The following is a 72,089-nucleotide window of genomic DNA, read 5'->3' as shown; positions in this document are numbered from 1 at the left end:
TTAAGGTTTTACTATTTTAATTGGTGTGATTTCAAATCTCACTATATGTATATTTTTATTAATTTTGTTAAAATAAAAAATTAGAATATTTTCAAATAATATAACTTATTTTAATTACAAAAAATATTACAAGCTAACATAATTCCTTAATAAGAGACTTAAACAATATATATTACAAGGTCATAACCTTCAAGCTAACATAATGGCCTATTATCATGTGGCATATCATTTTGTCAAAACGTAGCAACAATTCTTTATATATAATCATTTTTGTTTTCAAAATTAATAGAATATAATGCACTGCAAAAAAATATCACTTATATGCGTAAGTATAACAATTTATATATTTCCAATTTTTAGGAGTATTCGTGATAAGTTACAGGTCCGATTCGGGTTAAGTAAACGTAAAATTTTAGATGTATTTTTAAATTTTGATATAGTTTGAAAAATAGGTTTAAAATTTTATTTAAACTTGACCTAAATAAAAAAATATTAAGTATGAGTTCGGCCTTGCCTGTCCGTATTAAATTTTTATATTATTTGTTATATAAAATAAATTTTAAAAAATAATACATCAAATATACTTAAAATATAAAAATAAATGTTTTTCAACAAACTGAAAATATATTACAAATACCTATAAAATAGTAGTAAAATTAATAATAAAACAAAAGTTATATAATATCTAAACAATAAAAACAAAACAATAGTAATATAATAGTAAAATAACAACAAAACAATATTAAAATAACAGCAAAACAGTGAAATTTTTTTAAGGTAAGTTCAGGCCAAATCTGAACCAAAAAAAAAATCACACCCAAGATTCTACCAGTTTCGAAAATGATTTTATTTTTTTATCCAAACTTACAATTTAGTTTATATTTTTTTTCGACTGAATCTATCTCCCTTTTCAAGTTAACCTCTAGACCTGACGGATGGCGAGATCCATTATTAGTTCCAGTGATAATTTTACAATTAACATAAATTTTTTTCTAAGTTTGAATTGATATATTAAAATAATAACAATCAGACGGTATATCCTATAAATTTAGGCTTCCAGCTGAAGTGATATTTTAACAATTACATGTGAATTTAAATATATATTTTTTAATATATGTGATAAGTTAGGAAATTCTCAATTAAAAATAGTTTATTTTTTAAACATAATTTGTTTGTTTGAAATTTTGGATTTGGGTTAATTGAAGGCCATTGATTTAGTATAAAAGGGTAGATCTGGGATTTTTAAGGTTTGCTTTCAGTAGACCAAGTTGTAGAAGAAAATGAGAGAGGGAAGGCCTACAAAACCATGCAACTGAGAGGAACTGAACCTGTGCTACTGGTTACCGGGGTTCACGCATTCGAAATCCATAGTGAAGACGATGGTGGCGAAAAGGGCCAAGGAGAAAAGGGTTTTGACGGATCGAGTTGAACTGTTGAGTGGGGATAGAGTAGGGATTTCGAGGGATTTGCAAACATTTGCCGAGGAGGAGCAATGGAAGCTAAAGGGAAAATTTAAAAGGCTTTGGAGATGGGCTTTGAGGGTTTAATGGGAGGATAAAGGAGGAGGAATATGAGTTTGGAGGTGAAGACGGTAAAGTTGGGGTTTTAGGGAGAAAGGTAGAGTAAAGGTCAGGGAAGGATGGAATGGTTAAGTAAAGATTTTCATAAATTTTTTGAATTAATAATAAATAAACAAACATTTTCATTATTTAATTTTATATATTTTCTAATTTTAATTTCAATTTTTTGGATTATTTTATACAAATAATGAATGGTACTGCTTATGTGGCTTTTTTGCAACGGATGGATTGGGTGATTCAATCATATCATCATTGATCAAGGTTGACTAATGACTAATTAAATAGGATGTTTAACTATGGGTGATTAGCTCGTTTCAACAATCCTTATTAGCTATCACTTTGGGTTCCACGTATATCAACTAATTGATATCTTAGCAGGATCTTTTGATACGTCAACTAGAATAACGAGTTAGCAAGGACTACTTATCTTCTCACCTCATAGTCTAGACCGGCTTGGGGTGAAGGTGTTCACAGATAGGCCATACCAATTTTGGGTTAATTCTCACCTTGATGATTTTCTAAGGTTGTCAACCCAGGTTTTAGGTTCTCTTTTTCCCAAACAGTTGATCTGTTGAGTAACACTGTAAAACAGTTAATAGATCATACCTCTACTTGCTAATCCCTCACAGAGGGATTAGTTCCTCATGGTTCTCAAAAATAGTATCGAGTCGATATAAATTGTAAACATGGTAAGTGAATCAAAAGTATAGAGTTTAAGAAAAAGCCTAATTTGTATTATCAATAAAGCAAATCCACAAGAGTTGATTGTATCCTCAACTTAGATCTCCCAAAATAAAACAAAGAACAAACTGAAAATAAATTTAAAACCTGAGAAAAGAGAAAAGCTAAACTGGAATTAAAAAAGAGATTCTAAGCTAAGTAATTGATGTCCGTAATATGTGGCAAATGAACTTATTTATAGATTTAAGGTGGTCGTTATTCTTAACCCTAGGATAGCTGATGTTCCAGAGATTTAAATTTGATTGTGTGGGCCAAAAAACCCTGGCTAGTATTAATTACCGTCCAGAGTCAATGTCGCGACATATCAAGACCTGTGTCATGACATAGAGATCAATATACTCTTTTTGGGATACCTTTAGGGGTATGTTGTGGCACCTTTAGGTTGCATTGCGACATCGAAGGCAATCTCAAAATTTCTCCATTCTACTTCCTATGTTGTGATATTAAACCATCTGTGTTGCGACATAGTGACTAGTATCGGTTTAGTATGCCTTTTAATGGTCTCTTGCACACTTCCAAAGCTCATTAGCTCACCCTTAGGCCTCATTCGACCTTAAGGTCAATAAAAACCTCAATTTGCACATTTTATTGACTTTAATTAAACTTACTAAAACATAATTAAAACCTAATAATAATGCTTGTTTTCAATCTCCTAAAGTGCAAAAATTAGTTTAATCTGCTACACCGGGTTACAATAGATCACCAAGCCACAACAATAACGTCTTGGCCTCTACGTAAGATATTGCTCCATCAAGAGACCTAAGATATTGCTCCTATTATGTAGAAGGGAAAAATCCTATGTTGATCAACCATATCCCTCTATATAGGTTACGACATACCCAACATCAGTATTTTATAGTATAACCTATTATAGTAGACGTTTGACTGTGTCAAAATACACATTACTCATTATGTTGGGACAATGATGAACTCTAACACATAATAATTCAAGAACCATACTCCTAGTGGGTCAGTCCAGTATGTTGTTCTCTAACACATACTTATATATCGATTTTGACATCCCTATGTCAATGATAACACTTTGTCATCAATCAAATACACATTAGTTTCAATGCATTATCATTGTCTAAGCCCATTATAATATTTGACTAAGGCCCTTTTAAGTATAATCATATTATGCTCAGGACTTGTAACAGCCCGATTTAGTCAAATCAGAACAGTAGTTTTGGTACCACAAATTCAACGTCGAAATAATTATTTTATTATAATTTTAATGTCTACGGCATGATAGTATGATTGTGTGAAAATTTCGTTAAGAAATTTTATCATTTGAATGGTTAATTTGATAAAAAGGACTAAATCGCGTAAAGTGCAAAAGTAGTGTTCTACTAGTTAAAGGTGTCTAATAGTTATGAAACCTTAAAGTGGAGGTCCTTAAGTGGTAATTAAACCATTGTTAATGTTAGTGTACATTTTGTTTATTTTACTTATTAACTATACGAGCTTACTAAGCTTTATAACTTAGTCTGTTTATTTTTCTGTGTTTTATAGTGTTTTTTGAAACTAGCTCGGATTGGGAGTCATTGAAGATTACATCACACTATCGAGCTTCTATTTTGGTACTTTTGATCTTATGTTTATGGTTATATGGCATGTATAGGAATTATGGTTTTTTTGGTTTATGGTTTGGTAATGAATTTAGCAATTTGAATTAGCTTGTAAATGTTAAGTGTTTGGTTTTGTCTATAGCCATGAGAGTTGGCTTATTTTGGTATATTTGGTGATGTATATATATGAGAAAATGGCCTTGGTTATCATTTGGTAATTGATATATAAATTCTTATGGTGAATGGTTGTTTGTGAATTGGTATGCTTGTGATTTAGGTAAAGTGATGTATAAATGAATGTGCATATATGAAGTTAACTAGTTAAGTGAATTGAGAATGTAAAATTGGTATAGAATTGAATAGCCTAATGCGGTACTCATGTGCCTTGTTGTTTTTGGTATGGAAATGGTATGAATTATACTTGGTTGAGGTTGGTTGAATGCTTATTTATGCCATATTATGTGCCAATTGGATTGTATAGTTGTATGCTAATTTCGGTGAGAAAGAGGGCTTGGTAAATAGCCTATTTTTGTTCACACGGGCAGAGACACGAGCGTGTGTCCCTTGGTGTTTAAATTGAAATTAAGTTAGTATGCTCCACATGGACCAGCACACGGGCGTGCGTCTTGGCCGTGTGGCTTAAGTCAGTATACCCTACAGTTTGGCATTGCCTGGCACACGGGCATGTGAGGCCATTTCAAAAGGCATACAGGCTGGTTACACGGGCATGTGGTTGGTCGTGTGACCAAGTCAGAGAGTTACACGGGGTTAGAGACAGGTTGGGACACGGGCATGTGATCCCATTTCGAATATCCACACGGTCGGGCCAAATGGGCATGTGTCCTCTGTATTTTGAAAAAATTTCTAAGTTTTCTGAAAACTTTCTGAGATATCGGTTTAGTCTCGAACCACTTCTAAAGTATGTTTTGGGCCTCGTAGGCTCATATTAGGGACTTGATGAATGATTATGAATGACTTTATTTGAATTTGATAATCATATGAGAAATATATGTTTGATTGTATTATAAGTCTGATAATGCTTCGTAACCCTATTTTGACAGTAGATACAGGTGAGGAGTGTTACATTTATTGGTATCAGAGCTACGATTTAGTCTATTCCCGGACTAATGTAGTGTGTGTGAGAGTCTAGGTATACATGCCATATATAACCTGTGATAGTGTGATATCTTTTGACAGTTTAAAATGTGTTTTCTTATAGTGATGGATCCTAATCGAGCTATGGCTAATGATGTTAAGAATAGTACGCTGAACTCCGTTCACGAAGTAGCTTAGTCTGAGTCGAGACCCGTATCAGGAAGTCAAGAAGGAAAGGCCAAGGAAGCCTTCTTCCAAATGATGAATGAATGGATTACTGAGTTTGTTCGAAAAAATCTGGCTGCTCAGCAACCTCCACCCCCACCTATTCCCCAACCGGTCCCCGTAGCTCCTCAAGGTTTGGAACCTTTACGATTGAGTAAGCCGCCAGTTGATAAAATTCAAAAATATGGGGCTGAAGAGTTCAGAGCTATAGTTGATGACGATCCTGAGAGAGCTGAGTTTTGGCTAGAGAATATGATCAGAGTATTTGATGAACTATCTTGCACATCAGGTGAATGTGTAAAATACGCTGTATCACTTTTGAGAGACTCTGCATATCAGTGGTGGAATACTTTGATATCTGTGGTACCGATAGAATGGGTCACGTGGGAATTCTTTCAAGCCGAGTTCAGAAAGAAATATATAAGCCAGTGGTTTATCGACCAGAAGCACAAGGAATTTTTGGAATTGAAATAGGGTCAAATGTCTGTGATCGAGTACAAAAGAGAGTTTGTGAGACTCAATAAATATGCTCGAGAATGTGTTTCCACAGAGACAATTATGTGTAAGAGATTCGAAGACAGGTTAAATGAAGACATCAGATTGCTAGTCGGGATTTTGGAGTTGAAAGAATTTGTTGTGTTACTCGACAGAGCATGCAAAGTCGAGGAACTAAGCAAAGAAAAGAGAAAAGGTAATTCTGAGGCTAGAGATTCGAGAAGAAGTCTAATGAGTAAACCTTATCACTCTTCATCCAAGAAATCATGGGATTCATATAATCGTTTAGCAACTCCAGTGTGATATTCTAATAGAGATCGTGGAAAGCAATACACGAGTCCTAAAGCTCAGGCTACTTTAGTGTCAAGTGTAGGTAGTGTGAGAAAAATAAACCCGAGTGTCAACAGTGTGGAAGGCAACATTTTTGGAGATGCTGGATGAATAATAAAGCTTGTTTCAAATGTTACAAGATTACTTCATTCGGGATTGTCCTGAGTTACTCGAGAAAGATAGATATCAGAATGCAAGACCGAGTAACACAGCTGCTGGGGGAGACCACCTAGAAATACGGGAAATGTGTCTAGTAGTAAAGGAATGACAAAAGACTCTGTTGTGAGATTTGAGGCTAGGGCACCAGCCAGAGCTTACGCTATTCGCGCTAATAAAGATGCGTCGTCACAAGATGTTATCACCGGTATATTTTCTCTATATGACACTAATGTAATTGCTTTAATTGATCTTGGATCGACTCATTCGTATGTCTGTATGAATTTAGTGTCTAGTAAGATTTTGCCTGTTAAGTCTACCAAATTTGTGATTAAATTATCGAACCCTTTAGGCAAGTATGTCCTAGTTGATAAAGTTTGCAAGAATTGTCCTTTGATGACACGGGGTTACATTTTTCTGAAAAATTTGATGCTATTACCGTTTGATGAATTTGATGTAATTCTGGGTATGGATTGGTTGACGCTGCATGATACTCTTGTGAATCGTAGATGAAAGAATATTGAATTGAAATGTCAGAAAAATGAAATCCTTCGAATTGAATCTGACGAGTTGAGTGGATTGCCTGTTGTGATATCATCGCTGTTAGCTCAGAAATATGTGAGAAAAGGTTGTGATGCTTACCTTACATATGTACTGGATACAAAAGTGTCTGAATCAAAGATTGAATCAATATCAGTGGTTTTTTAATATCCAGATGTGTTTCCAGAGGAGTTGCCTACGTTGGCATCAATCAGAGAAGTCGAGTTTGCTATTGAATTAGTGCCAGGAACATCACCAATATTGATAGCTCCGTACAAAATGGCTCTGACAGAATTGAAAGAATTGAAGTCTCAATTGCAAGAATTAATAGATAGAGGTTTCTTGTGACCAAGTTTTTCGCCTTGGGGTGCACCAATTCTGTTTGTAAAGAAGAAAGATGGGTCGATAAGAATGTGTATCGATTATCGTCAGCTCAACAAGGGTACAATTAAGAATAAGTATCCTTTGCTGAGAATTGATGATTTTTTTGATTAGTTGAAAGGAGCAACTGTATTTTCAAAGATTGATCTGAGATCTAGCTATTACTAGTTGTGAGTTAAAGATTTGGATGTGCTGAAGACTGCATTCAGAATAAGGTACAGGCATAATGAATTTCCTGTTATGCCTTTCGGATTAACTAATGCTCCTACAATTTTTATGGATATGATGAATTGGATCTTTAGAGCGTATTTAGATAGATTTGTTGTTGTATTCATTATGACATTCAGATCTATTATCGAGATGAGTCTGAGCATGCTGAACATTTAAGAATTGTATTACAAACTTTGAGAGATAAACAACTATTTGCTAAATTCAGTAAATGCAAGTTTTGGCTACGAGAGGTTGGATTTTTGGGGCATATTGTTTCAGCGAAGGGTATATGAGTTGATCCGAACAAGATTTTAGCAGTTGTTGACTGGAAACCACCAAGAAACGTATCCAAAGTTAGAAGCTTTCTAGGATTAGCTGGCTATTATCGATGTTTTGTTAAATGATTCTTGATAATTGCTACACCGATGACTCATTTGTTATAAAAAGATGTGAAGTTCGAATTGTAACAGCCCGTTTTTAGGTCAAATCAGAACAGTGGTTTTGGGACCATAAATCCAAAGTCAAAATAATTATTTTATTATTTTAATAAGGTTTACGACATGATAGATTATTTATGCGACAGTTTCGTAAAGAAATTTTACCATTTAAATGCTTAATTCAGTAAAAAGGACTAAATCGCGTAACACGTAAAAGTTGAATACTATTGTTTAAAGGTATTAAATAGCTATGGTTTATTATAATGGGAGTCCTTATAATGTTATTTGACCTTAAAATAAGTTAATGGACATTAATGACCATGAATCTCATGTTATAATAAGTATTTATAAGTTTATTTTGGTAATTGGATTAATAAAGTTTAATTTAATAAAACAAAATACATTTTATTTCTTCATTCATCTTCTCCACCGAATCTAGGGCAAGAGAATAGCCATTTTCAAGATTCAAACCTTTGGTCACTTTACCTTGAGCATGTAAGTCCATTTTAGCTCGGTTTTTAATGATTTCTACGTTTTAGCTCATTGCAGCTTAATTTAGCTAGCCCGTACCTTCGTTTTTGAAACTGTCATAGATTTTGAAAAATTCCATTGTTGAATACTTGAGTTCTTTGTTATTAAATGATAGATTTTGGAGGTTTGATGACAGTTTTACTAGTTTTGTAAAGTGATGTTTTACAAAAATGCAAAATAAGGGCTAAATTGTAAATTTGTAAAATGTAGTAGTTAAAAGTGTGAAATAATGAAAGTTTTGGGCTGCTAGTAGCATATAGGAAATTCGGCTACCATGGGTTATAGCCTAATTGAGTAAATTTACCATTTTGACTTTAAAGGACTAAATTGTAAAATAGTCAAAAGTTTAGGGGTAAATTTGTAATTTGGCCAAAAATGAATGTTTTAGGCTAAATTGAATTGAATGAAATTTTGAATGACTTAATTTGATATTATATAGATCAAGATAAACAAATACCAGAATTAGATCGGGGGAAACTAAAGGTTGACGAGTAGTTGACGATCATCCGAGCAACTCGAGGTAAGTTCATATAATTAGAATTGAACTATATTATACTTGCAATGGATGAATTGTATATGATGTTATATAGGTATATGGACATGTAAATGGTAAGTTTAGATATGGCTTATAATGTGTATGAAATTGGTTCATTTGGTTGCAAATTGAATTGTTCATATGGGGTCAAATTTGAGTGTATTTTTTTGTGTTTTAGGGTGGCAAATTTGGTTACTCAAATGGCCTATTTTTTTCCACAAGGGTAGAGATACGGGCATGTGTCTCAGCCGTGTGCGACACATGGTCATGTTACACGGCCGTGTGTCCCCTGGGATACCCTACGAATTAAGGTCAGTATACCCTCCAGTTTTGACACGACTTAGACACACAGCGTGTCTAATGATTGTGTGTGGCACATGGGCTGGCACACGGGCATGTGGTCGGTTGTGTGGCCAAGTTAGTGGCCTTCTTAATTTTCACACGGCCTGGCGTATAGACGTGTCTTGTAGCCATGTGGACAACTCAGTATGTATGCCCTATTTTGTCACGACTTAGATACACGAGCGTGTATAAGGCTATGTGATGCACACGGCCTATTCACAGGGGCGTGTGACTTTTTAAAAGTTGAAAATTTTCTATGTTTCCGAAACTTTTATATATTTAGTCCTGAATGTATGTTTTAAGTTTAATATGCTCGATTTTAAGTTCATAATGAGTGTGAATGAATGACTTCTATAGTTATGAAATGATATTTGATATGTAATTATTTTGAATGGAATGACAAGTCCGGTAATGCCTCTTAACCTATTCCGACCACGGTTATTTGTTAGAGGTTGGTATCAGAGCTACTGTTCAGTCGATTCTAGTACTAACATAGCATATTTGAGTCTAGCTATACATGCCGTATATAAAACTGTGATAGTGTGACGACTCCTGACGTTCCTGAATGTGTTTTTATATAGTAATGGATCCTGAACAAGTCGTAGCAGACGATGTTGAAAGTAACGCGCCAGCTCCCGCTCAAGGAGTAGCACCTACCGAATCTAGACCTGTGATGAGTAGTCACGAAGGTGAGGATAAAGAAGCCTTCTTTCAGATATTAAATGAGTGGTTCACACAATATATACATACGAACCCGGATATTCCACAACCTCCACCCCCACCTGTTCACTAACCGATTCTAGTAATTCCTCAAGATACAGATTTTCTACTTTTGAATAAACCACCTGGTGATAGAATACAGAAACATGAGGCTAAAGATTATAGAGCTACTGTTAATGATGACCCTCAAAAGGCTGAATTTTGGCTCGAGAACACAATTCGGGTATTCAATGAATTGTCCGGCACACCTGAAGAATGTATGAAGTGTGTGGTATCATTGTTGAGAGATACTACATATCAGTGGTGGAATACCTTGATATCTGTAGTTCCGCCAAAATGAGTCACTTGGGATTTCTTCCAAGATAAATTTAGAAAGAAATACATTGGCCAAAGATTCATCAACCAGAAGAGAAAAGAATTTCTTAAATTGAAGCAGGGTCGTATGTTAGTTACAGAATATGAAGGAGAGTTTCTACGGCTTACCAAATATGCCCGTGAATGTGTATCGTCTGAAGCTATTATGTGTAAACGATTCAAGGATAGATTAAATGAAGAAATCAAAGTGTTGTGGGAATTCTTGAGCTAAAAGAGTTTGTTGTTCTGGTTAATCAAACCTGTAAGGGCGAAGATCTGTGTAAAGAGAAAAGAAAAGCTGACTTTGAGTTTTGAGAGTCTAGAAAAAGATTTATGGATAAATCACATCAATCAACATCAAAGAAATTTAACAAAAATCACCCTCATTCTACAGCTTCTGCGGCAATTTCTATTAAAGACAGAAATACGAGACAATTAGATTCAAAAGCTTAGGCAACATCTGTGGCCAGTGCAGGAAGTGTTAGAAATATTGCATCTAAATATAAACATTGTAATAAGCGACATTTCGGGGAATGCAGATTAGTGAGCGGAGCTTGTTTTAAATGTGGATCTATGGATCATTTTCTTCGCGATTGTCCAAAAAAGTTCACAACTGAAAGAGAACAACCAGTGAAAACAAGTAATATTGCTCCTAGAGGGAGACCACCAAGAAACACCAGAAATGTGAGTCGTAATTGATGTGCTACGAGAGATTCTACTGTGAGATCCGAGGCACGGGCACCTGCCAGAGCATATGCTATACGTGCACGAGAGGAAGTATCATTACCTGACGTTATCACCGGTACTTTTTCTCTTTTTGATACTGATATAGTTGTATTGATAGATCCTGGATCAACCCATTCATAAATCTGTATGAACTTAGTAGTTAAAAAGAGTTTACATATTGAGTCTACAGAATTTGTTATTAAAGTATCAAACCCCTTAGGCAAGTTTGTTTTAGTTGATAAAATTTGTAAGAGTTGTCCTCTGATAATCTAGGGTTACTATTTTCGGGCTGATTTGATGTTTCTACCGTTCGATGAGTTTGACGTTATTCTTAGTATGGACTGGCTGACTATGCATGATGCAATTATGAATTGTAGACAGAAGACTATTGAATTGAAATGTCAAAATGGTGAGATTCTTCGGATTGCTTCTAATGATTCGAACAAATTACCTATCGTAATATCGTCTATGTTAGCTCAGAAATATTTGAGAAAGGGCTATGATGCATATCTTGCATATATTTTGGACATGAAGGTGTCAGAATCAAAGATTGAATCTGTACCAGTTGTCTGTGAGTTCTCGAATGTATTTTCAGAAGAATTATCGGGTTTATCGTCGATCAGAGAAGTGAAATTTGGTATTGAGTTAATACTGGGAACAACTCTGATATCTATAGCTCTATATAGAATGGCTTCAACAGAATTAAAAGAATTGAAAGCCCAGTTGCAAGAATTGACAGATAGAGGTTTTGTATAACCGAGTTATTCTCCTTGGGGTGCAGCAGTATTGTTTGTGAAAAAGAAAGATGGCTCTATGCACATGTGAATCGACTATAGGAAGTTGCATAAAGTGACTATAAAGAACAAATATCCTCTTTTACAGATTGATGACTTATTTGATTAGTTGAAAGGGGCTACGGTGTTTTCAAAAATCGATCTGAGATCGGATTACTATCAGTTACGAGTTAAAAAATTGGATGTACTGAAAATCATTTTTAGAACGAGGTATTGCCATTATGAATTCCTTGTTATGCTTTTTGGGCTAACTAATGCTCCTGCCATTTTTATGGACTTGATGAATCGTATATTCAGGCAGTTTTTAGACAGATTTGTTGTGGTATTTATTGACGATATTCTGATCTACTCACGAGATGAATTTGAGCATGCTGAACACTTGAGAATTGTGTTACAAACTCTTCGTGATAAGCAGTTATTTGCAAAGTTCAGTAAATGTGAATTTTGGCTCAAAGAGGTTGGATTTATGAGACATATTGTTTTAGCCGACAGTATTAGAGTTGATGCGAGTAAAATTTCTGCTATTGTTGACTAGAAATCTCCGAGAAACGTATCTGAAGTTCGTAGCTTTTTGGGATTAGTGGGTTATTATCAAAGATTTGTAAAAGGCTTCTCAATGATTGCAACACAAATGACTCAATTACTATAGAAAGATGTGAAGTTTGAATGGTCAGAAAAGTGTCAACAGAGTTTTGAACAGTTGAAAGCACTGTTAATAGAAGCACCAGTTTTAGTTCAACCTGAATCGGGTAAAGAATTCGTGATTTATAGTGATGCATCGCTAAATGAATTGGGCTATATTTTAATGCAATAAGGAAAAGTTATAGCTTATGCTTCCCGACAATTGAAACCGCATGAAAAGAGTTATTCAACGCATGATTTAGAACTGGCTGCAATTGTTTTTACATTAAAGATTTGGCGACACTACTTGTACGATGAAAAATACCACATTTTTACGGATCATAAGAGTTTGAAATATCTGATGTCATAGAAAGATCTGAATTTACAACAACGAAGATGGCTTGAGTTATTAAAAGATTATGACTTTGTGATTGATTATCACCTGGGTAAAGCTAATGTAGTTGCTGATGCTTTGAGCCGAAAATAATTGTTTGCTTTACGAGCCCTGAATACTCAATTGATGATATGTGATGATGGATCTATTTTAGCTGAATTGAAAACTAAACTGGTACTTCTGCAACAAATTTGTGAAGCCTAGAAGAATGATTGTGGACTGCAAGCTAAACGAATTCAATGTGAGTCTATTTCTGATTTAGAATTTCATATTGGAATTGAATATTGTTTAATGTTCCAAAATAGAATTTGTGTACCGAAAAATACAGAACTTGTTCAGAAAATTTTGCATGAAGCACATAGTAGTCACTTTTCTGATCATTCAGGTAGTACCAAGATGTACAATGATTTGAAACAGTAGTATTGGTGGTCAGGAATGAAACGGGATATCTCAGAGTTTGTATCGAAATGTTTGATTTGTCAACAAGTGAAAGCTGAACATCAAGTACCATCTAGTTTACCACAGCCTGTATTGATTCCTAAGTGGAAATGGGATAGAGTCACTATGGATTTTGTATCGGGACTACCCCAAACTCCAAAAAAAAGAGATGCTATCTGGGTTGTCGTTGATCGACTAACAAAATCTACTCATTTCATACCGCTACGTACAAATTACTCTTTGGATAGACTAGCGAAATTATATTTGTCTGAAATCATATGATTGCATGGTGTACCACTGTCTATTATCTCCGATAGAGATCCAAGATTTACATCAAGATTCTAGAAGAAATTACAAGAAGCCCTTGGAAAGAAATTGAATTTCGACATAGCTCTTCATCCCCAGACAGACGGTCAGTCTGAAAGAGTTATACAGATACCTGAATATATGTTGCATTGTTGCATTCTCGAGTTTGAAAGTAACTGGGAGAAATATCTACCCCTGATTGAGTTTGCGTATAACAAAAGTTTTCAAACGAGTATAAAGATGGCACCGTACGAAGCTTTATATAGTCGTAAGTGTCGAACAACATTATACTGGACTAAATTGAGTCAGAAAAAGATTCATGGGGTTGAATTAATCAAAGAAAAAGAAGAAAAAGTGAAAACGATCTGAGAAAGTTTAAGAGCAGGTTCAGATCGACAGAAATCTTATGCAGACTTCAAACGTATAGGGATTGAATTTCAAGTTGGTGACAAAGTGTTTTTAAAAGTGTCACCATGGAAAAAGTTTCTTCGATTCGGTCATAAAGGAAAGTTAAGTCCGTGATTTATCGGGCCGTATGAGATTGTTGAAAGAATAGAACATATAGCCTATTGACTTGCTTTACCGTCAGAACTAGAAAAGATACATAATGTTTTTCATGTTTCGGTGTTATGTCGGTATAAATTAGATCTGTCACATGTGATTTGTCCCATTGAAGTTGAGATACAGTCTGATTTATCGTATAAAGAAGAACCGATCAGGATTTTGGCTCGAGAGATCAAAGAATTGAGAAATAAACATATAACACTTGTAAAGGTTCTTTGGCATAAACACGAGATTGAGGAAGCTACACGAGAACCTGAAGAAGCTATGTGAAAATAGTACCCTAACCTCTTTACCCATACGAGTTTCTAGGACGAAAATCCCTAAGGGGGAGAGTTGTAACAGCCCGTTTTTAGGTCAAATCAAAAAAGTGGTTTTGGGACCACAAATTTAAAGTCAAAATAATAATTTTATTATTTTAATAAGGTTTACAACATGATAGATTATTTATTTGAAAGTTTCGTAAAGAAATTTTACCGTTTAAATGCTCAATTCGGTAAAAATGACTAAATCGCGTAGCGTGTAAAAGTTGAATACTATTGTTTAAAGGTGTTAAATAACTATGTTTTATTATAATGGGAGTCCTTATAACGTTATTTGACCTTAAATTAAGTTAATGGACATTATTGTCCATGAATCTCATGTTATAATAAGTATTTATAAGGTTATTTTTGTAATTGGATTAATAAAGTTCAATTTAATAAAACAAAATACATTTTATTTCTTCATTCATCTTCTCCAACGAATCTAGGGCAAGAGAATGGCTAAGCTTCAAACCTTCGGTCACTTTACCTTAGCATGTAAGTCTGTTTTAGCTCGGTTTTTAATGATTTATACATTTTTGAACTCATTGTAGCTTAATTTAGCTAGCCCATACCTTCATTTTTGAAACTGTCATAGATTTTGAAAAATGCCATTGTTGAATACTTGATTTCTTTGTTATTAAATGATAGATTTTGGAGGTTTGATGATAGTTTTACTAGTTTTGTAAAGTGATTTTTGACAAAAATGCAAAATAGGGACTAAATTGTGAAATTGTAAAATGTAGTAGTTAAAAGTGTGAAATAATGAAAGTTTTGGGTTGGTAGTAGCATCTAGGAAATTTGGCTACCATGGGTTATAGCCTAATTGTGTAAATTTACCATTTTGTGTTTAAAGGACTAAATTGCAAAGTAGCCAAAAGTTTATGGGTAAATTTGTAATTCGGCCAAAAAATGAATGTTTTAGGCTAAATTGAATTGAATGAAATTTTGAATGAGTTAATTTGATATTATATAGATCAAGATAAGCAAATATCGGAATTAGATCAGGGGAAACGAAAGGTAGACGAGTAGTTGACGATCATCTGAGCAACTCGAGGTAAGTTCATATAATTAGAATTGAACTATATTATACTTGCAATGGATGAATTGTATATGATGTTATATAGGTATATGGACATGTAAATGGTAAGTTTAGATATGGCTTATAATGTGTATTGAATTGGTTCATTTGGTTGCAAATTGAATTGTTCATATGGGGTCAAATTTGAATGTATTAGTTTGTGTTTTAGGATGGCAAATTTGGTTACTCAAATGGCCTATTTTTGTCCACAAGGGTAGAGACACGGGCGTGTGTCTCAACAGTGTGCGACACACGGTCATGTTACACGGCCGTGTGTCCCCTGGGGTACCCTTCGAATTAAGGTCAGTATACCCTCTAGTTTTGACATGGCTTAGACACACAGGCGTGTCTAATGGTCGTGTATGGCACACGGACGTGTGGTCGGCCGTGTGGCCAAGTTAGTAGCCTCCTTAATTTCCACATAGCCTGGCCCACGGACGTGTCTTGTAGCTGTGTGGATAAGTCAGTATGTATGCTGTAACACCCTTTTCCCGTACCTGAGACCGGGATAGGGTACGAGGCATTACCAGACAAACATACAAACATCCAACTAAAATACGGGCTATAAAATTTCATTTTTATTTCGAAACATTCATTCACATGCACATATCATAAAGCAATGTATCTAGCACGCCTAATCAGTTAGACTTACAACCCAATAATCGAATATAAACCATATTACATGACTATATACGATTTAACCATAATAAGCCAATACGTTTGGCTAAATCATACTAACAACTATCATACAGACTAAATCTCTATACATGCCACTCACTTGAAAACACTTGAAGTTTATCGACGCTTCACATCAACATTCTGATAGTGTGATGCTGCTTTCGACAATCTTCAACCCCGAGTCGACCTGCCAATACTAAAAGAAATGGAGAGGGGGTAAGCTTTACGCTTAGTAAGTCCATATGAAATTAATAAGCAATTTACCAATATGTTTCCTTAGGTAAAACAACTATAATTACACCTTTATTCATATTCTAGTCAAGCTGTCTACTCGAGTCATACTCGGTAATTTATTTATAACTCGAGCTATAGGATTCCAAATTAATATCCATTAATTTTCATAGAAACTGGACTCACATTTCTTCTGACCATAAAAAATGCAGAACTTTTGGTTGGGCCAATTAATACATTTTATTCATTAAAGTCTCCCTATTCCAGGCTTCAGCAGCTCTGACCACTCTTCACTAAAATTTAATTATCTTTTGTTACCAAATTCAAATGAGGTTCTCGTTTCTTTCTTCCGAAAATAAATTCAATAAGGAATCCAACCATATAAATTAAGTTACTTAACTATTTTTTTTACAATTTTTAATGATTTTTACAATTCAGAATAGGAGTTCACGAAATCAGTCTGAACTAGTCTTACAAAAATATAAATATCTCAAAATACAGAATTTCTTTGTTTGCTCTGTTTCTTTTATATGGAAATAGATTCAATAAGATTTAATTCTACATCTCATTCCACTTCTATTTCAACTTCTACCATTTTTTGTGATTTTTCAAAGTCACTCCCCTGCTGCTGTTTTAGGCTGTTTATCCCAAATTTCATTCCTTCACTAAAATTTATTATTATCAACTTTCAAGATAATACTTATCCATATTCATCTTATCAAAAATCATATTCATCTTATCAAAAATTCAATCACATATCTAACTCATAATTTAAAACTCATATATTCATATTCCGGTATTATCCCACATTTTTTTTTCACGTTAAATTTCATTTAGCAAACTTGTTTCTCACAGTGAACACTTCGGGAAGTAACAATATCTGGTGGTTTTAGCACATAGCTCCACCTTCAGTAATTAATGCCCAACTTAGTGGTATATGCACATAGCACCACACTATTGTACTAACATGTAATTGTGGCATAACACTTAGCGCCACTTTTCAAATTAACATGTATAACCGTGGCATATCCACTTACCACCACGTTACATGTTTAACCATGGTATATCCACTTAGCAGCACGTTAATGAATCGATATATGTAACTGTGGCATATCCACTTAGCACCACGTTACACGTATAACCGTGGTATATCTACTTAGCACCACGTTTTTTCATTCCGAAGGTTCAACCACGATTTCCTCATTTAATCTCAATTCATCAACCACAAATCACCATTTGTGTCCATTAATTGAGCAATACTAAAACTTATATCACACGTCACAAAATAAAATATTATAACATAATAAAACAATACACTATTTACATATAAACTTACATCTCATATACTATCAAAGCAATAACATTAAAATACACATTGCATTATTAAAAATCATATGAACTTACCTCGTATACGAAAATGGCCATTTTTACCATTTAAGTCCACTACTTGGTATTTTCTCAATTTTAGCCCGAATCTCGATTTCTTTGATCTAACATTACAAATATAGCTCATTTATTACTCACATTATTCAAATGGGTCCATAAATCATATTTTTACAAATTTGCATTTTGACCCTTAAAATTTGCATATTTGCACTTTTGCCCCAAGGTTCGAAAATTAAACTTCATCCTATTTTCTTATGTTTTATGACATGCTGATCATTTTTACCTTATATAAAAACATCAAATTCTCACTCTAACATGTACTTATGAATATTAGGTATTTTTACCGATTATGTCGTTTTACTCGTTTTCACGTAAAATCGCTTCGAAAAAGTTGTTTATCTAACACCCAACACTCATTTTCTTCCATTAGACATCAAAATGCATGCATGTCACATATGGGTACATTTTTAAACATGAACCCTAGCTCAAATTAATGGTAGAAATGGGTAAATCGTGCTATGAGGATTTCAAAAATGCAAAGAACATTAAAAACGGGGCAAAGATGGACTTACAATCAAGCTTGGAAGTTTTACAAATCCTAGCCATGTCTTCCATCTCCATATACGGTTATGGCATGAGAAAAATGAAGAAGATGACATCTTTTTCTTAGTTATTTTGGCTTTATTTGCCAAATTAATAAAATACCCTTAATGAAAAATAAATAAATAAAATACCATGCCATGTCCATTTTTGTCCACTAATTACAAAATGGGCTATTTACCATTTAAGGATCTCCAATTTAAAAACCCATTACTCACAAGTACTTAGTATCTTTGTGAACTAGAACGCACATTTTGCAACCTTTTAAATTTAGTCCTTTTGACTAAATTGAGTGCCCAAACGTCAAATTTTTTGAACGAAATTTTAACGGAATTATTCTGTGGAATCATAGACCATAAAAATATAATAAAAATAAAATTTTCTTCAAAGGATTTGTGTCCCGAAACCACTGTTCTGACAGGCTCAAAATCGGGATGCTACATATGCCCTGTTTTGCCACGGCTTTGACACACAGGCGTGTATAAGTCCGTGTGATGCACATAGCCTGTTCACACGGGCATGTGACTTTTTAAAAGTTGAACATTTTCTAAGTTTTCAAAACTTTTATATGTTATCAACTTAGCCCGAATGTATGTTTTAAGTTTAGTATGCTCGATTTTAAGTTCATAATGAGTGTGAATGAATAACTTCTATAATTATGAAATGATATTTGATATGTAATTGTTTTGAATGGAATGACAAGTTTGGTAACGCCTCTTAACCTATTCCAACAACAGTTACGGGTTACGGGTGTTACACGAATGGTTCGAGAAATGTCAGTAGAGTTTTGAACAGTTGAAAACATTGTTAACTGAAGCACCAGTTTTAGTTCAACCTAAATTAGGTAAAGAGTTTGTGATCTTCAGCGACACGTCATTGAACAATTTGGGATGTGTTTTTGATTCAAGAGGGCAAGGTGATAGCTTATGCTTCCAGATAGTTGAAACCGCATGAAAGGAATTATCTGACGCACGATTTAGAATTGGGCGCTATTGTTTTTTCTTTGAAAACTTGGCGACATCATTCATTTGGCAAGAAGTGCCATATTGTCACCTATCACAAGAGTTTGAAGTATATAATATCTCAAAAAGATTTAAATTTGCGATGACGAAGATGGCTCGAGTTGCTGAAAGACTATGAATTAGTAATCGATTATCATCCGGGGAAAGCGAATGTAGTCGCACATGCTGTCAGTAGAAAATCTTTATTTTCTTTGCCGACGATGAACACACAGCTAACTTTGTTTGTTGATGGTTCGATTTTAGATGAATTAAAAGCTAAACTATTATTTCTTCAGCAAATTCATGAAGCTCAGAATTGTGATAATAAATTGTAAGCTAAAAGAGTGCAATGCGAGTCGACTACGGATTCAGATTATTAGATTGGATTCGATGATTGTTTGATGTTCTGAAATAGAATTTGTGTACCAAATAATTCTGAGCTTATTCAAAATATTCTACACGAAGCACACAGTGGTTGTTTATCTATTAATCTGGGAAATACTAAAATGTACAATGATTTGAAACAATTGTACTGGTGGTTGGGCATGAAACGAGACATTTTAGGGTTTGTATCGAGATGCTTAGTTTGTCAACAAGTCAAAGCCAAACATCAAGTGCCTTCAGGATTACTATAGTAAGTGATGATATCAGAATGGAAATGGGATAGAGTTACGGTGGATCTCGTATCAGGATTACCCTTATCTTCGAAAAAGAAAGATGCTATTTGGTTGTCATTGATAGACTAACGAAATCTACAAACTTCATTCCTATATGTACAGATTTTTCACTTGATAGATTAGCTGAGCTGTACATCTCTGAGATCGTTAGACTGCACGGGCTGCCAGTTTCTATTATTTCAGATAGAGATCTGAGGTTCACATCGCGATTTTGGAAGAAATTGCAAGAAGCTTTAGGTACACAATTGCACTTTAGTATTGTGTTTTATTCGTAAACCGACGGTCAGTTTGAAAGAGTAATTCAGATTCTGGAAGATATGCTTTGTTGCTATGTTTTAGCATTTGAAGGCAACTGGGAGAAATATTTACCGTTGGTTGAATTCATGTATAACAGCAGTTTTCAATTGAGCATAAAGATGGCATCGATGAAGAATTGTATGGATGGAAATGTCAAACTTTGTTATATTAGACCGAGCTTAGTGAGAAAAAGATTCATGGGGTTGATTTGGTTAGAGAGACCGAAGATAAAGTGAAAGTAATTCGTGATAGTTTGAAAGTAGCTTCAGATTGATAGAAATCTTATGCAGATTTGAAATGTAAAGACATTGAATTTCAAGTCGGCGACAAAGTATTTTTGAAAGTATCTTCGTGGAAGAAGATTCCTTGATTTCGTCGCAAAGGCAAATTGAGTCCATGATTTATCGGGCTGTATGAGATTATCGAAAGAATAGAGCCAGTGGCATATTGGCTAGCTTTACCGTCAGAGTTAGAAAAGATTCACAATGTATTTCATGTTTTAGTGTTGCATCATATAGATCAGATCCGGTACACGTAATTTCTTCGACAGATATTGAAATTCAGCCTGATATGACGTATAATGAATAATCGATCAAAATTTTAGCTCGAGAGGTTAAAGAGTTGAGAAATAAGAGCATAGCTTTAGTGAAGGTTTTGTGGCAACGTCATAGGGTTGAAGAAGCTATGTGGGAAACCAAAGAAACTATGAGAGAACAGTACCCTAACCTCTTTTCTAGTAAGATTTTTGGGGACGAAAATTCCTAAGGGGAGAGAGTTGTAACAGCCCGTTTTTATTTAAATTGGAACAGTGGTTTTGGGACCACAAATTTGAGGTCAAAATAATTATTTTATTATTATTTTAATGTCTACAGTATGATAGTATGATTGTGTGAAAATTTCATTAAGAAATTTTATCGTTTGAATGGTCAATTTGATAAAAAAGACTAAATCGCGTAAAATGCAAAAATAGTGTTCTAAAAGTTAAAGGTGTCTAATAGTTATAGAACCTTAAAGTGGAGGACCTTAAGTGGTAATTAAACCATTTTTAATGTTAATGGACATTCTTGGACATGATTTAAGTGAATTTTAATGTTTTAAGTTAAAGTTAAATTAGTAATTTATGAAATAAGTTAAGTAAAATAATAAAACAACAAAAGCTATCATCTTTACTCATCTCTCCCACTGAAAATTCAAGAAAATAAGAAGCCATAAGAGGTTTCTAGGGTTTGGTCACTTTGAAGCTTAATTGCTGAGTGAATTTTGTCCTGTTTATAATGATTTCTATGTTTTTGAGATCGTTGCAACCTAATCTAGCTAGCCTAGGGACTAATTTTCAAAACTATTAAAGGTTTAGGGTTTTTCCATTGATGAATACATGTATATTTTGATGTTTTTAATGATAGAAAATGTAGGCTTGTTGTTAGATAAACAACATTTGTAAAGTGATTTTTGATAAAATTTTCAAGTAGGGATTAAATTGAGAAATGTGTAAATTTTGTGCTTAAAATGTGAAATAAATGAAAAATATGGGCTGCTAAGGTAATAAGGAAATTTCAAGTAGCATGAGTAGGGACCTAATTGCATGAATTTGTGTTTTTATAAGATAAGGACTAAATTGTAAAAATGTTGAAATATTAGGGGCAAAAGGGTAATGTTTCCATAATATGCATTTTGGGCTAAATTGAATAGAATGATAATTAAATAAGTTAATTTCATTACATATAGATCAAGAAAAGCAAAATTCTGATTTAGATCGGGGGAAAAACAAAGTGTTGGACTAATCGACTCATTTCATCGTTTTTGCATTCGAGGTAAGTTCGTATGTTAATAAGAATTATAGTAAATGTGTTTTAAATGTTTTATATTTGAATTGTTGATGAATATGATTGTACAGAAATGTTCGACGAAGATTCAGCATTGAGAAATCCCAGTTGAACCTTACGAATAGATTAGGATACGAATGACATGTCATTAGGGGTTATGTGATTTGGATGCTGGTCTGTACGTCTTACCAGTGGCTGAGTTTCCGGCATGTGTTGCAGATTCTTGTCAGCTTGTGTGAATAGCACCATGTAGCTATGTCATTACCGTTAGCTTGTGTGAGCAGACCCGTTGATAGCTCAAGAGTGAGCACTATATGTGATATGAGATTGAGATAGCTTTGGCTATATAACACTTAGGGTGTGAGATTCTCGAGTATCCGATAGTATTCGAAATGGTTCAACGAGTATATCGAAGATATGAAAGGGTGAGAAATAGATACGTATTAGTATAGGTATGTTCGGAAACTATATGAGTGTTGAACTTATGAAAGTTGTGAATTCATGAGTACTTACGTGATTGGATATATGTTAACATTATACTTTAATGATTTTGTAGTATAATATGTTCATATTATTTGATTTGTGATTGGATGGTGAGTTTTACTTATTAACTATACGAGCTTACTAAGCTTTATAGCTTACTCTGTTTATTTTTCCATTTTTTATAGTGTTTTTTAAAGCTAGCTCAGATTGGGAGATGTCAAAGATTGCATCACACTATCGAGCTTCTATTTTGGTACTTTTGAGCTTATGTTTATGGTTATATGGCATGTATAGGAATTATGGTTATTTTGGTTTATGGTTTGATAATGAATTTAGCCATTTGAATTGGCTTGTAAATGTTAAGTGTTTGGTTTTGTGTATAGCAATGAGAGTTAGCTTATTTTGGTATATTTAGTGATGTATATATATGAGCAAATGGCCTTGGTTATGCATTTGTTAATTGATATATAAATGCTTGTGGTGAATGGTTGTTTGTGAATTGGTATGCTTGTGATTTAGGAAAAGTGATATATAAATGAATGTGCATATATGAAGTTAACTAGTTAAGTGAATTGGGAATGTGAATTTGGTATAGAATTGAATAGCCTAATGTAGTATTTATGTGCCTTGTTGTTTTTGGTATGGAAATGGTAAGAATTATACTTGGTTGAGGTTGGTTGAATGCTTATTAATGCCATATTATGTGCCAATTGGATTGTATAGTTGTATGCTAATTTGGGTGAGAAAGATGGCTTGGTAAATACTTATTTTTGTCCACACAAGCAGAGAAACGGCTGTGTGTCCCCTGGTGTTTAAATTGAAATCCAGTCAGCATGTTCCACACGGACCATCACACGGGCGTGTATCTTGGCTGTTTGGCTTAAGTCAGTATACCCTACAGGTTTAGCACGGCCTAGCACACAGCCTGACACACGGGTGTGTGAAGCCATCTTGAAGGGTAAACGAGCTGGTCACACTGGATTGTGGTTGGCCGTGTGACACAAGTCAGGGAGTTACACGGGGTTAGGCACGGGCTGGGACACGACCATATGATCCCATTTCAAATGTTCACACCGCCTGTGACACGGTCGGGCCACACGGGCGTATGTCCCCTGTATTTTGAAAAAATTTCTAAGGGTTTTGAAAATTTCCTGAGATATCGGTTTAGCCCCAAACCACTTTTAAAGCATGTTTTGGGCCTTGTAGGCTCATATTAGGGACTTGATGAATGATTATGAATGACTTGTATTTGAATCTGATAATTGTATGAGAAATATTTATTCGATTGTTTTATAAGTTCGGTAATGCTCCATAACCCCATTCTAGCGACGGATATGAGTGAGGGGTGTTACAGGACTTTATTAAACCATATTATTTGTACACGCAGAAAAAGAAATTGAAATAATAATGATAATGTCTTATACTAACAAACAAGGTAAAATGAGTATATGATTACAGTAATCTCATTATTGGTCTTTGGGTATACTCTAACAATCTCACACTAGCTCTAAAACCAATCATATTTCTAATACCAAGTAACTTAGTGTGATGATCATGCTTTGTAACACCCCTTACCCATGTCCGAGGCCGGGACAGAATACGAGACATTACTGGACTTAAACATACACAATTACATAAAATCGGGCCATAAAATTTCATTCAAATAAAAAACATTCATACATATGTATAATGTCCCTTAAACGGGCTTACGAGGCCCTAAACACGCATCAAAGATGATTTGGGACCAAACAGGAAACTTTGAAAACTTTTGGGAAAACTTAGAAAATTTCATCATGAAGTAGGGTCACACGCCCGTGTGGACAAATGCTAGGCTATGTTCCAAGCCATTTTTCCACCCTCACAACACATGCACACTCACATATCTCAATGTCATCCAGCATGGCATAAATGAACACTTAATAATCGTAAATATAGCTAATGCATGACATTCTCATAACAACTTACGCATACACAAGGCATCATACTTTATCAAGATTAATCATAACAACTTTCATACCGAGATTATCATTAATACATTTTCACATTTCACACTTATGCTATAATCTATCCATATGCCAATTATGCCAAAATCAATCATCGAGTAGTTAAGTCGTATGCAAACAGTCATCCATATCAAACAACATGATCACACCATAAAACATTGGCAAATACACATGAATAATCATATGATCAGCATAAGCCATCATTCATGGCTATATATAAATTAGACTATAACCATTATAGGCCAACACATTTGGCCACATTAGCATTGACATAATTACAAAGATAGAGCCCCTATACATGTCATAGACTTAAGTATTTGAATACTTATAACCCAAATGATAGCTTGATAGTGTGATTGAATCTCCGGCGATCTCCAACCCGAGCTAGCTATATAAACCTATAAGAGATGAAAAGGGAGGGGGTAAGCTATAAAGCTTAGTAAGTTCATATGAAAATAATAAGAAATTTATTAATATGCTTTTCCCAAATTCTTACAACATGTTCTCAAGGTATCACAATTATAATTGCATATTATTCCACTATTTGTTCAAATTCCAGTCAAGCTATCTACTCGAGTTATAGTCGATAAATTATTTATTTCTGGAGTTATGGAGCTCCAAATTAAGATCCTTTAATTTTACCTGAAACTATACTCACATATCTTCTCACCATAAAATTTACAAAATTTTTGGTTTAGCTATTAAGTACAGTTTATTCTTCAAAGTTACCCCTTTTTTGCTGTCTGACAGTTCCGACCCCTCTTCACTAAAAATTAATTATATCCTCATACAGAATTCGAATAATGTTACCATTTGTTTCTTTAGAAAATAAACTCATCATGTATTCTAATAATCTAAACTATAACCCCTAATTATTTCTTTACAATTTTTAATGATTTTTCAAATTTAGGATAGGGGATTCCGAGATCATTCTGACTCTATCTCACAAAAATTCAAATATCTCATAATCTGAAATTCTTTTGTGTACAAAGTTTCTTCTATGTAAAAATAGACTAAATAATCTCTAATTTAATATTTTATTCATCCTCTAACTCGATTTCCAAAATTTTTGGTGAATTTACAAAGTTGGACTTCAGCTACTGTCCAAAACAGTTTTAGTACAAAAATGATGATAAATAAGCTCATCACACCTTCACCAATCATTTCCACCATCATGGTATAAATACATATGTATACAACATAAGCATGGACCCATAATCACAAGGTCATCACAAAATCATTCTCATAAACATGACTTACTTATTTACTCCGTTACAAATATGCATCATAACTCATGTACATACCTGTACTGATCCTTACCATTTCATACATACACGTAATTGCATTGCATCTTCGATGTCTCGTACACTAAGTGACATACTCAATATCTCGCACACCAAATGTCATTCTTAATATTTTGCACACTAAGTGCCATATACATTTATAACAGAATCTATCTCCAATCGCACATCAAGTGCCACATTTAGCTGAAGCTATTTCGAACCACACACTAAGTGCCATTTTTTTAGCCGATATATCATTAAACATAACAATTGTCACGTATATACAATTTATATAATATCAAAGCATTAAAAGCATAAATTTAACAATGCTTATTATATACAAACTTACCTCGATCGTTAAAACGACGGAACGGATCAATTAGTATGGTACTTTGTTTTTCCCCCGTTCTAGATCCAATTCTCGATTATCTCAATCTATATAATATCAAAATTTACTTATTTAATCAACATTTCATTCAATATAACACAATTTACACATTTTGGAAAAATTACATTTTTCCCCTATTATTTCACATTTTTGCAATTTAGTCCTTATCACTTAAAATCACAATTTCATGAAATTAAACACAAACCCAAGCTAGCCGAATTTTCCATATATTACTATCAGCCCATATTTTCAATTTATTTCACATTTTAACCACTAAATTTCCACCATATATAATTTGGTCCAAAATTGACTTTTTTACTCAAAATCACTTTATAAAACTTGTTAATCTAACAACAATGATTTATTTTCCATTGTCAACACTAAAAAAATCAAGCTATCATCAATGAAAACTCACAAATTCATCAAAAAATTCAGAAATTACGGTAGGGCTAGCTAGAACACGATGCAGCGATCAGAAAAACATAAAAATCATCAAAAACTGAGCTCAAAACACTTACAAATTGAGCCATGAAGATGCCGAACCCTAAAACACAACCATGGCAGTTTATTTTCTCTATATTCGGTGTAATATGAGGAAATATAATGTGGTTTTGGCTTTTATTTTATTTATTATTAACTTTAATTACCTATTTACCTTTTTAGCCTTTAAAAATATTACTAAATACACCAAATGCCACTCCACTAACCTCCAGTATCTCATAAATGGGCTATTTACCACATAAAGACCTTGTTTATTTAATTCCATAGCCATTTAATACTTTTAACTTATAGAATTTAACTTTTACACTTTACGCGATTTAGTCCTTTTTACCGAATTAACCACTCAAACGGTAAAATTTGTTTACAAAATTTTCACATGAACATTATGTCATATTGTAAAACTTATTAAAATAATAAAATAAATATTTTTGACTTCGAATTTGTGGTCCCGAAACTACTGTTCCAATCTGACCCAAAAACGGGTTGTTACAACTCTCCCTTCCTTTAGGGATTTTCGTCCTCGAAAATCTTACCAGAAGAAGTTGTGTCCCAATCTTATGAATCACTTTCAGTAATTTCTCAGGGTCACAAATCGATTTCAACCTCGCATACATTTTTCCTATAGCCTTTGAACTTTAACACACAGTGCCGGAGCGTATTGTTAAAATTTTGAATTTCTCACTCAGAACACATAGCTCAGTTGATCTGTCAAATAGGAACTCTGTATATACTAAATCAATCATGCGAATTTTTGGCCAAACGATCAACCACAATACAAATAACATCTCTTTTATTGGTGATAATGACAACCCCATTATGAAGTCTATAGTGACTCTATCTATTTATCACACCCTTATCATAACTAACTGTATTAGACCTGAATACACTTGATCTTCGGATTAAACCTATTGACAATTCAACATCTGAGCACAAAATTAGAAATATCGGGTTTCATACCCGTACACTAAAACATTTTCTTCATATAACTATACATTTTGTTACTCTCGGATGAACAGATGAGCTACAACTAAGCCTCATACAGAAACTTCTGAAATTTGGAATCGGAAGTCGTTCCACATTGTACCCGTTTAGCCTGCAATTCACTAACATGTTTCTGAGTTTTTCAAACTCGCAAGGAAAACATCACTTTAGCTTTTTATTTAGATAACATCAGACCATCATCAAATAAGATCAATCGAGTAATCATTTGCACAAAATAAGCAAAGATCTTTCCATTCGGCATCTGTAAGTATATCTGTTTTCTCAGAGATTAATCAACAACTATTTAGAGTCTTTCAATATCTCAAATCATTGATACTCTCTTAATTCCAGATCTTTTTCAGTAACATTAGATACTTTAATCCATTAAGATTCAGGAAGCATATGACATTTTCGGTCGAACACATGATATCATCAAATTCACAACACATACAAAAAAAGTGGTCATCTTTAAATTGCTAATCGAACAGTTCTCTTTTATTGTGACTTTAACCGTCTGGAAGTACAAACTGCTTGTTTACATTCTCATAATGAAACATATTTCAATCAGTTCAATAGTACATTACTAAAAATCATAAATTCGTTACTCAATCCAAACTAAACTCAGCACTAAAGCTTCAGTTAATAATACTTTCAACTGTTTCCAACTTTGCTAACTTGCATCGATCATTCAACTTTCACGAACATGATAACCTCATTAACTAGAACAACTTTAACTCATAACAACATCATTCGGTTAGAACAATCCAATAAGCATAGTTCCGTATCATACTCTCGAGAATATAATTTCTTTATTCAGATTATCTGTATATCTATATACTCATGATTGCACAAAAATTCATTACCATACCAGAGAATCCTTTAAATACACATAACTCAATTCACATCTCAACAAACCAGTTCACACCGATATAAACAACTGAGTTGATTTCCACTATCAAATAATAACATATCAAGGTACTTTTTTTTTTCATTCTGCTACTACAACCCAAGTACATGCACTCGTTCATAATTCTCTTATCGTGCAAATCAAAGATCTCACAACCATATTAGCTCAAGGAAACGAATATATTTTGATTAAACTCACTAGCCTTAGTCAAGCTTACCCGAGAAAAGAAAACCACTACACATTTCAAGCTTGGGTTTCCATCATTTATGCCTTTGCCAATGATAATTCTTTACACTGAAAATCAGAGAAATCCAGATACTAGAATTTTCCACATTCCTGATTCCGAATCTAGAAATACCATCACAATAAACTTAATCATCACAAATAAAAAATGTAACACCGTAGTATTCCAGTCATTAATGAAAACCAATTCGGAGGAAATTTCAGCAAACATATCTTTAAACCCTATACCCGATTGAGTCAAATAACCGAGACTAATTTTCTTCTTTAACCATAACATTACATAATTCGTATAATCCTTAAAACATTCCTATATTTCACCCAAACTATTTTTACTTTTCAAACTATTCTCATCTCTATATGCATTACTAATTATTTCACCGCCGAACTCTTTAGTTTTCACACTTATGAACTTATTCAACATAATTCTCATAAATTTTTCGTCACAAAATAAACACTGGTAATGGGGAGTTGTAAAGCCTCTAACTTGACTCTCATAAATACACACATATGACTCAACATTCTTCGTCAATATAATATCATCATAATCACATAATTTACTTTAAGCAAATTAACATACTTATTTATTTTACAAATGTTTCTGTCATCCACAATTTCAAACAGCAAATTTACTTACTTGAGCCCAATATCAGTATCTAATTAAATTTCAACATTTAACTTCAATTTTACTTACCAAAATTTGTCAAATTAGAGAACGTCTTATGGGTCTGAATACGTGTTTACTTGATGCCATAGTCCAACTATGGTCCTACACAAAGTCTCACATCGATGCCATGTCTCAGACATGGTCTTATACGAAATCACATATTGATGTCGCATCCTAGACACGGTCTTACATGAAATCTCATATCGAAGCCATATCCCAGATATGGTCTTACACGTAATCTCATATCGAAGTTGATGTCATATCCCAGATATGGTCTAACACAAGATCTTATATCGATGCTGATGCCATATCCCAGATATGGTCTTACACAAGATCTCATATTGATGCCATGTCCCAGTCATGGTCTTACACGCTATTACGATGCCATAGCCCAGCTATGGTCTGTAACACCCCAAACTCGGCCCAGACATTATGGTTAGATCTGATGTGTCACATGGACTTACGACTTAGTATGCATTCACTGGTTTAAGCGATTGGGGTGGGCTTTGTAAAAACAGCGGTTGAATGAAAAACCGGTTTATCAATCTTTAGGCTATCCATTGGTTGTGCTTGTTGAGTCTTGAAAACGTTCATTAATTTCGAAAACCTGCACAACCTAACACTAGCAGTTTCGTCATAGTATAAATATAATCAGAAAATAAAACCATAGCGGAAAAAGAAATTTAAATAGCGGCCTTATTACAACTTAAAACCCAAAATTAAACCAGAATATAAAAATAATAAAAATAAACTAACTTAGAAAAACCAACTTTGTAGATGAGGTGGTCACTCCGAATCCCTCACAGCTCCAAGCCCACTATGGTTGGGAATTTCGTGCAGAGATGAAAATAAATGGTGAGTTCGGTAAACTCAGTGTGTAACATAACCCAACCATAGCCCAAAATAGATCGAACCTCAGAGTCAGACTTATCTGGGCCTTGGCCCAATACAGAAATCAGAATGAAACCCATAGGCCCATAGCAGATACAGAACAAATATATCATGAATGCAGAAATCCTAACCTAGAGCCATTCATAACACCCCCGTACCAGCCTTACACCATGTGGGGAGACTACTCGACCCACCCAACCGCTACACACCACAGAAATTGTAGCGAGGCTGGCAGATATTGTGACGAAGTCACCAGATACAAATATTGTGGCTAGGCCACCAGAACAGATATATATATATGTGGCGAAGCCACCAGATTGCAGCGAGGCTGCCAGATATTGTGACGAAGTCACCAGAACAGATATATGTGGCGAGGCCACCAGATTGCAGCGAGGCTACCAGAACGCTTCCTCCATCAATATAAACCCATTTCCCATGCAACAGAAATAATATGTCATGGCATACGTATACAGAAATAGAACATCATGCTTTTCAGAAAAAAATTACCCTAGGGGTAAAATCGTAATTTTGCATGCATAAGGGTATTTCAGTAATTATTACCTATTGCTAAGGTTTCATGCTCATTCTAACGTTTACCAAGTAATCAGAAGTACTACCTTGTCTTTTTACCAAAATGGGCCCGTGGTCCCATTGGCCCGTTTACGGCCCATTAAGCCCAAAAATACCATTGTGCACGAAAATGCACACTCTGCACTGTAATCATCCAAATGCACCATATTCATTAACAACTGTATCACGAGCACTCGCACGCTCACGAGGTCACAAAATACCAACGTTTCGGAATTTCAGCTTTTACCGACTCAGTCTAAGGGAGGGTGTCGTTACACACCTGGTTGATGACGATTGATGACGATATCTCCCACGCGATAATCCTACAATCGATCACTAACACATTAGACTTACGAATTAATGATAACTAACATAAATCCATGTCAACTAACCAATCATCACACAAGTTATTCATTTACGCACGAGGGGCAAAATAGTTATTTTACCCTCTAGGGGTAAATCGGTAGTCCTACCTTACAGGGGTATTTTAGTAATTCTACAACTTATCCACTTGGGCCTACGGACCCATTGGGACCACATGGCCCATTTTAGCCCATTGCGGCCCGAAATAGCCGTCCTACTGCTAGAGTAATGAGAAATACACACCTGTTAGGAGACTGTAGTTAATCCGCGCTCCAAACACTCTTAGCTGACGCCCAACCCAAACGAGCACATCACAAAGCGAAAGGGATTAGCCAAGAAGGGTATGCCTACTCTCCTAATGGTTTGTTCTATTTAAAGCCAGCTCTCCATCTACTCTTATGTTAGCTTCCCGATGTGGGATCCCTCCATCACCAGAGTTTAAAACCAACACCAACTCTTGCAGTCCCAACATAGCAAAATAATCAACCTTTGCGTGCCAAGGGATTCAAACCAAAGTCCTCTCACATGCCAACTCACGCCACCACCACTAGGCCATCAACTCATTTGTGTTATAAATCCAACACATTAAACTTTAAAGCGTACCTACTTGCTTCCAAATTTAGTGAAAAGAAAAACCAAAATATATTGCAAGAGCCAAGACTTGAACCTTGGACCCCTTGCTTCCTCTATGGCGTTACTTCCTTGTCCCCTAAGTGGCGCCACCTTGCCACTACACCACACTCCTTTTTGTGTCATCTTTTACCCCTTTACTCTTAAAAGCCCAAACGCCAATCGCATCACCTGTTCATAAAATTAAAATTTCGAAGACTACCACGGATTTAACTTAAGTTTGGGCCTTCCAAAGGCCCACTAACCTACTAAAATATATATTTTAACCAACCAGAACACACAAAAATTTTAAAAATCACAAAAACACAGAATAACCCAAAAATTGGGGCATTACATGGTCTTACACGTACCACATGTATTGCCATGGTCCAACCATGGTCTCATCCGTTAATTCATCATCAAATGATCGTGCTTATTTCCTGTGTTCTACTCAATTTGATCTTTCAACTCAATTTCATATTATCATATTATTTATGATTCCATATCAAAACCATAAAACATAACATTATAATACCTTTAATTTAGCAATTTAAACATAAGAGTCAACCATATGAACATACTGATTATACATTATTCGATAAGTGTACATAAACACACATTCCGTCAACTTGAGTAAATTAGCTTATCATATTCACTTAATCAGATATGTTGGATACATAACATCATACGAATACCAACACACATGGATAAACTTATCACAACATAAACTTCCATTTCATTCCACGTTTCAACATTTCTCAACTTATAGTTATCTCATTTCGTATATTAACACATACATCTCATGAACTTATATTCATACCTTTCTAAAATTTGACAAATCATAGGCACATTTCAATCATCTCAATATCATTTCCAGCATTAACGAAAAATAGCTCAGTTGGAGGTCATCTTTGTCTTACAAAACAATTTCATTAGAGCCGGGAGATGTCACACTATCAAGAGTAACAAAATGGCATGTATAGCTAGACTCACATATGCTAGGTTAGTCTGAGAATCGACTAAACCATAGCTCTGATATCACCCCTTACCCATGTCTGAGGCTGGGACAGGATACGAGGCATTACGGGACTTAAACATACACAATCACATAAAATCGGGCCATAAAATTTCATTCAAATAAAAAACATTCATACATATGTATAACGTCCCTTAAACGGGCTTACGAGGCCCTAAACACGCAACGAAGATGATTTGGGACTAAACAGGAAACTTTGAAAACTTTTGGGAAACCTTAGAAAATTTCATCATGAAGCAGGGTCACACGCCCGTGTGGACAAATGCTAGGCTATGTTCCAATCCATTTTTCCACCCTCACAACACATGCACACTCACATATCTGAATGTCATCCAGTATGGCATAAATGAACACTTAATAATCGTAAATATAGCTTATGCATGACATTCTCATAACAACTTACGCATACACAAGGCATCATACTTTATCAAGATTAATCATAACAACTTTCATACCGAGATTATCATTAATACATTTTCACATTTCACACTTATGCTATAATCTATCCATATGCCAATTATGCCAAAATCAATCATCGATTACTTAAGTCGTATGCAAACAGTCATCCATATCAAACAACATGATCACACCATAAAACATTAGCAAATACACATGAATAATCATATGATCAGCATAAGCCATCATTCATGGCTATATATAAATTAGACTATAACCATTATAGGCCAACACATTTGGCCACATTAGCATTGACATAACTACAAAGATAGAGCTCCTATACATGCCGTAGACTTAAGTATTTGAATACTTATACCCCAAATGATAGCTTGATAGTGTGATTGAATCTCCGACGATCTCCAACCCGACCTAGCTATATCAACCTATAAGAGATGAAAAGGGAGGGGGTAAGCTATAAAGCTTAGTAAATTCATATGAAAATAATAAGCAATTTATTAATATGATTTTTCTAAATTCTTACAACATGTTCTCAAGGTATCACAATTATAATTGCATATTATTCCACTATTTGTTCAAATTCCAGTCAAGATGTCTACTCGAGTTATAGTCGTTAAATTATTTATTTCTGGAGCTATGAAGCTCCAAATTAAGATCCGTTAATTTTACCTAAAACTAGACTCACATATATTCTTACCATAAAATTTTAAAAAAAATGGTTTAGGTAATAAGTACAGTTTATTCTTCAAAGTTACCCCTTTTTTGCTGTCTGACAGTTCCGACCCCTCTTCACTAAAAATTAATTATATCCTCATACAGAATTCGAATAATGTTACCATTTGTTTCTTTAGAAAATAAACTCATCATGTATTCTAATAATCTAAACTATAACCCCTAATTATTTCTTTACAATTTTTAATGATTTTTCAAATTTAGAATAGGGGATTCCGAGATCATTCTGACTCTATCTCACAAAAATTCAAATATCTCATAATCTAAAATTCTTTTGTGTACACAGTTTCTTCTATGTAAAAATAGACTTTATTCATCATCTAAATCAATTTCCACAATTTTTGGTGAATTTACAAAGTTGGACTACAACTACTGCCCAAAACAGTTTTAGTACAAAAATGATGATAAATAAGCTCATCACACCTTCACCAATCATTTCCACCATCATGGTATAAATACATATTTATACAACATAAGCATGGACCCATAATTACAAGGTCATCACAAAATCATTCTCATAAACACGACTTACTAATTTACTTCGTTACAAATATGCATCATAACTCATGTACATACCTTTACCAATCCTTACCATTTCATACATACACGTAATGCCGTTGCATCTTCGATGTCTCATACACTAAGTGCCATACTCAATATCTCGCACACCAAGTGCCATTCTTAATATTTTGCACACTAAGTGCCATATACATATATAGCCGAAGCTATCTCCAATCGCACATCAAGTGCCACATTTAGCCGAAGCTATTTCGAACCACACATTAAGTGGCATTTTTTTTAGTCGATATGTCGTTAAACATAACAATAGTCATGTATATACAATTTATATAATATCAAAGCATTAAAAGCATAAATTTAACAATGCTTATTACATACAAACTTACCTCCATCGTTAAAACGATGAAACGAATCAATTAGTTCGCTACTTTGTTTTTCCCCCGTTCTAGATCCAATTCTCGATTATCTCAACCTATATAATATTAAATTTTACTTATTTAATCAACATTTCATTTAATTTAACACAATTTACACATTTTGGAAAAAAATACATTTTTGCCCCTATTATTTCACATTTTTGCAATTTAGTCCTTATCTCTTAAAATCACAATTTCATGAAATGAAACACAAACCCAAGCTAGCCGAATTTTCCATATATTACTATCAGCCCATATTTTCAATTTTTCACATTTTAACCACTAAATTTCCACCTTATATAATTTGGTCCAAAATTGACATTTTTACTCAAAATCACTTTATAAAACTTGTTAATCTAACAACAATGATTTATTTTCCATCATCAACACCCAAACAAATCAAGCTATCATCAGTGGCAACTCACAAGTTCATCAACAAATTCAGAAATTAGGGTATGGGCTAGCTAGAACACGAAGCAACGATCACAAAAACATAAAAAATCATCAAAAACTGAGCTAAAAACACTTACAAATTGAGCCATGAAGATGTCGAACCCTAAAACACAACCATGGCTGTTTCTTTTCTCTATATTTGGTGGAAGATGAAGAAATATAACATGGTTTTGGCTTTTATTTTATTTATTATTAACTTTAATTACCTATTTACCTTTTTAGCCTTTAAAAATATTACTAAATACACCAAATGCCACTCGACTAACCTCCACTATCTCATAAATAGGCTTTTTACCACATAAGGACCTTATATATTTAATTCCATAGCCATTTAATACTTTTAACTTATAGAATTCAACTTTTACACTTTACGCGATTTAGTCCTTTTTACAGAATTAACCACTCAAACGGTAAAATTTCTTTACAAAATTTTTACACGAACATTATATCATACTGTAAACCTTATTAAAATAATAAAACAAATATTTTTGACTTCAGATTTGTGGTCTCGAAACCACTATTTTGATTTGACTCAAAAACGGGCTGTTACATGCTTCTGTTGTGTTAGAGGCTTCACCAGTACATCAACAATTTTTTCATCTATTGGTACTCTGTATATTTCTAGATCTCTTTGATCAATGATTTCTTAAATGAGATGAAAGCGTCTAAGTATATGTTTGGATCGCTAGTAAGATCTAGGTTCCTTTTCCTGTGCAATAGCTTTGTTGTTGTCACAATAAATTTCTATAGCATCAGATATGCCAGGCACAACCCTTAGTTCAAATATGAACTTCTTGATCTAAACAGGCCCTTTTGTAACCTCACTAGCTGCAATGTACTCGACCTCAGTTTTGGAATCAACAAATGTATCTTGCTTTGAAGTTTTCTAGCTCACAACACCACCATTAAAGCAAAACAAAAAACCCAATTGTGATCGCGAATCATTCTTGTCAGTTTGGAAGTTAGCATCAGTGTAACCTTCTACACTAAGCTCTTCTTCACCTCCATATATAAGGAATGCATCATTAGTCCTTCTCAAGTACTTAAGGATATTTTTAACTGCGAGCTAATCACTTCCACTAAGATCAACTTGGTATCGACTCGTCATGCTTAAAGCATACGATACAACTGGGTGAGTACATAGTATGACATACATGATAGATCTAATAGCCGAAGCATATGGAATCTTACTCATACGTTCTCTCTCTTGTGAAGTTGAAGGATGCATTTCCTTCAAGAGTGAAATACCATGTCTCATAGGTAGGAATCCTCTATTAGATTCTTCCATGCTAAACCTTTTTAGTACATTATCTGTGTATGTACTTTGGTTTAAACCTAGGAGTCATCTTGATATATCTCTATAAATTTTGACTCCTAATATATATGTAACCTCGCCCAAGTCCTCTATAGAAAAACAACTTCCAAACCAAGTCTTAATAGACTGTAGGGTAGGTATGTCATTTCCTATGATAAGTATGTCACCTACATATAGTACCAAAGATACAATAGTACTCCCACTAATTTTCTTGTAAACACAAGGCTCATCTTCATTTTTGATAAAACCAAGCTTTTTGATTACATCATTAAAACAAAGATTCCAACTTTGAGAAGCTTGCTTCAATCCATAAATGGATCTTTGTAGCTTGCATATTTTATTAGCATCTTTTGAATCGACTAAACCTTCAGGTTGTGTCATGTACACATTCTCTTCTAGTTTCTCATGAAGGAAAGCTGTTTTGACGTCTATTTTCCAAATTTCATAATCATGAAATGCAACTATTGCAAATAAGATTTGGATGGATTAAAACATAGCAATAGGATAAAAGGTTTCGTCATAATCTACACCATGAACTTATCAAAAACCTTTAGCAACTAATCGATGTTTGTACATTACCATCCATGTCGATTTTCTTTTTGTAAACCCACTTGCACCCTTTGGGTTTAACCCTTTTAGTGGGTCAACCATCTAACATGGAATCCATCTCAAACCTCATGGACTCATGCCATTTTTCAAAATTTAGGCTCACCACTACTTCTTGATAGTCCCAGTCTCATCTTGATCTATAAGTAGAATATCACCCTGTGTTGTAATGAAAAATCCATATCTCTCAGGTACATGGCATTCTCTTAAAGACCTTCGCGATAGTTGTGTTTCCAAAATAGTTTATTGTTCCGCAAAAACTTGTGGAACATGTTTTTTTTCTATTTCTGGTTCAATGATATGTTATTTTCTTGAATTTTTCTGGGTTCATTTGTTCTACCACTTCCTTTTCTAGAAACAAACTCTCTTTCAAGGAAAACTTATGTCTGAGCAACAAACACATTGTTCTCAGCAGGATTGATGAAATAATATCCTTCAGTTTTCTTAGGATATCCCCAAAAGAGGCACTTTTGAGATTTAGGTTCAGCCTTAGTAGACGTCCAACATTTAACATAAGCTTCACAACCCCAAATCTTCATGAAAGACATACTAAGACACTTTCTAATCCATATTTCATATGGTGTCATTTGAATCGATTTAGATGAACACGATTTAGTGTGAAAGCAGTTGTTTCAATTGCATGTCCCCAAAAGGAAGTTGGAAGATCACTTGACTTATCATTGATTGAACCATGTCTAACAATGTTTAATTTCTCATTTTAGAAACTCCATTCCATTGCGGACTAGGAGGTGTAAGTTGTAAGGCAATCCCACATTCTTTCAAAAGCACGTCAAACTCTAAGCTTAAGTATGCTCCTCTTCACTTTTATTGAAGTGCCTTTATACTTTCACCTAGTTGGTTTTGTACTTCATTTTTAATTCCTTAAACTTTTCGAGTGTTTCAAATTTATGGCCCATAAGATAAATATACCCAGATCTATTGAAGTCATCAGTGAACGTAATTAAGTATTGAAAACCTCCTCTGGCTTGTGTATTTATTGGTTCACATACATCACTATGTATTAAGCCCAATAAATCAGTAGCTCGCTCATTTTACTATGAAAATGAGTTTTTTTAATTTTGCCCAAGAAGCAATACTCACATATATCCAGTTGTTCAAAAACAAAAGAATCCAAAATCCCATCTTTATGGAGCTTTGATATGCGCTTCTCACTTATATGGCCCAATCCACAATGCAAAAAATAAGTTTGATCAGGGTATTTTGTTTTTGATATTTTAGTATTTCTATTATAAAGGAGTCTATCTTGATCTAAAATGTAGAGGCCATTTAATAATTGTGTCGAACCATAGAAAACATTATCGAGATAAAATGAACAATTATTCTTAATAATTATCTCCAAACCATTTTTTTCTAAACAAGAAATTGAAATAATGTTTCTAGTAAAACTTGGCACAAAATAAAAATCCTCCAAAATTAAATCAGGTCCACTAGGAAATGATAAAATGTGTGTTCCTATAGCTAATGCAACAACTCTTGCTCCATTTCCAACTCACAAGTCCACATATTCTTTAGCCAAATTCCTACTCCTTTGTAGTTCCTGTACAGAGGTAAAAATATGAGATCCACAACTGATATCTAATACCTAAGAAGTAGATGTTGATAAATTAATATAAATAATATAAATACGTGAAGTGGACGCTTCACTTTCTTTTGCCTTATTGGCCTTTTCAAGATAGGCATGGTAGTTCCTCTTGTAGTATCCGGTCTTACCATAATGGAAACATTTTCCTTCCTTGGCAATTCCTACTTTAGGTTTTAATGCAGTCTTTCCTTTGTTAGGTTTGGCCTTGCCTTAGCATTAAGCTTTCTTTTGCCTTTGTCCTTGCAAACTATTAGAATAAGCTTAGGTCGAACCTTTTTTTATGTTACTTTCAGCAATTTACAACATGCTAAGTAACTGTGGCAAAGTCTTATTAATCTCATCATGTTGAAATTAAGGACAAATTGGCCAAAACTATCAGACAACGATTGCAAGATGACATTTGTGGCCAACTCCACACCCAGAGGGAATCTTAGTTTTTCAAGGCTTTCAATATAACATATCATCTTGAGAAAGTCAGTTCCCATCGGAGTTCCCTTTACCATTTTGCATCAAAACAGAGATTTAGAGGTCTCGTACCTCTTTTGATGTGCTTGCCCCTCATATAATTCCTTGAGGCATTGGATCATATCATTGGTAACCATATCCTCATGTTGCTTTTGAAGCTTAAGAGTCATGGTGGAAAGCATTAGACATCCTATGTCTAACATGTCATCAAGACGCTTCTTATAAGCATCATTGTCAGCTCTAGAGGCATTAGTTACTGGTTCACTAGGAACAGGTTCTTTAGTGACATATAATTTTCATTCTTGTTTGAGGACAATTCTCAAGTTACAGAACTGGTCAAAGAAGTTCAAGCCATTCATCATGTCCTTCTCATGGACATATCGCAATGATAAAGATTTTGTGTTGTTTGTCATAATAAATCTACAAGAATAAAACATGATTATGAATAAATTTACCAGGTTTATTGTGAACATTTTAAATTACTTTATTAAAAGATGCTCCCACTATGTTATTCAAAATTAATAACCCTCAAAATTAATTTTAGAAAATTCTTTCTCTAACGTTTTCTAGTGGGTAAAGATCCATATTTCACATTCTCTTAAGTTAGCTTTAGCTTTTCTATCAAGATTATGGTTATTTAGGTAAGCAGCTCTTGCTAATTACATCCTATGTAACACTTTATGTGGTGAACAACTCTTATTCCAATCATCTCATGATCATCCAAATCTCTTGTCTCTAGGATTCTAATCCTATTACAATAACCTAGTTAAGTTAATAAGCAATATTATAATCGACGAATATCACTTTCTTATTCTTCTCATTTGACCAATATAGATACAAATACTTCGCTTTAGTAGTACCTACTATGTATCGATCGAGGCTTTAACGAGGGTAAATATTGGAAACCAATCTTAGTTTAATATTTTATTGAGGTTTTTTAAAAAAAAATTAAATTCATCTCACCATTGATGTTCAACTTTAATCCATTTTATTTATTTATTAAAGTTGATTGTATCAATATACTATAACATACATGCTAACATATCATCCATTGTATTACAAACATTAATAATATAAAGAAGTAAATAAATGCAATTGTTATAGCCCATAAAACTAAGGTGGTCCCTCCCAAGCCAATGGGAGAACCGAAAGGAATCCTAAGGGTGTAAGTCATTTCAAAAGCTTCCTTCTCACTTTAAGTAGCACAACCTTCAATTCCTCTAGTCTACAGCAGTTCGTACAATTTATAATTGTAGAAACTCATTTTACATACGAGGGACTGAGATGATAAGAAAAATACAAGAGAAAAATAGAAAGGCACGGCATATATGCCATATTTATCAAATTATAACCTTTGTAAATTATAAATTAAATAGGCTGTTTGGCTATAACCATGCATATCAACCATAGCATACAACATATAATATGTATTTATTTAACTTGTTAATGTGAATTAGAAAATTTTCCGTACAATTAATATCACCTATACAAACAGGTCAAGCGATGAAGCCCCTTGCAAGGGTGAGGGGGCGACAAACCCTGGTGAAATGTAAGAAACTACACTCAGATCATTGTGGAAAAAACATCACCGACGATAAATTTTTTTTTATCAAAACAGAATATTTTTAAAAATGAAAATATTTTCAAACTTTCGTTCTATGAGTGTTCTTACTAGAACAACTTTTGTTCCTTAATTTTTGAATGTTTCTAGCCAGTTAACTATTAACTTCAAATAACGAAAATCCCATCACCCCAAGATAGATCTGTTAACACTTAAAAAATAATATATTAGTTGCAATAGGCATTAAAATCAATGATTAAAACTTAATCAGTGACTGAGAGGAACAAATTATCACATATGTTAAACATATTACTTACATGATTTATTAAACAGATTACATCTATCAAATATACATAAAACTGATCGAGTAAATCAAATCATATAGCATGTATCTCATACAATCACATCTACCAATATATTTGATCCCGAATACTTATCGTACAAGTGGCTCTGATACGAATATTGGATCGCCAGTATGCCTTGTGGTGCAACATAAAAAATATTTTGGCAATCATCAGCCATGGATCCATGTATGAGGGACAAATCTGGTTGAAACAAGGCTCAAAAATATACCTTTCGAAACTGAAAAGCGACGTGTAAGGTTGTTTATAGGATCCCTTTCGGAGATGTCGATTCCAAGCCGCAACAATAACGTTTTGGCTTTTGCGTAATCCATCTGGTCAAAGAACGAACAATAAAATTCTCTTTAACATTTTAGAGAGAATTTTCAAGAGCGATTGCTAGACCTTTTGAGTTGTGTGTTTGTGTTTGTTGTAAACCTAACACTTCAGGGATTCATATTCCTTTTATTTTTATTTAATATCACATATCAAGAAAAAAAATATTCCCTTATTTTTAGAGAAACAAAGAGAAAGTATAAAAATTATATTCTATCCTAAAAAATATCAATCTCCATGTCCTTTTATATTTTGACTGAAATTATTATAACTATTTATATTAATAATTTCGGAAAAATATATTCAATTAATATTTTATATGAATTAATTTCATATATTAATTTTATATATGTACAAAAAGCTTGTACATATAATGTGTTTAATATTTAACTCTCAAATTAAATTAATTCAATATTAGTTTAATTCATGTGACAGCCAAATACAATACCAAATGTATTTGGATTCTATTCGCTTCAACTATAGGGTGTGACCTTATAGGCTCTTGTAATGTTAGTAGTAATACTAGAACATTTCTAATATTACAAGCAATGAGTGGCATCTAGCAATGCATCATTGCTACCCAAGTTACAAGAAGTTGTGATTCGACATAACCTTTCTGTGATAATCTTTTTCATGTATTATATCCTTTTATCCTTAATATCTAGCTTGGACACAAGTCATGGAATAGTCAAAATTGTAATTTTTACCTATTTATTTTCTTTCCTATTTCAAGTTTGCTGTGTAGGAAACCAACATGAAAGAAGCACAACAATTTTAAGCTTTCAACGAAAAATGGAAAGGAGCACCTACCATTAGACAATAGTACTACCACAATCAATCGGGTAATATTTTCCTTATCTTTTCAGGGTTTTGCATTAGGGACAGTCTGCTATCTAAAGTGTGAAGGTAACATAAGAAATTTGACTTCAATTTTCATGTTTTTATTTAATGTTTTAGTGTCAAATGTGTACTTGAGCTCGTAGAAATACAAGTGATTGGTTAGGAGCATGTATCTAGGGTGATTGTATTTACTATAAGTTCTATATATTACACTGTAAATAGGAATTGAGTAATTGAATATGCCAATTGATATAGAGAATACAAGGAAATGAGCATGCTAATATGTATGATAAATGGTTGAATTTATGATTTCTTGATTGATTAAATTTGTGAATATTGAGATATCTAGGGATGACCTAAGACATTGTTTAGTATACACCAAGAGCAAAAAATCTAACCCTTTTTATCAATCTTTAGTACCTATTTTGAGCCAGAAAACACTTCATGATGAACCTTCGTTCAAAAATCGAGTCAAAATATTAATTTGCACTTATCCTTTTTCCTTGGTCCTAAATTGCACAAACTTAGATGTCTGGTCATATGTATTGAGGGTTAAGTATGTAACATCTCGAATTAAGGCCTAGTTGGAAGAGTAGTTTCGGGACCAAAATTCTGACACGGTAAAATTTGTTTTATTATATTTTTATGGTCTACAATTTCATGGGATTATTTCCTGAAAATTTCGTTCGAAAATTTTGATGTTTGGGCACTCAATTTGGTCAAAAGGACTAAATTGTAAAAAGTACAAAAGTTGAGTTCTACATGGTAGACTGTCTAATTTTTATGAAATTTTAAATTGGAGGCCCTTAAATGGTAATTAGATCATTGGATAATTTGTTGGACAAAAATGGACATGAAATGGGTGAAATAGAATATTTTTAAGTTAGGGGCATTTTGGTAATCTAGTGATTAAAATGAATTAAAAACGAAGTTAAAAGCCAAATTTTGTCCATCTTCTACCCCATAGCCGAAACTTGCATGGAGAAGACATAGCTAGGGTTTTTCAAGCTTTCAAGCTTGATTGTAAGTCCGTTCTAGCCCCGTTTTTAATGATTTTTACATTTTTGAAATCCTCGTAACAGGATCTACTCATTTCTACCCATATTTTGAGCTAGGGTATGTGTTTAAAAATTTATCCATGGATGACATGCATGTGTTTTGATGTCTACTGGTAGAAAATATATGCTTGGTGTGTAATAAACGACTTTTACTAAGTGATTTTCGGTGAAATTGTTAAAAAAGGACCGTTTTGCAAAAGTTACAAAATTTGTCATAAAAGTGTGATTTAGTGGAAATTAGGGGCTGATATAGTTGTGAAAATGATTCGTCTAGGCTTAAAATGCAAGGAAATTGGACAAAAAATCATTTTACGAGCCTTGGCGCAAAAGTGCATATATGTGAAAGTGTAGGGGTAAAAATGAAAATTTGTAAAACAATATGATTTTTGGACTCATATGAATAATATAACTAATTAGTAAGCTAAATGTGATATTATAAATCAAGGAAAATGAGATTCGGGCATAGATTGGAAATGAATGAGATTATGGACTAAATCGGAATATATGGTCGTGCTTGCATTCGATGTAAGTTTGTATGTAAATGATATATCGATTCTTTTTATGTTATTATATTTCATTATTATTTGAGATGTGGCTACCTATAGAATGATCATTTGATGTAAATTATGAATCAAAATAGACTATGAAAGAATTTGTTAAATCTTGAAAAGTGAAGAATTTCCTTGTTGAACCTTCAGAATAAAAATGATACAAATGATCCATTGTGAGAACACATGTGTAGTACTATGTGTAGGCTACTATGTGTTTAAGATGGTTTTAGGTCACGTGTGTAGTAATAAGTGCAGGCTACTACGTGTACCAGATAGTTAGGTCGCATGTGTAGTACTAAGTGCAGGCTACTTTGCGTTCCCGACAACTTCGATCACATGTGTAGTACTAAGTCCAGGCTACTACGTGTATCAGATGGTTAGGTCACGTGTGTAGTACTAAGTGCAGGCTACTACGTGTACCGAATTGTTGGTCACATGTGTAGTACTAAGTGCAGGCTACTATGCGTACCAGATAGCTTCGGTTACAAGGGTGGTAATATGTGTAGGCAACCATGTATCTGTTATTATTCCGATGAGTTCAACGGGAAATCGACTAAGTGAAAATACATGTGAACATGACCATGTGATGAATAAGTGCAGGTATATGTTTGTGGAAATTTATGAGCAATGTGCTTGATAGTTGAGCGAACTTTCGGTAAGATGGAATGGAGTAAGTGAAATTATGTAAGAGTGAAATTTGTAATAAAATATTTTTGGACAGCAGTAGTTGTGTAACTTTGAAAAATCACCAAAAATCATGGAAATTGAATTATAGGTTGAATAAGATATGAAATTAAATCTTATTGAGTCTATTTCCATATAAAGGAAACAGTGTAAGAAAAGAATTTCATATTATGAGATATTTGAATTTTTCTGAGACAGGGTCAGAATGATTTTGGAATCCCCTGTTCTGAATTGGGAAAATCATTAAAAATTGTAAAAAAATAATTATGGGTTATAATTTATATGATTAAAATTCTTAATTAGTCTATTTTCAAAAGAAACAAACTAAAACATTATCCAAACCTTGTACAAAGAGATAATTAGTTTTTAGTGAAAAAGGGTCGGAACTGTCGGACAGCGAAATAGGGGTGACTTTAAAGAATAAACTGTACTTATTGGCTAGAACAAAAATTATAAAAATTTTATAATAAAAAGATATGTAAGACTAGTTTCTGGGAAAATTAGTGGTTCTCAATTTATAGTCTCGTAGCTCTAGATATAAATAATTTAGTGACTATGATTCAAGAAAACAACTTAACTGGACTTTGAATAAATAGAGAGGAATTGAAAAATAGCATGTTAATACATTGCTTATTATTTTTCATTTGAGCTTACTAAGCGTAAAGCTTACTCCCTCATTTCCATTTCCTTAGTGTTCTCAGTTGACTTTGGGTTGGAGATCGTCGAAGGCAGCATCACACTATCAAGCCAATAGCTTTGGAATATTGTTACATATGTTAGAATTATCAAGTGAGTGGCTTGAATAGGGACCTAGTTTTATAACATGTGTTATTATAATTTGGCCAAATGTATTGGCCTGTATTGAGCTATTGATTATGCTTGTGAATTTAGCTATTCATGTTATGTCTAATAATTGTGATGTGAATATGTTTGTTTTCCATGCATGGTTGGTAATATGTCATGTGTGTTGAATGCATGTTTTATGACCAATCGAGGTGGTTTAATACTAAAATGATGTTATGAATTGTGATTATGACGTGTATAAAGTTGTAAGGGGTTATGGGTAACATAAAGGCTTGGAAAATAGCCTAAGAGTCAACTACACGGGGTGAGACATGGCCATCTATCTTAACCGTGTGAGGGACACGGTCCGGTGACACGGGCATTTGACTCTGTTTCATAAGAAAAGAAAATTTCTAAGTTTTCCTAAAACTTTCCAAAGTTCTCAGTTTAGTCTCGAATCACCCCGATGTATGTTTTAGGCCTCGAAGGACCGTGCAAGGGATGATATACATGTTTTTGAAAAGTTTTAATTTGGACAAAAATTTTATGGCCCGATTTTTACATGAATGACTGTGTATGTGTTCATTAATGCCTCGTATCCTATCCCGATCTCGGATACGAGTAAAGGGTGTTACAAAGTAGATACATCACGATAGATTTTGTAAAAACAAAGTGAAATAGGAATAAACTGTGTAATATAGTAATTATAGGTTAGCCAATATGTGCAAGACAAATGAAAAATCTAGGAACAATAGTCAAAATGAGTAGAAAAGGTATGGGAAAAGTAAAAAAACATTGTGAGTGAGATGTATGAAAAGGATTAAAAAGTCAAAAAGTCACAAAAGTAGAAAATCTCATTCATTTATGTACAAAAACTTGTGAGCTACTCGTAGTTGTTGTATTATGTTGTGACTTCCTATATGGAGAAATAAGGAAGGTGAAAGAAGGAGAAATAAGGTAGTGAGCGGGCAAGGGTTACTAAGGGGGGAGTATAATGCCCCAAAAATATAGGGTCTGTAATTTTGCATGGTTTGACACAAATTGAATGTTTGGTGGTGGTTAAGTGAATTGGGTGTGTTTGGGGATGTTTGGGAAGTCCTGGGTTCAAGCTCCGGCTTTTGCAGAATTTTTTATTTTGCTCTTAAAAGAATCTGGGTACTGACTCGTAGGCTTTATAAATAGTTGTGGTTGTGTTGTATCACAAAAAGCCTTATGGCTTAGTGGCAAGTGGCGTGTGGAGCATCTGAGAGGGCATGGGTTCGAATCTCAGGTAATGCAAAAGGGATTTTATTTTATGTCTTTGTGGTGTGAGTGGTGGAGTTGGACTAGAACTCCGTGGTTGAGTTGGTCATAGGAATTTGAATTGAATTTGAATGGGAGGTTGGAGTGATTTGTGGAATGGATAATGGAGATATAAAGAGGAAAAAATCATGGAGTGTCGGTGGGTATGTGTTGGTCAAATTTGAGACTCTTTGGGGATGTGCATTCGGCACTTTGGGGAATTTTCTCTTTTCTTTGGGTGGTACCAAATTGGTATTTTGTTTCTTGTTTGGTTGAACTTTGTTCTTCGTCTCTCACAACCATAGTCGAACTACATTAGTCTTTCTTTCCCTCTTCAATCACTTTTCTTCTACTCTCAATATTCCTATTGTTCTTGGCCAAACTTAACACCCTCTTCTACTTTTTATTCATTCTTGACCAAATACAGTTTCACTCTTCCCTCTCTATTTGATTTTCTCTTGGTTTCTTTTCTAGTCGAATCCTCTCTTCATCTAATTGCTCCATTCCCTTTTTCTGTTTTCTTTCGATATACTCATATTTTTCTAGGTCGAATACCCTTCATTTTTGTGACTAACCATTTTCGGTTACTCTGCTATTTGGGGATTGGCCGAATACTCTTCTGTTCTTCTATTGTTACACAATTTTGGTTTTCATAAGATTATCTAACAATCGGTAAGGGTTGAGGTTATGCTTCCTTACATTCATATAAGTTGAATGCTTTTCCTTTTGTTCTTCGGGTATCAATTTATGATTCCTTCCTTATTTCTAGGGATTTTGCAAGGAGCAGTGGTGTACAAGTGGTTTTGAAGCAACCATAGCCTTTTTCCTCAAGTATTCAATTAAGGTAATATGCTACCTTATTGTCTGGGGTTAAGCCGAATGTTGTCTTTGTGTTAATGGGATAGTATTTGATCCTATCTAACAAGATTTGTTTGTAATTCAGATTTTCAAAAAAGCGCGTGATCAATTTTGGGTTTGCGATCTTAGAGGATTAAGCCACCCTCACTCAATCAAGGTAAGATGGTGTATTTTTGGGGCTAAATGTTATGATGTGGTTAACTCGAATCATCAGTTAATTAACTGAGGGTCTTGCTGAGTGTAGGTTCGATATACGTGGGATTCTTCGTGCGTCTCGTTAAACAGGTGTGTAATCGCACACCAAATCTTGCTACTGTCAAAACGTTGGATAAAGGTGTGTATTCACACCATTATGTTATTGTGAATCGGTAAAAGCCGAAAAGTCGAATCTTCTGCATTTGAGGCCTCACGAGCGTGCGAACGCCCCTGTGGTAAACCGAGGCCACAAATCATGGGCGACAGACTGTAGAGGCCGCCACGAACTTTTTTGTGGCCTTGGGCCGTTATGGGCATCGTTGGGTCGAGATGAGCCGTGTGGGCCCAATGGACTCGTTGGCTCTACACAAATAAAGTTGACGATAAGTGATAAATATTAGAGTGGACTATGGAGATCGCATAGCTGCAACTGAATTTGGGCTAAATGGGCCGCACGAGCATGTGGGCCCAAGTGGGCCCATTTCCACTATTTTGGCCATATGAGTTATCTGAGTCGTTAAAGATGACTATAGACCTTTTGAAGGGTCATTACCTGTACCGAGACCTCAAAATTAGTTAAATGACTGAAATACCCCTGAGGGGTAAAATTACTATTTTACCCCTAATTGATGAAATGACCATTGTACCCCTAGGGGTAGGTTAATTGACCTGTGTGTGACATTTATATGACTGGTTTGAGTATGAAATACTGCATGCACGTAATGTTTATGACACGACATACTGCATGAGGTTGGGTTTCTGATTTGGAGGAAGTACTAGGCTTTGCCACATAATTACTACTCTGGTGGCTTTGCCACGTTTGCTGTTATTAGCAGCATTACTGTGTTACTGTTAGCAGCTTTGCTGCGATATTGGTGTGTTGGCTAGGTGAGTTGATTTATATCCCAACATGGTGTATTGGTTGGTATGAGTGGTGTGCTGGCTGGATTTGGGTAGGATGCATTATTGCATTACACAGTTACTGTATAGGGCTAAGGCCCAATTGTACTATTACTATATTGGGCCAAGGCCCAGACTGTATTGATTATTAATAGGGCTCAGGCCCAGATTGTTACTGCATGCATTGTTTAGTGATAGGGGATTACACAGTGAGTTTTTGTGAACTCACTCTTCCTTTTAATTGTACAGGTAATCCCCAGCCTTAAACGATTTGGAGCTGTGAGGGACTCGGAGATGGCCACACGTTCGCGAATGATTTATTTATGTCTTTACTTATTTAAAGATTTTATATTTGGGGTTTTACTTGTGTAATAAGGCCATTTGTGGGTTTCGATTATTAATTGGGCTTTGGATTATATATTTTAAACTGCTAGACTAGGTAAAGACGAGTTTTTAAAACAATTACTGTTTTCTAAAACATGCGAATTAAGCTTCCGTAATTGTCAATCGATTTAATATAACACTGAGGGTTAATAAAGTAAACATTTTGACGGGAAATTTTGTTAAATAATGATAAAAAGGTTTTAAACTCAGAACGGATTTTTACTGAAGAGGTCAATTTTCAAAAAACACTTTGATGTGACACGCCAAATTCGGCCATAGTGTCTAGGCCGGTTTGGGGTGTTACAGGAAGAGTACAAAACAATATGTTATGCCAAATTATTTTGATTCTTGGAACTATTTTGATGCTTCATGTTCTTGAATTCCATACATATCCTAAGCCTTAGAATGTTACAAGGTGAAAAGCCTTATATGATATAGGTAAACTTATTCATGAATTGACATCATATGAAGTAATTACATATTAAGCAAACATTAATTAGATTATCCTAGTAGAATACAAACATTCGTTAATACAATTTCTTGATAAGATGTCAATTCATGAATAAGTCTACCTAGATCACATAGGGCTTTCGACTTGTAATGTTCTGAGGCTTAGGTCATGTATGAAATTCAAGAATAGGAAGCATCAAAATAGTTTCAAGAACAAATATAGTTGACCCATTGTATTGTTCCCTATTCTCCCCCTTTAGTAACCCCTACCCACTCACCGTCTTATTTCTCCTTCTTTCAACTTCCTTATTTCTCCATAAGGGAAGTCACAACCTAAAATAACAATTACGGCTAGCTTCGAGTTTTTGTGCACTAATGAACAAACTTTTCTACTTTTATGACTTTGTCACATTTTTCCTTTTAGTACTTCTCATTCACAAATGCTTTTCTTTTTCTTTTTCACGTACTTTTTGTACTTGTTTTGATTTTCTTTTTGAATTTTTCTTTTATTTCACACATATAAGGTAACCTATAATTACTATATAGCATTGATCCCTCCTATTTCAGTTTGTTTTAACAAAATTCACCATGATGTATTTACTTAACCCTCAATACGTATGGTCAGAGTCTATAGTCATGCAGTTCAAGACCAAGGAAAAAGGGTATATACAAATTAACGTTTTTGGCTTCGGTTTTGTATGAAGGTTCATAAATAAGTGTTTTCTCGCTCAAAATAGGTACTAAGGATGAATAAATAGGGTTAGATTTTTTGATCTAGATTTATACCAAATAATTCCTTAGGTCATCCCTAAGTATCTCAATATTCACAAATTTAATCAATTAGACAATCACAAATTCAACAGTTTATCATACATACTAGCATGCTCGTTTCTCAATATTCTCTATATCATTTAGTACATGTAATATATAGAATTTAGTAGTCTAATAATTGAAATTTTAAAGTCATTCACTATCAAGTCAAGTTTATAGTAGATATAATCAACCTATATACATGCTCCTAACCAATCACTTATATTTTTATAAGCTCAAGCACACATTTGACAATAAAAATTAAAATTAAAATTAAATCTCCTATGTTACCCCCTCACTTTAGATACCACCTTGTCCTCAATGTATAGCCTTTACAAAGATAAGGAAGGATGTTACCCGATGGATTGTGACGTTGCATTCGCCTAATGGTGGGTGTTCTTTTCCATTTTTTGTTAAAGCTCAAAATTGTTGTGCTTCTTGCATGCTAGGTTCCTACATAGAACTCGAAATAGAAAAAAACATAATAAATAAAATCTACTATTAATCCCACTCCTAGAAAAATAAAAATTATCACAAAATCTAATACATTTTGGAAAAATAAAAAATAAAAAATTTGTTTAACCATCATCCGAATCATCAAAATGGGGTGAGTACTCCCTTCCCATTGGTGCTTTTCCCTATCTTGAGATGTAACACCCCTCACTCATATTCAACGCCGGAATAGGGTTACGGAGCATTACCAAACTTATAACACAAATAAAGGTACATTTCACATACATATTCCAATATCATGTAATCAACATTCAACATCAATCATATTGTCCCTATTACGAGCCTATGATGCCCAAAACATGTATTCAGGGTGATTCTGGACTAAATTGATAACTTATGTAATTTCAGGGTAACTTAGAAAATTTTACAAAATACAGGGGACACACACCCGTGTGGCCCGACCGTGTGTCTTACACAACCAAAGACATGCCCGTGTCACAAGCCGTGCAGACATTCAAAATGGGATCATATGGCCGTGTCCCATCCCGTGTCTGACCCCATGTAATTTTCTGACTTGGGTCACATGGCCAACACACACGCCCATGTGACTAGCCCATATGCTCTAAAAATGGCCACACATGCCCGTGTACCATGCCGTGTGCTAAGCCGTGCCAAACCTATAGGGTATACTGACTTATGGCACACAACCAAGTAATATGCCCGTGTGCTAGGTCGTGTAGAGCATACTGACTTGAATTTTAAATCACACCATGGGACATACGGCCGTGTAACCTGACCGTGTGTCACACACGGCTGAGACACATACTCATATCTCTACCCGTGTGGACAAAAATAGGCTATTTACCAAGCCAAATTGCCACCCAAACTTGCACACACCTAAACCAACCCATTTGGCACCAAAACTTAGCATATATAGGCATTCATCTAATGTCAACCAAGCATAAATCATACCATTACCAACACCAACAATTACAAAGCATACAATATCACAAAATGCCATCCAATTTAATACCAAAACTCACTTTCACAAAACATAAAAAATAACCAATCTCAAATATGCATTATTTGCCTAGATTCACTAGCATAACAATATTCATAACACAACCATTTGCTATACATAATACTATGATCCACAAGCATTATATATCCATCAATAAACTCACAACACAAGCCATATACATATATATATACACAATCAAACCAACCAAATTAAGCCAACTCTCATGGCTATAGTCAAAACCAAACTTTAAACATTTACAAGCCAATACAAATGGCTAAATTCATTATCAACACATATACTAAAATGAACCAAAATCCCTATACATGCCATATACTCAAAATACCTAAGTTTAAAAGTACCAAGGTGATAGTAGGATAGTGTGATGAAGTCTCTGACAATCCCGAATTCGAGCTAGCTTTGATTTCACTATAAAACACGGAAGAATAAACGATGTAAGCTATAAAGCTTAGTAAGCTTATATGAAAATAATAAGAAAAACTCACAATTTAATTAACATTCAAAATATGCATATAACATATGTAACACCCCTTACCCGTGTCCGACATCGGAATAGGGTAGGAGGCATTACCAGACTTACGTACACAAATATACAAAACCGAACAATTAAATTTCATTCATATTCAAAACAATTCAAACACATGAGTTTCATTCCTTATTTGGGTCTACGAAGCCCAAAACATACATAAAATGCAGTTTGGAACTAAACTGAGAAATTAGAAAAGTTTTGGAAAAACCTAGAAAATTTTTCCATGAAACATGGTCACACGCCCGTGTGGACACAGAGACACGCCCGTGTGCCCTCAACACGTCCGTGTCCTCAAGCCATGTAACTCTTTGTTTATGATGTCAGCAAAACAAATTGAACCACACGGCCAAGCCACAAGCTCATGTGCTAGGCCGTGTGACGAATTAAATTCTCGCAAAAATGCTATAGACTTCAGACGCCCTAGACACATGCCCATGTCTCCAGGCCGTATCCTCTACACGATTGAGACACACGACCGTGTCTCTGCCCGTGTGACTAATACTTAAGCTATTTTCCAAGCCTTTTATTATCCTTAATCCCTCACACATTTCTACACATAAAAGACACATATCATAACATCAATTTAATGATTAAGCATCCTTTCCTAAGACACATTCTTAGCATTAGCATGTTTTCATTCATATATACCACATACTCATGTGATACCAAGTCTAGGCACAACAATTCATTTTCGCTGGCCTTGCCATTGTGTTACCACTCTTACCATTAATTCACGATATTCTACTTATCAATTGATCCTAACTTAATCATCAAGCACTCATAGTCAATCATCATCATCTTATTACCATATCACACAATTTCTTCTTGGCTATGACCATTTCGATTGGTCATAAGGCATTCATCATGCACATATGTCATAACACTGACCATTCATAGCAAATAAGCATATCTACTTCATCACATCACAAAGCATCAGAATATAGCATGGATAGATAGGTTTACAAACCATAATCAATATGGGCCACATCTCATGGCCATATACAATAAATTGATATAAGTCGATACATTTGGCTAAATCATAAAAACTCATACCATGATAACTAAGTCCCTATACATGCCACTTACTCAAAGACACTAAAGGTTTATCAATACCCCAAAGGTTATAGCTTAATAGAGTGATGCTGCCTTCGACGATCTCTAACCTTGAGCCAACTTGACAACACTAAAAGAAATGGAACGGAGGGAGTAAGCTTTAAAGCTTAGTAAGCCCGTATGAAAAGAATAAGCATTCCATGCCATTTATTTACTTAAATTAATATAGTAGTCACAACATAGCATATATAGCAAGTATCTTATGGGTATATCTACATACTTTCCATTCAAAACTCTTATCACACATTTACCTTCCCATGTCGTACCTTATGAGCACATAATTTGCATCATACCTCATGTTCATCATTCATTCAAACATAACTCACCACAAGGTCATCATGTATCTTAAACATAATGCAATCATATCATTAGCATAGTGTACAATAAAGTCCTATAATCATATTTCATTCATTAGTATCTCATCAAGGTCTCATAACCATGACTTTCTCATGTGCAACATCACCCCATGTTCATCACATATTAAGCTCATTGCTTAGGAGTTTCGAGTACGTACCTGTACCCCTGCAACATTATCATACCTTATCATTTCTTTGACATAATCTTTGGATTACTCATTGAACTTCTCTTTGGATTACTCGTTGAACACTTAGAATACTATAGGATACTCGAGAATTCTCATACATATAATAAGATGCCAAGGCCATATCCCAAATATGGTCATACATGGTATCACACATATCGATGCCAGTGCCATGTCCCAGACATGGTCTTACATGTCTCATTACGAGCCTGCTCACACAAGCTGACGGTCAGAACGTAACTACACGGGCTGCTTACACAAGTTGGTAGGTATCCATAACACATGCCGGACTACCTAGCCACTAGTAGAACGTACAAGACTAGCACCCGGAATGCCATAACATGTGTCACATATATCATGAACTCAGACCACAACTCATGAGCTCAGATCAAATATTTCCTAGTGACATGTCACTTGTATCCTAAACTATTCTTAAGGTTCAAACAAGATTTTCTTGCTTATCACGTTACTATTGAACTTGCTCGAATGGTAGCTTTTACAACTCATAAAATTCATCACAACATAAGTTTTCATTTCGTTATACCTTTTCATAATTTACACAATTCAACAAAACATCATGTTTCATCAACTGTCCATTATATACATGATCAATCATTACATGACACATAAACGGTATTTGGATTATCAAATATTTCATGATATATGCCACTATCACGTACCTAACATCATAAACAATAACTCAACACAATCGAATTAACACACCAATTTAGATTTCAATCACAAACAACGATAACATTTTCGTAGGAACTTGCTTGTCTATTCCTCGTCGAGCACATCCGTATAACCAATCTTACGGTTTATGTAATAATAAATGAGCATTACAATTCAAATATAACATTTTGTTTGTAACACCCCTTACCCATGTTCTAAGCCGGAACAAGGTACGGAATATTACAAATCACGAAAACATGAATTCACACATTTACCTGATCTTACATAATTAATTCCTCTAGCTTGAACATAAATAAATAACATTAACAGATATACATAAGTACAAGTAAATTATCAAATTTTGAAAAGTAGCATTTTAAAACAAATTAATTATGACACATAACAAAATGATTCAGCCTTCTATACATGCTATAATTCCAAAATAGTGTTTACAAAATACCAAAAAGTATTGATAGTGTGGATGGGTCTCTGACGATCTTCAAATCACGAGCTGGCTTAGTAATTCTATAAGAAAAGAAAAAGAAAAGAAGGTAAGCATATAGCTTAGTAAGTAAGTACGAAATTGATATTCAATTTATCAAAGTAAAACAATCATACTAGTATATAATCACATATTCAGGACAGGCTATTTTCTGGAGTCCCGGTTTAAAAAAAATCATATCTCGAGCTAAAAAACTCAAAATCCAATTCCGTAAATTTTCCCTGAAACTAGACTCATATATATGCTTACTAAATGTTTTCTAGAATTTTTGGTCGGGTCATTTAGTACAGTTTATTAGTTAAAGTCTCCCCTGTTTCAGGGTTTGACTACTCTGACCCCTCTGCACTACAAGCCAAATTTCTCCTTGTACAGAATTCCAACGACCATGTCGTTTGTTTCGCTTAAAAATAGACTCAATAAGGAATTCATACATGTAAACTATGACTATTAAAAATTTTTGTACAATTTATGGTGAATTTCTAAATTCATAACAGGGGATCTCAAATTCATTCAAACCCTGTTTCACAAGAACTCAAATATCACACAATATATTCTTTTGCTTCCCCTGCTTCTTTTATGTGAAAATAAACTCATTAAGATTTATTTTCATATATAATTTTCATTTTTATTCAACTTCCACAATTTTTGGTAAATTTTTAAAATCATTTAACTACTGCTGTCCAACACTGTTTTTAACATTCACTCTTGCATAATTTCACCTAGTCCTTTTTGTTATACCAGAATTCACTCAATTATCGAGCACATAGCTCCTAACTTTTCATAAACATAAATCTGCACATATCCACCTTATAATAACTTTCACATATTACCACTTTATCGATTTTCCCCATTGAACTCAACAAAAAAATAACAAATATACCATTGTTTACACATATTTCCCCTTTCCACACTTATAGCCGAAGCTATCTGATACGCATGGTAGCCTGCACTTAGTACTACAATGCGACTTAATAGTATGGTATACGCAGTAGCCTGCACTTAGTACTATACACGTGTATTCACAATGGGTCATTCGTATTGTTCCTGTTCCGAGGGTTCAACCAGAAAATCTTTCCTTTTTCACCGTTAACACTTATTCATAATCTAATTAAATTTGCAAGTTTCGATCATTTAATCATTCTATGGACAGTCTCCAACTCATATGATAACAACATAAAATAACATAAAAAAATTGATAAATTAGTCATGTACAAACTTACCTCGGTGCAAACTTTAGAAATGTTATAATTTAGTCCGAAAGCTTTTCTTTTCCCCGATCACGATCGATTCAACGTCTTTCTTGATCTATAACAACACATTTACTCATTTAACACTCATACTATTTATTTCAATCCAAAAATCACATTATGGAAAAATTACATTTTTGCCCCCTAACTTTTACAAAATTATGATTTTACCCCTAGGCTCTGAAATTTAATTTCAGCCTTTATTCTTATTGTTTATGACATGATAAACATTTTTCTCTTCTATGGAAATATCAAATTCTCACTCTAACATGTACTAATGAACATTAGGTATTTTTACCGTTAAGCCCTTTTACTCGTTTTCACTCAAAACCGAGTAGCACAAGTTGTATAACATAATTTAAAACCTCATATTCTATCATAAAACACCAAAATACACAAATTTCACCTATGGGTATTTTTCCAAATATGAACCCTAGGTTGAATTATTGCTAACATAAGCTAAATCGAGCTACCGGGATTTCAAAAACATAAAAATCATTAAAAACAGGACTTGAAATCACTTACTATGAAACTTGAAAATTGAAGAAACCCTAGCTATGTAGGAGAGAAAAATTCGGCAACAACTAATTGAGAAGATGACCATTTTTATGTTATTTTTCCCATTTTATTTCATTTAATATACAAATGACCAAAATGCCCTTACTACTAAACTTTCCAAAAATTCCATCCATGTCCAATTTTTGTCCATAAACTTAGAAATTGGTCAAATTGCTATTTAAGACCTCCTAATTAATATTCCAAAGCAATTTCATACTAAAAACTTCTAGAACACAAGTTTTGCAAATTATTCGATTTAGTCCCTAATCTCAACTTAAGCGCTTAAAGCATAGAATTTCATCACGAAATTTTTACTCAATCATGAAATCATATCATAAACCTCAAAATAATTATAAAACAATTATTTCTATCTCAGATTTTTCGTCACGAACCACTATCCCGATTAGGCCCTAATTCGGGTTGTCACAATTCTCCCCCCTTTAGGGATTTTCATCCCTGAAAATCTTACCGGTAAAGAGGTTCGGGTACTGTTTCCTCATAGCTTCCTCAGGTTCCCATGTAGCCTCCTCTATTCCATGTCTGTGCCACAATACTTTCACTAAGGCTATACTTTTATTTCTCAACTGTTTAATTTCCCAAGCCAAAATCTTTATTGGTTCCTCCTCATAGGTCATATCCGGTTGAATTTTAATTTCTGTTAGAGGAATCACATGTGAAGGATCAGAACGGTAACGTCGCAGCATCGACACATGAAACACATTATGAATCTTTTCCAACTCGGTTGGCAAGGCTAGCCGATAAGCCACTGGTCCAACTCTTTCAATAACCTTATAAGGCCCAATGAAATGCGGACTCAACTTGCCTTTTCGGCCAAACCTTAAAATTTTCTTCCACGGAGATACCTTTAGAAAAACTTTATCACCCACTTGGAAGTCAATCTCTTTTCTCTTCAAATCCGCATATGACTTTTGTCGATCTGAAGCAGCTTTCAGACAATCACGAATCACTTTCACTTTCTCTTCAGTTTCTCTAATCAAGCCAACTCTGTGAATCTATTTCTCACTGAGCTCGGTCCAATACAAAGGAGTCCGACACTTGCGACCATACAATGCTTCGTACGGTGCCATCTGCATGCTCGATTGAAAATTGTTGTTGTAGGCAAATTCGACCAAGGGTAAATATTTCTCCCAACTGCCCTGAAATTCTAAAACACAACATCGGAGCATATCCTCGAGTACCTGAATTACTCTTTCGGATTGACCGTCAATTTGTGGATGAAATGCGGTACTGAAATTCAATTTCGTACCCAAAGCTTCTTGCAACTTTTTCCAAAACCTTGAAGTAAATCTCGGATCTTTATCTGAAAAAATAGACATAGGTACTCCGTGTAATTCTACAATTTCAGAAATATATAATTCAGCCAACTTATCAAGAGAATAATCTATACGTATCGAATAAAATGAGCTGATTTAGTCAGCTATCAACTATTACCCAGATGGCATTCTTCTTTTTCGGAGTCAGAGGCAACCCTGTCACAAAATCCATCATAATTCTGTCCCATTTCCACTCGGGAATCATCACTGGTTGAAGTAAGCCTGAAGGTACTTGGTGTTCAGCTTTCACTTGCTGGCAAATCAAGCATTTTGCTACAAACTCAGAGATATCTCTCTTCATACCATTCCACCAATATAATTTCTTCAGGTTGTTGTACATTTTCGTACTACCAGGATAAACTTGCAAACAACCAATGTGCGCCTCATGTAAAATCTTTTGAATCAACTCAGCATCTTTCGGTAGACATAGTCGATCACGGAACATTAAGCAATCCTCTAGTCCGATTCGAAAATCTGAGTTACAATCCAATTTACACTGAGCTCGCTTAGCTCGCAATTCACTCTTAACTCTTAACTCTGCCGAAATCAAACCATCATCAGACATATCGAAAATCTGAGCTTCACAAATTTGCTGAAGAAATAGCGGCCTAACTCTTAACTCGGCCAAAATCAAACCATCATCAGACATATCCAAATCTGTACCCATAGCTCTCAAAGCAAATAAAGATTTTCTACTTAATGCATCTGCGACTACATTCGCTTTCCCGGGATGATAATCAATTATTAATTCATAATCCTTTAATAAGTCAAGCCATTTCCGTTGTCGTAAATTCAAATCTTTTTGATTCATCAAATATTTCACAACTTTTGTGATCAGTAAAGATTCGGCATTTCTCACCGTATAAATAATGACGCCAAATCTTCAAAGAAAAGACAACGGCGGCCAACTCTAAATCATGTGTCGAGTAATTCTTCTCGTGCGATTTCAATTGTTTTGAGGCATAAGCTACTACTGTACCTTCTTGCATTAAAACACAACCAAGACCAATTGATGACGCATCACTATAGATCACAAATTCTTTCCCTGACTCGGGTTGCACTAACACTGGTGCTTTGGTCAACCGCTCTTTTAACTTCTCAAAACTTTGTTGACACTCTCCAGTCCAATTAAATTCAACATTATTTTGCAACAGCTTAGTCATAGGAGAGGCGTTCATCGAAAATCCCTCGACAAAGCGTCGATAATATCCAGCTAAGCCCAAAAAGCTTCTAACCTCAGATACATCCTTCGGCGGTTTCCAATTAACAATTGCTGAAACTTTGCTCGGATTGACCCGAATACCATCACCCGAAACTACGTGTCCCAAAAATCCAACTTCATGAAGCCAGAATTCACTTTTACTGAATTCAACAAATAATTTATTTTCTCTTAAAATCTGTAATACCATTCTTAAATGTTCAACAGGCTCGGACTCGATTCGAGAATAAATCAGGATATCATCTATGAACACAACCACAAACCTATCCAAGTATTGCCGAAAGATTCGATTCATCAAATCCATAAAGATAGCAGGAGCATTGGTTAAACTGAAAGGCATCACAAGGAATTCGTAGTGTCCATACCTCGTTCTGAAAGCGGTTTTTGGCACATCTGACTCTTTAACTCTCAACTGATAGTAACCGAATATCAAATCAATCTTTGAAAACACTGTCGCCCCTTTTAACTGGTCAAACAAATTATCGATTCTCGGTAACAGATACCTATTCTTTATGGTCACCTTGTTGAGCTGTCGATAGTTAATACAAAGTCTCACGGATCCATCCTTTTTCTTTACAAACAACACGGGGGCACCCTAGGGAGAGAAACTCGGTCTCACAAACCCCTTATCGGTTAACTCTTGCAACTGAGCTTTTAATTCTTTTAATTTAGTTGGAGCCATTCTGTTTGGAGAGATCAAAATTGGTGCAATTCCAGGTAATAAATCAATAGCAAACTCTACCTCTCTGATCGGAGGCAACCCCGGTAATTCTTCTGGAAATACATCCAGGAACTCGCAGACTACCGGTACTGATTCAAGCTTTGACTCAGACATTTTAGTATTTAATACATAAGCAAGATAAGCTTCACACCATTTTCGCATATATCGCTGAGAAGACTATACGAAATCACCATAGGCAATTTATTTGATTCATTTGTTTCCACTCGAAGAATTTCACCATTTTCACATTTCAACTCAAGAGTTTTCTGTCTGTAGTTTACTCTGGCATCATGTAGTATCAACCAATCCATACCCAAAATGACATGAAACTCGTCAAATGGTAGCAACATTAGATTAGCTAGAAAATAGTGACCTTGAATCATCAAAGGGTAATTTTTGCAAACCTTATCTACTAACACATATTTTCCTAAAGGGTTTGACACTTTAATCACAAATTCAGTAGATTCTATAGGCAAGCTCTTACTAGATACCAAATTCACACAAATATAAGAATGAGGAGATGACGGCTCTTCCCGAGCACGTATGGCATAAGCTCTAGCAGGTACTCTAGCTTCTGGTGTCCCAGTTGATTCCTTTGTCACACTTCGACTGCTAGCTCCACTTCCAGTATTTCTCGGAGGTCTACCTCTATTAGCAGCACTAGTCTGTCTGGCACTCTGAAATTTTTCTTCTTCAACCCTTTTTGGGCAATCCTTAATATAGTGTTCTCGGGAACCACATTTGAAATAAGCCGAGCTAATCGTCTAATACTCCCCGAAATGTTGTTTACCACAGTGCTGACACTCGGGTCTATTAGATATCACATTACCTACACTCGTCATTGAAGTAGCTTGAGCTTTAGAACCCGAATATGATCTCCCACGATCCCAATACGAATGTCTAATTGAAACAGTCAACCGAGGATTCATTTCTTTAGACTTCTTTGACTGAGATTGGAATGACTTACTCATTGGCCTCTTTCTTGCGTCTCTGGCTTCATTCACAGCTTTTCTCTTCTCGTTGCTCAGTTCTTCAGCTTTACAAGCTCGATCGACCAATACCACAAACTCTTTAAACTCTAAAATCCCAACTAGTAGCTTGATGTCTTCATTTAGCCCATCCTCGAACATCTTACACATAATAGCTTCAGTAGACACACACTTCTGGGCATACTTGCTGAGTCTGACAAATTCACGTTCATATTCTGCCACAGATATTCTACCTTGTTTCAGCTCAAGGAACTCTTTCCGTTTTTGATCAATGAACCGCTGGCTTATATACTTCTTTCTAAACTCCTCTTGGAAGAAATCCCATATAACCCTTTTTTTTGAAACCATAGATACCAATGTCTTGCACCAATGATATGTCGAATCCCTTAGTAAAGATATAGCACATTTCAAACATTCTTCGGGAGTGCAAGAAAGCTCATCGAATACCCTGATAGAATTTTCAAGCCAAAACTCTGCTTTCTTGGGACCATCATCTATATTAGCCCTAAATTCTTTAGCCCCTTGCTTTCAAATTTTATCAACTGGGGGTTTGCTCAATCTTACCATTTCAGTACCTTGAGGAACTACGGGAACTGGTTGAGGAATAGGAGGGGGTGGAGGAGGCTGAGCGTTCGGATTTGCCCGAACAAATTCTCTGTACCAATTACTCATCATATGGAGAAAGGCTTCCCGGGCCCATCTCCCTGATCATGTGTCTCATGCCTGCTCTCAACTGGCGCAGTCCCTAGTGTGGGAGTCGGCGCATTACTTTCTACATCATCAGCTACAGCTCGGTCGAGATCCATTTACTATATAAAAACACAATTTAAATTGTCAGGAGTCATCACACTATCATAATATAATTATGGCATGTATAGATAGACTTCCACACACAGTACGTAAATTTGAGAACCACCTAAACCTCGACTCTGATACCAATAAATGTAACACCCCTTACTCATGTTCTAAGCCAGAACAAGGTACGGAATATTACAGATTACGAAAACATGAATTCACACATTTACTTGATCTTACATAATTAATTCCTCTAGCTTGAACATAAATAGATAACATTAACAGATATACATAAGTACAAGTAAATTATCAAATTTTGAAAAGTAGTATTTTAAAACAAATTAATTATGACACATAACAAAATGATTCAACCCTCTATACATGCCATAATTCCCAAATAGTGTTTATAAAATACCAAAAAGTATTGATAGTGTGGATGGGTCTCCGACGATCTCCAAATTTGAGCTGGCTTAGTAATTCTATAAGACAAGAAAAAGAAAAGTAGGTAAGCATATAGCTTAGTAAGTAAGAACGAAATTGATATTCAATTTATCAAAGTAAAATAATCACACTAGTATATAATCACATATTCAGGACAGGCTATTTTTTGGAGTCCTGGTTTAAAAAAATCATATCTCAAGCTACAAAACTCGAAATCCAATTCCGTAAATTTTCCCTGAAACTAGACTCATATATCTACTTACCAAATTTTTTATAGAATTTTTGGTCAGGTCATTTAGTACATTATATTAGTTAAAGTATCCCCTATTTCAGGGTTCGACTACTCTGACCCCTGTGCACTACGAACCAAATTTCTCCCTGTACAGAATTCCAACGACCATGCCGTTTGTTTCCCATAAAAATAAACTCAATAAGGAATCCATGCATATAAAGTATGACTATTAAAACTTTTTTTACAATTTATGGTGAATTTCTAAAGTCAGAATAGGGGATCTCAAATTCATTCAGACCCTGTTTCACAAGAATTCAAATATCACACAATATAGAATTCTTTTTCTTCCCCTGTTTCTTTTATGTGAAAATAGACTCATTAAGATTTATTTTCATAAACATAGCTTTCACATATCCACCTTATAATAACTTTCACATATTACCACTTTATCGATTTTCCCCGTTGAACTCAACAGAAAAATAACAAATATACCATTGTTTACACAACTTTCCACTTTCCACACTTATAGCCGAAGCTATCTGATATGCATGGTAGCTTGCACTTAGTACTACACATGCGACTTAATAGTATGGTACACATAGTAGCCTGCACTTAGTACTACACACGTGTATTCACAATGGGTCATTCGTATTGTTCCTGTTCCGAGGGTTCAACTGGAAAATCTTTCCTTTTTCACCGTTAACACTTATTCATAATCTAATTAAATTTGCAAGTTTCCATCATTTAATCATTCTACGGACAGTCACCAATTCATATGATAAAAACATAAAATAACAAAAAAAATCGATAAATTATTCATGTACAAACTTACCTCGGTGCAAACTTTAGAAATGTTATAATTTAGTCCAAAAGCTTTTCTTTTCCCCGATTACGATCGATTCCACGTCTTTCTTGATCTATAACAACACATTTAGCTCATTTAACACTCATACTATTTATTTCAATCCAAAAATCATATTATGGAAAAATTACGTTTTTGCCCCCTAACTTTTACAAAATTATGATTTTACCCCTAGGCTCGGAAATTTAATTTCATCGCTTATTCTTATTTTTTATGACATGCTAAACATTTTTCTCTTCTATGGGAACATCAAATTCTCACTCTAACATGTACTAATGGACATTAGGTATTTTTACCGATTAAGCCCTTTTACTCGTTTTCACTCAAAACCGAGTAGCACAAGTTTTCTAACATAATTTAAAACCTCATATTCTATCATAAAACACCAAAATACACAAATTTCACCTATGGGTATTTTTCCAAATATGAACCCTAGGTTGAATTATTGCTAACATAAGCTAAATCGAGCTACAGGAATTTCAAAAACATAAAAATCATTAAAAACGGGGCTTGAAATCACTTACTATGAAGCTTGAAAATTGAAGAAACCCTAGCTATGGAGAAGAGAAAAATTCGGCAGCAACTAATTGAGAAGATGACCATTTTTGTGTTATTTTTCCCATTTTATTTCATTTAATATACAAATGACCAAAATGCCCTTACTACTAAACTTTTCAAAAATTCCATCCATGTCCAATTTTTGTCCATAAACTTAGAAATTGGTCAAATTTCTATTTTAAGATCTCCTAATTAATATTCCAAAGCAATTTCATACTAAAAACTTCTAGAACACAAGTTTTGCAAATTATTCGATTTAGTCGCTAATCTCAACTTAAGCGCTTAAAGCATAGAATTTCATCACGAAATTTTCACTCAATCATGAAATCATATCATAAACCTCAAAATAATTATAAAACAATTATTTCTATCTCAAATTTGTGGTCACGAAACCACTATTCCGATTAGGCCCTAATTCGGGTTGTCACATTGTTATTATTATCACACAAACTTACCTCAAATCCAAGAACGGCTATTTATTCTGTTTCAGTCCATAACCTCGATCTTTCCCAATCTAAGCCCAAATTTCATTTACCTTGATCTAACAAATCAAATATAACTTATTTAAAACTGACAATATTCAAATTTCTCCAACAATTACATTTTGGAAAATTTACAATTTGCCTCTAAACTTTCCCATAATTACACTTTAGCCCTTAGGCTCGAAAAATGAAATGTGTACATTTCTTTGTTACCCAAGCCTAGCTGAACCATTTTTACACTTATAGCAATCCATATTTCTCTTTTATTTTAGAAATCTACTACTCCTTTTACAACTTTTACAATTTGGTCCTTTTTAAGCATTTTCATGCAAAATCACTTAATAAAAGATGTTAAACACACATCAATCTTTCATATTCCTCCATTAAAGATCAAAACACATGCATGTCACACATGGGTCAAATTTTAAACAAGAACCCTACTTCAAAATATGGCTAAAAATGGGTAGATCATGTTACAAGGACTTTAAAAATGCAAATAACATAAAAAAACGTGGCTTGAATGCACTTACTATTGAGCTTGGAACCTTAAAAACCCTAGCCACGGTGTCTTCTTGGTTCACACAGCCATGGGGAAGAAAAGATGGACAATTTTGGCTTTTACTTTGTCTTTTAGTCCATTTAATTACCAAAATACCCTTAATGCCTTTCTTTGAAATTTCACCTATCCAAGCCCATTTTTGTCCAAAATTTTAGAACTTAGTCAAATTAGCATTTAAGGACCTCTAATTAATGATCGAATTCAATTTCATGCTAAAAACTTCTAGAACTCATATTTTAAATCTTTTGCAATTTAGTCCCTAATGTCTATAGGACACTTTATCCATAAAATTTCTTCATGAAATATTTACACAAGTATACAAACATTTCATAGATCATCAAATAATCATAACACAATTATCTCTATTTCAAATTTGTGGTCTCGAAAATACTGTTTCAACTAGGCCCTAATTCAGAATGTTACAACTCTCCCCCTTTAGGGATTTTCGTCCCCGAAAATCTTACCAGAAAATGGTTTGGCTTAAACATAGATTCTTCTGTCTCACAATCATCGTTAAGGGACTTTCACTCAGGTTGTGACTTTAATACTTAGCTCTTTAATTTCTCATACTAGAGTCATGAGCAATTCTTCGCTATACAACACATCAACTGAATCTTGATGTCTATCGGAGAATTCATGTACTCAATGGTAGAATCCATACCGCTATAGCACATATATACATAACATACTTCAATATTTTCAGTTTTAAATTGCGAAGCTAGCCAGTTCATCATGACCTTCTACTCTCTATCATTCCATACAGATTGATAATTTGCTAATTCAACTTTTAGTTGCCCTTAAATTTTAAAGTCTCCTATAGTTACTTCCAAGAAATCTAGCAACCTCAGAGACACACAATTCTATTAATTTGTTAAGAAAGAATTCAGCACATACCCAAAATGATTCACAGATTTTGCCAAACATTTAACAACAAGTCATATAACATCTTTCTCTCCCAAAGACGGGAAAAATCCTGATATGAAATCCATAGTAACCTCAACCTCATTTCCATTCAAATATCACTACTGGTGAAAACAGTTCTGATAACACTTGATGTTCGACTTTCACCCTGATAACATTTAAAGTGTTTAAACACAAAGATAAAAAATGTCGAGCTCTAAACTCAGTCACTAATACACTATTCTTGTGAGCTTTCTTGCAAAATTTCTGTACAAGTTATGGATTTTCTATCCAAGCACTTGTAACTGCATTTTTCTCTTCTCGAAGATCATACAATAACTAAATCATCATCTTTTAATAATTTCAAGTCAGCTACACTGTCTTAAGTCAGATCTTTCTATGACATCGAATACTTTAAGCTATCACATTGCCTTATAGTCTTATAACACGTCACAATCCATTTAACAACACATCACTAGAAATCAAGAAGTCTTTGCCCAATGTAGACTAGAGCAGTTCAAATGCTTCAGTTAATAATGTTCTCATTGTTCAAAGCTTTACTACCATGCACTAGACCGTTCAAATTTCACAAGGAAAAAATTTTATCAAGCATAGCAACTTTAAATCATATCAAACTCTTCTAAGAAATATATATTTTTCTTTCAGACTATCCATCTTTTACCCGTAAAGAATGAAATTTTATTCTCGGACCTGGAATAGAATCGAACATAAATATCTCATTTAATCTTGCAAACAAATAATCCAAATAGATTGGACCACTGAATCGATCTTAATTATCAATAATGACATTTCAAGAAATTCTCTCTTCTAGTTGATAATGTACCTTCTCATATCTATATCAGATAAAGAAATAATTAGAAGAAATAGAATCATAGCATCATGTGCATTTTCTCATAAAATCCCAACAGACGGAATGTAACAAAATACCAGAGAGAAATAGAGCAATACAAATTATTAACCAGTCAGACTGACAATCCCTTTGTCTAACATTATGACTAGAAAGCATTCCCACACAATAACAATTTATCAGAAAATAGATAGCCACAATAACACTTCCAAGAACAAATGAACTCATGGAATACCTCAAGAGAGGCAGTCATAATCTGTCAAACTGTAATCTGTCACATTTTAATTGTGACAGCCCAAAATTGACCCTAGTCGGGAAGTGGTTTCGGGACCACAAAACCGAGTCTTATAAATAATTAAAGATTATATTCTGTGTTTATGATGTGCGTAAATGCTTGTGTGATAGTTCCATACTTTAATTTGGTCAGTGTATGTGGAATTTATTAGTAGGGACTTATGTGAGACAATTTAGAAATATGCTAGGCAAGTGTTCAAGTGGCCCATTAATATATGTGGGAAAGTGTTTGTCCTTGCATGTCAAATTAGCCAAATTAAAGCATAGTGGCTGGCCATGCTATGGGTGGAAACATGTCACCAACATGTTATGCTAGTGATGTATGCTAAGAAAAATAAAATAAAGAGCATGGTAATTAAACAATGAAAAGGAAGGGTGATGAAAAAAAAATGGTCTCATCCATACCCCCCCTTGTTGCCGTGAGTTGAGGAAAGAAAACAAAAAAAAAAATGTGTTCATTCTTGAACACCTTTGGCCAAATAGAGGAAAGAAAGGAAGGGGAAGAGCTTGAGAAAATCGGCTATGGTGGTTTGCTAGACTAAGGTATGTTTGATGTTGTTCTTGAGATGCATGCATGTTTTAGTAGTTGACTTGAGTTCTAAAAACCCATGGTTCAATTTTGTGGATTGATGATGATTTTGTGTTTTGCCATTGATGAGTGCTTGAGCTTTTTGATAGTTGTTGATGAAAAGTGAAAGATATGTTAAAGATTAATATGTTAAATTAAGGCTTGGTAAGCTAGCTATTAAGGTGAAATGCTAATGTTAGTATTTGATTTGGTAATAATCTGTTTGGGGACAGCAGCAGTAAGGTGATTTTGGAAAATCGCCATAATTTGTAGGAGTTGAATTAGAAGCTGAGTGAATTATGCCATTAAAGATTGAAGAGTCTATTTTCTTACAAAAGAAACTATAAAAACAAAAGAGTTACCGATCTTGAGATATTTGAAGTATTGTGGGGCTGAGTCAAAATGACTACTAGATTCCCTGTTCTGTTTTTAGGAAATCATTATAAATTGTACAAAAATGATTATAAGATAAAATTTATATGCTTAGACTCCTTAATGAGTCTAGTTTCAAATGAGATCAAATACAACACATTTTGAATTCTGTAAAATGAGAAATTTGATTCGTAGTGAAGAGTGGTCAGAATAGTCAAACAGTGAAACAGGGGAAACTTTAAGAAAAATCTGGTATTGATTGGCCAAGCCAAAAATTCTGAAAATTTTATGGATGGAAGATATACGAGTCTATATTCAGGGAAAATTAACGGCTAGTGATTTGGAGTTTTGTAGCTCCAGTTATAAACAATTTAGCGACTACTGCTCAGGAAAACAGCTCGTAGTGAATATGTGATTTTGTTGTAAACATTAATGAAAATTTGCCAATGAGTTATTTATTGACTATTATAAAGCTTACTATAATCTATGTGTGTGAAGGTCAAATCAATATATATATTATTCTGAAAGTAATACTTGAATAGTCGATTAATGACTATTTTAAATTTTGTTGAACTTAAGCTCAAGAGCAAAAGGGAACTAGATCCGATAAAGGCAAAGAAAAGATCACTGAGTAGTCGAGTTGGAACCGTCTTACCCAACACAAGGTAAGTCATTAAGCATGTAGTTGGTATTATTTCAAATGGTCATAATGTTTATGTATTGATGCTGAATGGAATGAATAAATATACATATATATATATGCATGTACGTATGTGATGATGAAATTGTTGAATGAAAAGAAAAGAGGTAAGATGTACTGAGTTGTTGATCTCGGCACTAAACGTGCGGGTATAACCATTTATGACCATGAGATTGGCGCTAAGTGCGCGGGATTAAATTGTACAGCACTAAGTGTGTGATTTGACTATGTTGCACTAAGTGTGCGAAATGAATATGATGCACTAAGTGTGCGAATTGACCATGCGGCACTAAGTGTGCGAGTTTGACTATGTAGCACTAAGTGTGCGATTTGATTACGTAGCACTAAGTGTGCGAGTTGATTATATAGCACTGAGTGTGCGGACTCAATATGCATTCGTGAATCATTATGGACACTATGTGTGCGACACTATTGAGTCGATCGCGGACAGCGGATCGGGTAAGTGTCTTGAGTACATGGCTAATAGGTGCTATGCTTATACTTGGTGTTGAGCTCGGTAAGTTTGAACCTATGTGACAACTATACTTGAAGTCACGTACATAAAATTTATCGTAGGATGGGTGAAAGGCCGTTTAGTCGTTTGATTGTAACGAAAATAAATTGATTTATGAAAATGCTTCAATGTCCTATTGATGAGTATATGGAATGTGAATGCATGAATTGATATGAAATTGAATCGATAGGTTGGAGGAACTATGGTATGGTTCGGAATGGATGGAGTAATTAGCCTCGTTCCATTTTGTTTTCTCTTGTGATAATGTTATTGATGGATGGTAGTGCATAGCTTATGACTTACTGAGTTATAAACTCACTCGGTGTTTCCTTGTCACCTATTCTAGGTTTCTTGGACACATCTCTTTTTGCGTGATCGGGCCGTCATCGAAGTCATCACACCGGATAGCAAGTTTTGGTACTTTCTTCTTAGTTGGCTTAGAAGAACATTTTGGCATGTATAAGCTATTACGTTGTGTTTGAACTTTGGCATGTAAACTTTAAGCCATGCGAAAATGGCACGAATGTTCGATTGAGTTGGATCAAGGGTAGGCATGAAATGGACCTAGTTACTTTCGTAACAGATGCTGGCAGCAGCAGTGTCATGAGATTGAAAAATCACTAAAAATAGTAGGAGTGGAATTAATTGATGAATAAATTATGTAATCGAAGCTCGATGAGTCTGTTTTCATGAGGAAGTAACGAAAAGATCATATGGGCAGTATATTAAGAGATAATCAGATTTTTGTGGGACAGGGCCAGAACAGTTTCTGGATTCCCTGCTCCGACTTTGGAAATTCATTATAAATTAACCAGAGATAATTAGGGCTCGTACCATATATGTATAGATTCCTCTCTGAATCTAGTTTTCATAGAAACAAACGGCATCAGTATTGAAGCCCCGTGCAGGGAGATATCCAAGTCTTAATGGGCAAAGGTCAGTGTAGTCGACCCCTGCAACATGGGAGACTTTGACTAATAAACTGTACTAATTGGCCTGACCAAAAATTCTAGAAAAAAATACATAGATGGGCACATGAGTCTAGTTTCTGGGAAAAATTACAAAACTGATTTTCGAGTTACGAAACTCAAGATATGATTTTTAAAACCACTAGTACACAGATTGGGCAGTGTCTGGAAAATAAATTTTATAAGGGGTTAAAGTCAGTTAACACCTCGTGTTCGACTCCGGTGTCGGTTTCGGGTTCGGGGTGTTACATTTGATTGGTATCAGAGCTATGGTTTAGTCGGTTCTAGGACTACCATAGCACGTATGAGTCTAGCTATACATGCCTTAATGTTAATGTTTAAAAGGGTGATGACTTCTGACGGTTGAAATGTTTTTGTTTTGATTAGTAAATGGATCCCGGTGTAGAAAGAACCCTAGCGGATGACGTTGAGAGCGTAGCGGCTGCTCCTGAACAAGGGACGCCGCCTGTTGAACCTCAGTCATCTGCGAATAATCAAGGTGAGGGGGCTAAACAAGCCTTCTTTACCATGATGAATGAGTGGGTCGCGCAATATGCCCGAACCAACCCGGCTGTCCAACAATTCCCAAATTTGAATAATCCACCCCAAGAGCCTGTAATGCCATCAGTCGCTGATCTTGTGAGGCTGAGTAAGCCACCTGTAGACTTGATTAGGAAGCGTGGGGCCGAGGAGTTCAAGGCCATAGTAACTGATGATGCCGAAAGGGCCGAGTTCTGGCTTGATAACACCATTCGGGTGTTCGATGAATTGTCATGCACACCTGACGAATGTCTAAAATGTGCTGTATCTTTGTTGCGAAACTCAGCCTACTATTGGTGGAGGACCTTGATTTCCATAGTCCCGAACGAGCGAGTAACTTGGGACTTCTTTCAAACGGAATTCCGAAAGAAATTTATTAGCCAACGGTTCATTGATCAGAAGCGTAAGGAGTTCTTGGAACTCAAGCAAGGCCGTATGACTGTATCTGAATACGAACATGAATTCGTAAGACTCAGTAGGTATGCCCGAGAGTGTGTAGCTGATGAGGTTGCTATGTGCAAAAGATTCGAGGAAGGATTGAATGAAGATTTAAAGCTACTAATGGGTATTTTGGAAATAAAAGAATTCGTAACACTAGTCGAACGAGCCTGCAAGGCGGAAGAACTTGGAAAGGAGAAGAGGAAGGCTGAATTTGAAGCTAGAGATTATCGTAAAAGATCGACGGGTAAAGCTCCGTTCTCAGCTGTAAAGAAGTTCAGGGAGGACATTAATAAGTCGAGGGCGACTGCGGGAATTTCCATCAGGGCAAGACCATCGATGGGCTCCCGAGCTACTTCGGTAGCTAGCGTGGGTAATAATCGTCACGAGAAACCTGAATGTCCCCAATGTGGAAGACGACACCTAGGTGAATGTTGGGGCAAGTCTA

This window comes from Gossypium hirsutum, chromosome A13 (assembly GCF_007990345.1).
Source record: "Gossypium hirsutum isolate 1008001.06 chromosome A13, Gossypium_hirsutum_v2.1, whole genome shotgun sequence".
NCBI lineage: Eukaryota > Viridiplantae > Streptophyta > Magnoliopsida > Malvales > Malvaceae > Gossypium > Gossypium hirsutum.
This window is presented reverse-complemented; position numbering follows the sequence as displayed.